At 50.7% G+C, this 70,237-nt stretch overlaps 3 protein-coding genes across 3 annotated transcripts in view; all 3 read right to left on the bottom strand.

Moving 5' to 3' along the window:
- Positions 1-18,180: 18,180 nt before the first annotated feature.
- KRT1 (keratin 1) lies at positions 18,181-23,737 on the bottom strand. Its single transcript, XM_040488028.1, has 9 exons — positions 23,065-23,737; positions 21,918-22,132; positions 21,544-21,604; positions 21,042-21,137; positions 20,719-20,883; positions 20,465-20,590; positions 19,677-19,897; positions 19,128-19,162; positions 18,181-19,036 (listed from the first exon to the last, which is right to left on the bottom strand). The coding sequence occupies exons 1-9, from the start codon at positions 23,671-23,673 to the stop codon at positions 18,678-18,680; spliced, it is 1,887 nt and encodes a 628-aa protein (XP_040343962.1). The 5' UTR covers positions 23,674-23,737; the 3' UTR covers positions 18,181-18,677.
- An 8,242-nt stretch (positions 23,738-31,979) lies between these two features.
- Positions 31,980-44,434, bottom strand: KRT77 (keratin 77). The gene is made up of 9 exons (XM_040488025.1): positions 43,780-44,434; positions 39,671-39,885; positions 38,488-38,548; positions 37,867-37,962; positions 36,746-36,910; positions 34,667-34,792; positions 34,331-34,551; positions 33,847-33,881; positions 31,980-33,547 (listed from the first exon to the last, which is right to left on the bottom strand). Exons 1-9 carry the CDS (start codon positions 44,338-44,340, stop codon positions 33,261-33,263), a joined length of 1,767 nt encoding a protein of 588 aa, XP_040343959.1. The 5' UTR covers positions 44,341-44,434; the 3' UTR covers positions 31,980-33,260.
- Positions 44,435-54,303: 9,869 nt separating this feature from the next.
- Positions 54,304-70,237, bottom strand: part of LOC121039001 (keratin, type II cytoskeletal 3-like) — a 16,098-nt gene continuing 164 nt past the window's right edge. The window contains 9 exon segments of the mRNA XM_040489018.1: positions 54,304-54,536; positions 54,834-54,868; positions 55,507-55,727; positions 56,340-56,465; positions 57,571-57,713; positions 57,943-58,057; positions 58,698-58,758; positions 59,730-59,950; positions 70,029-70,235. Of these exon segments, the coding sequence (XP_040344952.1) occupies positions 54,304-54,536; positions 54,834-54,868; positions 55,507-55,727; positions 56,340-56,465; positions 57,571-57,713; positions 57,943-58,057; positions 58,698-58,758; positions 59,730-59,950; positions 70,029-70,235 (1,362 nt within the window).

Here is a 70,237-nt window from a genome sequence, read left to right as displayed (position 1 = left end):
TTATGTGAACTGTTCAGCCAGCGAGACATACATATGGATGCTGACGTCAGATTCTCCTGGTAGAAATGAATCCCCCAGCCCCATACTCCCTTGGCAGCCTGTGTACCTCCCTCACAGCCTATTGTCGTCCTCTTGTGTTGTAATGAGCCATGTCCCTGGACTCCTGCAGGGCAGAGCCAGACTCACACACATCTTTACCCCATACCCCCAACCCATCACTCAGAGAACAAGCCTAGGACCCCAAAACCATTTTAGGGTTTGGGATGTGGAATAGCCAGTCTTCCCTGACATGGGAATGTGATGCTAGCAGTGTTTAAGCCTTCACTGCCTCCCATGCACCTGTTCCCTAAAGATCCCACCTGGGCCTTGTCTCAGGTTTCTGACTCCATCAGGGAGGGGCTTCCCTCCAGAGGCCAGACAGATTAGTCTCCCCTTCCAAGGACTCAAAGCATCCCTGAACCAAGCTGCTGAAACCAAGTGTTTGGATTTCAAAAACAAAAACAAAACAAACAAACATCAAACCCTCCTCTTCCAGCCCCTGCCGCTGAGTTCAGGGTGCTCTAGGGGCTAATAGCCGTACAGAGACCAATAACATCGAAAAGTTCAGGAACCCCACAGGCCGGAAACAAGCCGTCTACAGGCCAGCCTGCAGCCGAGACCTCTAAGAGGAGCGGATGCCTCATCCTGGTCCCCTTACTGGCTGCTAAGTCAGGCACACTCCATCAGAGTGCCTAGACGCTGCTCCAGAGAGCTCTCTGGTGGCTCCCGGGGCCAAGGGAAGGTGGGACAGGAGACTTCCAGGCTCCCAACAGGAGCCACCTGCTCAGTATCTCCCCTGGGGCACTTCATTGTCAATGATTATCTTAACACTCCTCACTCAGTCTCTAGTCCCAGGGTCGTCCATTGCAGCCCAGGAGCCCACCTTTCTTACCTGATGTGTCCTGTTTTTTGTTTTTTGACTCCTTTTTTTTTTTTTTTTTTTTTTTTTCACTGAGAACCCTACAGCTATTGATTGTAAGGTGTCCTGGCCAAACTGGTTGTAATTGAGAAGCAGGGCTGGTGACCATCCAGGCACTCACAACACTCTGCTGTGTGGACTCCATTTGGAATGCGGAGTCTCTGGAACATACTGTGTAACCGGCATATCAGGAGATCGGGGTGTGCCCACCGCTCAGAAACAGCACAGACCCCAGAAACAGAAGAGGGACAAGGGCAGGAACACCGCCCAGGACACAGCAGGGCCTCGTCACATGTTGGTTGAACCAACGAAGCAATCCAGCAATCCAGCAATGAAGCCTCCAACACCGTGCCTGACACACAGCAGACACTCAACAAGTCACTTCCTTTCTCACTGCTGCAGCCACAGATGTCACATGCAGTTCTAATTTCCTAAGCGGGAATTTTCTTTACTTTTTTAAAATTTTTTTAATGTTTATTTATTGTTTAGAGAGAGCGCGCAAGCAGAGGAGGGGCAGAGAGAGAGGGAGACACAGAAGCAGGCTCCGGGCCCTGAGCTGCCAGCACAGAGCCAGATGCGGGACTCAAAGTCACGAACCATGAGATCATAACCTGAGCCGAAGTTGGACGCTCAGCCGACTGAGCCACCCAGGCACCCTGGGAACTTTCTAATTCCAGTAGATCTGTGGCAGTGGGAAGCTACACATCCCTGCTCTGTTCTCCATGGGGTCGGTCCACAGCTGAATGAACTCGGTCTGTCATGGCTCCTACAACCCACTGGGGCAGGGACCTGAGTGCTTCCATGTGGTCTAGTTAACGATACCACTCCAACATTTCTGCTTCCATGTTCTCACCTGCAACACGCCTTCACTCACACAGAGAGAGCTGGAAACGGGTCTTTGTGGAAAGTTCTTGCCCTTCCCAGCCTCATCCCTTCCTCATTCCAGTCTGTTTCCCAGACCAAGTTTTCCTCTCACACTGGCACCAATATTCTAACTCTTGCCCATTGACCATAAAGCCACCCCAACATGGAAAGACAAGACAGCCAACACAGATATTCATCCCATCTTGGTAGTGATTTCAGAAAAATGGGGGTGTCATAATTATACCACTCAAGCCTTCCTCACAGATCAAAGATGCCTCCAGGCTTCCCCAGATTTAATGCTGCCTCTTTCTTCCCCTACCCCTCACTCTTGGGGTGTCTTCCGGCTAATTCTGTATTACACTGCTGTCATTCACAGCTATCACTCACCCTCAGTGCCTCTACCCGGGCACTTGCCATTTCTTCAGTAGTGCCTCTGTGCCAAGTTTTCAGCCCACACCTTTCCTTCCACCCTCAGCAACCCCCTCCCCCACCCTTCCCCATCATTTAAATCTGCCCCCCATGTGACCTCTTTTATTTCTTTCAAGGCTTCCTGTGTTGGGCTGCCTGGGGATAATGGTGAGAGGAGGCAGGTGAAGAAACATGTCCCCCCCAAAAAAGGAGAGAGACAGGAGTGCCTTGGTGGCTCAGTTGGTTAAGCCTCTGACTTCAGCTCAGGTCATGATCTCGCAGTCCGTGGGTTCGAGCCCCACATCGGGCTCTGTGCTATCAGTTCAGAGCTTGGAGCCTGCTTTGGATTCTGTGTCTCCCTCTCTCTCTGCCCCTCCCCCATTCATGCTCTCTGTCTCTCAAAAAAACGAATAAACGTTTAAAAAAAATTTTTTTAAGGAGAGAGAGAAAAGCCTGAAAACAAATGGAATCGTAGAAGACCAAACAAATCTCCTCTCATTTCAAGAGATTCCCACTCCTTGTTGTGGCAACAAAGCTCTTTAAGATGCCTTCAGACCTGTGGCTCAAGGATGCCTCAGTTGGGAGGAATAGCCAAAGGGATTGATTCTGGATAACATGCTAGCCACAGGAATTTTTATTAAGAAAAAAGGATAATTGTTCAAAATTTTCAGGCCAGCGGTTTTTTTTCCACGTCAAAAATCATGAGCCTTTCAAACTCTTCTTTATTTTTTTTAATGTTTTATTTATTTCTGAGAGAGAGAGAGCGCGCGCGCATGCTCACATGTGCAAGTTGGGTAGGGAGAGAGAGAGGGGGAGACACACAGAATGCAAAGCAGTCTCCAGGCTCTGAGCTACGGGGCTCAAACCCATGAACCAGGAGATCATGACCTGAGCCAAAGTCAGACGCTTAACCGACTGAGCCACCCAGGTGTCCCTCAAACTCTTCTTTAAAAACCTTTTAAACCTACGGGTGCCTGGGTGGTTCAGTCAGATGAGCTTCTGACTCAGTCTCAGGGTCGTGAGTTCAGGGCCCTCATTAGACTCTGCACTAGGCGTGAAGCCTACTTAAAAAAAAAAAAAAAAAAAAAACTTTTAAACTTTAAAAAAAAAGCAAATGAAATCACTGCTAATTAAACAGTGAATGTTTAATAGGACTAGTGCCATCATTCTGGATGCATTACATTCATGACATGAATTATAATTTTATGAGCTAGAGGCACTCTCCATAGTGTGTCAGATATTCAAAGTCAGTGTATTTGTTTCTATTTAGCAGTACTTTTATAAAGGAAGCTTTGTGATCAACTGAGAAAAGCATGGTTAGTTGTAAAGGTCGAGTCCCCCTGCCAGAAAGTAACTATGTGACCTTGGCTTGTCACCCCTCTTGCCAGGCTTACCTTTCCTGTGGACGAAAGTGCTTGGAAACCAACAAGAATGGGAAAAACATTGGAAGTGGAGTCAAGGGATCTACATCCTCTTTGCAGCCCTGTGACCGACTGACTCTAGAACCTAGGGGCAGCCCTCCGCCCTTCTGAGCCTTGGTTTTCTCATCTGCAAAATGGAGGCATTGAAAACCAGTCCCAGAAGAATCACTTCAGTTCAGAAGTCAGCTCGTGCTTTGAGCAGACATGAAGAAGTAATGCCCTGGGAGAGGAAGCAAACCCTGGGAGAACCTGGAGAGCAAAACGTGCAGACCCAGCCCCCGATTTTGTTTATTTTCTCCCCGAAAATAAAGAAGTGCCAGGAGGGAAGGGGGGTAAATGGCAGCAGCAAGGCAGACAGAGGGAAACCGTAGAGGAAGGAGAAGGTCAGACAGGTGTGGCTTCAGCTGAGGGAGAGCTTGGCCAGTGGGCAGGAACTGAGATGCCCCTGCAGGCTTGGGCAGCTAGGATCTGAGAGGCACGATTTCATTACATCTTGGGTACCCAGCCATAAGTTCCTCCAAAGCTTGTGTCTCTGTTTTTCAAAGATGCCTAGAAATAGGGGCGCCTGGGTGGCGCAGTCGGTTAAGCGTCCGACTTCAGCCAGGTCACGATCTCGCGGTCCGGGAGTTCGAGCCCCGCGTCAGGCCCTGGGCTGATGGCTCAGAGCCTGGAGCCTGTTTCCGATTCTGTGTCTCCCTCTCTCTCTGCCCCTCCCCCCTTCATGCTCTGTCTCTCTCTGTCCCAAAAATAAATAAACGTTGAAAAAAAAAAATTAATTAAAAAAATAAATAAATAAATAAAAAAAGATGCCTAGAAATAGAGTTGATAATAAATAGTTGTCTCCTAGAACTTTGTTATTTTTTAAGTTTACTTATTTTTGAGAAAAAGAGAGAACGAGCAGGGGAGGGGCAGAGAGAGAGAGGGAGAGAGAGAGAGAATCCCAAGCAGGCTCCGCACTGTCAGTGGGGAGCCCATGGCGGGGCTCAAACTCACAAACCCTGGGATCATGACCTGCGCCAAAATCAAGAGTCGGACGCTCAACACCTTGAGCCACCCAGGAGCCCCAATAATTGTCTCTTTGAAATAGCATTTCTCCAGACGCTGACCACAGCAGCTAAAACCCAGGTCTGCTGCTTCTCCATTCATCTCCACTCTTGGGCCTCACAGTTCACTAGCACCACTGGGAGCAACAGAGAACTTTGCCTCTTGCTTCTGGGGCTCCACATTAGCCAGTCAGAAACATTGTAAGTAACGCCCATCTGGCCAGGATTTGGAGCCCCTGGGATGTGAAGTCTCCAGACTCTCTCCCCTCCCTAGGGTGGAAGTAACTTGGCTGTTTCTGGCATCTGTCTAAACCCGGATTGGCTTGGGTTTGCATGTTTTTGTGCTGTGTCTCTCCCACACAGAGCAAGATCCAGAGACGGAAATGTCATGGGGCTTCTCAGTGAAATTCCTTGCAGGAGGAGGTGAAGATGGAGAGTCTGTATGGGCCCCGCCCTCCCCACCAGTTCTCCAAGTCAGCATTTCAGCCCGTAGACACCAGAGGATCATATGCTGAGAGTTTCCCGGGCATCTTTCAGGGAGGATCCCAGGCAGCCATGCCCTCTGCTCAAGGCCTGTCCTCTGGAGACCCTTTACTATATCCATGGAGTTGGCTCCCTGTCCACAGAGCGGAAGTCCCCAGAAGACCAGGATGATGTCCGTGCTTCTCTCGGTAGGCTTAGCTCCACGCCGTTCACTATTAAGCAGAAATACCGCTTCTCTGCTAAAGAGAGATGGGAATGATAGGATTTTATGATGGGGATGCTGTGGTAGAGTTCTCTAAGCAAACCCGTGACACTTCCTGTTGTCCTGTGCCATGCGGATGCTAGCCAGGCGCAAGCCACCCTACCCAGAGATGGCAAAAAGGAGGGCAGCAGTCACCAAGCAGGGGACACAGCGGCTGGAGGCACTGACCCATGGAGGGCACAGGAGTAAGGCGTCTACCTTGTTTGGCCTCCTGGGCAGGACCTTAAATATTTCCCTTGTCTGTCCTTTCCTGTGTGTGTGTGTTTCCCGTTCCTCATCCTGTTCCCCGGGGGGACGGTATGAGATGAGGAAACCGAGGCATGGAAGGGTTTGCTGTAGTGACACAGAACCGGCGCCCAGGACACATGTTGTCCGCTCATCACAAGGATTCCCAGAGTCTCTCCAGACACCAGGGGGCCGAGAGTCTGGAAGGGCCACCCTCCCGGCTCCTCTCCACACATCCCCCTCCCCCAAGGAGACCCTGCTCCGAATCCCCTTCTGCTAGAAAGCTTTTTCTGATTGACCCCAGGGGTGCCTGCTCCCCCTCAGCACCTGTGCACCCTCACATCCGTGCAATAAGTAGCACCCCTGCCTCAAGTGGTCAAGCCATGTTGCCCGTCTCAGCCCACAACTCCCGAGCCGGGTTCTGAAACATGAGTCTGTGGAGCTGTCCACAAAGAGACCATAGCTGGGCTCTGGGCAGTTCTTGCAAAACCGTGTTCTTACAAAATCTTCGTATGGGGCTGTGCAGTTTCACTGAAGAGATGGAGTAAAGCTCTCCCAGAGTCTCCCCCGGGGGCCCGTGACCCAAATATGTTGACACACCGCTGTCCTGAATTGATCTCCCGCCTTTGTGTCTCCTGTTGCCTGCCCCGGGCCTTGACTCCCAGAACTGGCTTTGGCACACGATGTTGCCTCAAATGTGCCGACTGGCTCATCTCTGTTGGGCCACTGCTTCCCAGCTGCACACGGGGGTCCGGGGAAGAGGCCTTTGCCAGGTCAGGATGGTCAGGGTTTCTGTTCACATTCAAGATGGTGGAGATGGTGGACAGGAACGAGGAGGAGGGAGTGTGGATGTGGGCTGAGGGGTGTTGCGGGGAGAGGGAGCAGGATAGATTATCAGACAGTGTGAGAAAGAGGCCTGGTCTCATCCCTCCTCCCGTGTCCCAGAAAATGGGTATGTCACAAGCTAGAAAGGACAGGACAAGTCTCAGCATCCTTCTCCTCCCTTCCCAGAGTGTGAATTCAGCTCACAGCCCCTGTGGTATGTTATTGCAGGAGACAGCAGGGGAAGACCAGGGATGTCGCTAAGAACAAGTTTCAGACGCCCTCCAGCTGCTCTCTTTGGGCACAGAGATGTCACACAGCAGCGTTCCCCGTGCACTGCTCCAGGGACGGCAGGGAATGAGGAGTAAATCAAGCTTGCATCTGGGGAAGTTGCCGCCTGCCCTGTACAGGGGCCGTCAACCACCCTGAGGGACTGGATCTTAGCAGGGAGCTACAGAGTGTCCTGGGGTGCTGGAGGGCCGGTAGGGGCAGCCGCTGGGGTGGATGTGACTCAGTGGGTAAATCCCCCCCCCCCCCCGAGAGGAGTAGAGTGGAGCCTCAAGAGAGCAGGGAGTGAGGAGCCCGTCCTGCTGCTAATCTCAGTGCTGTTGAAAGAAGTGCCAGGCTGTCTGTCTACACAGTATTTAATAGCTCCCACACCCTTGGGGTTTATCTCTTACTCACCAACCACCCCCTCTCCGGTATTTTCCACTTCCCTTCTTCCCAAGAGCAGCAGCTGGGAGATTGGGTTTAGCTTGACCCCCAGGATTACCCTGCTCCTTCCTAACCCTTGCCCTTGCAGAAAGTTCCTACAACCCCAGTCCCCCCACGGACCTTGGTGTGGGTCTGGTGTCCTGGCTCTCCTAGGGGCAACTGTTTTCCAGGCAGCAACCTGGAGGATATCGTAGTCCAGCAATCTGGGCTGCTTTGATGGTCGTGGAAAAGCAAGCTTTCCCTTTGCCCTAAACTCAGACAACCACCTGCCAGGGGGGCGCAGTCTCCACCAGCTTCTCTTGGGAGCCGGGCAACGAGCAATCCAAGGCAGCGAAGGGGAGGGATTTCGGCTATGCTACGGAGGAGGCTGGGAGTGGCCAGAGGAGGTGACCTCACTGGGCTTTAGCAGTAGAACCCGGGTCTCAAGCAGCCTCCCCCATTCCTCGGGCAGACCAGGCCCCCTTCAAAGGACTGGGAGGGCACAGCTCCTCATCAACCTTTGTGAGGCTCCTGGTGGGGAAACAGTACGAGAGGGAGCTTCTGAGACCCGGTCCGCGGCGGAGCTGCCCTGCTCTCACCGGCTGGCAGAAACACAGGCTTCCAGAACTGGGCCTTTGGGGACTCTTCCTGTCCCCTTTGGTCTTCTCCTTGCCCTCTTTTCCAGTGTCTCAGTGGAAAAAGTGACCGCAGTCTCCCAACAGAAAAAATTCTGAGGGATTCTGTGTTTAGTGGGAGAAAAGCTATGACAATAAATGGCCCTCACACTGTGCCTTGGAATACACAAAGGCCACGTGGCATGCTGGTTAAGGACATGGATTGGTGTCACAAGCCTGGGTTGAATCCCAGCCCCACCATCCGCTAGTTTCGTGACTTTAAAAGGGTTACCTACCTTTTCATGGCCTCTAGTCCCTCATCTGTAAAGGAAGCATAATGACAGTATTTACTTCAGAGAGTTGATACAACAATAAATGAAATAATTGAAATAAAATAAATGCAACAATATGCGTAGCACTTGGCACGATTTCCAGAAGAAAGCAAATGTTTCTATTTTTCCATTGTCTGCAGAAGTTGCAATGTCTAGAAATGTCAACATGGTGGTAATAACATAGAAACAACATCACCTCCTAGGCTGCATGTTGTCACCCGACATCGCACCCCTGCCTGAGGCTCTCAAGCCCACCTCCCTGTCCCCCTGCTCCCTGGAGCTCCTGTCCCTTGCCCAGTAGGGTCCCCGCAGCAGTCAGCTCAGCCCTGCTCAGTTATTAACCAGCCTCTCAGAGCTAGAGGTAACGGTGCTAGGATATGAAACTTCCCCCCTGAATGAGTATTTCATTCTTTTTCTTTCCAAGATTTTACTTAAATCCTAGTTAGTTAACATATAGTGTAGTATTCGGTTCAAGAGTAGAATTCGCTGAGTCATCATTTACATATGACACCCCATGCTCATCCCAACAAGTGCCCTCCTTAATACCCATCACCCAGCTAGCCCATTCCCCATGCACATCCCTCCATCGACCCTCAGTTTATCGTCTATCATTGATTCTACTCTGGTTTGCCTCCCTGTCTGTTTTTATCTTATTTTCTTTTTCTTTCCCTTTTCCTATGTTCATCTGTTCTGTTTCTTAAATTACACATGCGTGAAATCGTATGGTATCTGTCTTTCTCTGACTGGCTTATTTCGCTTAGCATAACACACTTTTTAAAAGGAAGACTCCTGAATGCTCCAAGACCCACAAGAATGAAGCCATGGGGAGGAATGAGGGACAAGACTGCGCCTTGTTCCCCAAAGGAGGAGCCTTTCCCAGGAACCCCCAGTTATGTGGCTACGCACTGGCCCCACCCGCATTCAAGCACGTTCTCCAGGAAGAAGGACAGTGGTAATGATGTGCCTTTTGTGTCACACTTCAGAGCACCCTCACAGAGGGCATTTCATTTTCACAGCCTCCTTCTGAAGGAGGTCGGGCAGGTATCATTATGCCCATTTCACACATGAGCACACTGAGCCTATGAGGTAGTAGGAGAATTGCCTGAGATCACCAGGTGAGTAACGTGGCAGACCTCCCTCTGTGAGCCCCACTCCTGCTCACTCCACCTTCTTCTGCCTAGTGCCTGCTCCCCACACGTATTCGAGAGGGGGGGCTCTGCCTCTCTGAAATTCTCTCTGCTGCATTCTAATATCTGGATTGGCAACTCAGAAACATGTTAGAGACCACCCCAACTGCTATTTGTAAGAAGACACAGAGTTCCGTGGCTTGTCAAGGTCGCTTGACAGAGGAGGAAGGAGCCCAGCCCAGCAGCTCTGCCTCCTGACAGCATGGAATTTCAAGCCCGAAAAGGTAAACCAACTGCAAGGGCTTAATAAATACCACAATCAACGCTCAATTTCCCACACTTATGGAACACAGGAAGTAAACAGGAGTTGTGTCCTTTCCAGGCTGTTACATGTTTCATTGCAACACTTCCCCCAGGCTGTTAAGCCACCAGACTGATTGCTCCTTCCTATCACACCTCTGTGGATGGCCAGGGCAGAGGCTAATCGGTTGGGTCCATGGGCAGTATCATCCAATGCTCTCTCCATCAGACCTTCAATCACCACAGGTTGGTGATTGTCCTGCCGTGGGATGGACTGCATTTCTTGCCCTGGTCCTGCCAGGTACACACCTCTCCATGGTGACATGTGGCAGGTCACAAGTACCAGTGAGGTGGCATGAGACTCCTACCACACTGCCTTACCTCAAAGGCTGATGTCCCCACCATGGAAACCTTGTTTATGCATTGTCAAACCAAGAGAGAAGATTATTGAGGAGAAGGCAGCCCAAACTGGGGAGCATCCCCTGGAGCCTAGGGGAGTTTCTTCCATCCCAAGCTCACCCTAGCAGTGATCACAGTGTGAGTGAAGACATTCAAATGTCAACCTGTAAAGAAGGTTGATTAAGAATGGTTTCAACTGCAGGAACATCTCAAGCTTTCTTCAGGGACACAGAGGTAGCACATTCTGACTTCCACTTGCCCAGAATGTTCTTCCACCTCCACCAGTCATAGGACAAAAGGGAATCAACTGTGCTCACAACAGGTGAAACTTAAGGCTGGTCATAAAAGGGACTAGTCAACTACCCTGTTGCATACAGAGTAGGAATGAGGAGAGTAGAAATGTGTAGGTTGCTGGATCCAGAAACCTAAGCCAGAGGCCTGCCCCTCCCCACACCCCTTCTCATCTTCCAAATAACTGAAATTAATTAAGGACTTATATGTAGCTAGAGGAGGGGAAAGATGGTTTCACCTCAGTCCTTGCCTCATGTACACCCATCATGAACCACCGATGCGCAAGGATCGAATTTCAGCATTTTCTCAACTGAACAAACAAAAATGTTCTCCACATCACCTATCTGATCAGTTCAAACCAAGATGACACTTTTATGCTTTTTAAAATAATGAGTCAAAATATCTGGAAGTTGATTCTGAGACTTGGAGAAGGAAAAGAGAGGAAGAAGAATATGGGAGATTTGGGAAGATTATGGGAGAAGGAGGTAGGAGGTCTCAAGGATGGAAGTGCGTCCATTCACAGTTGACTCTCTCCTGCAGTACCACAGCCTCAGGAAAGGCCAGCCTACTCATATGCGTCTGGTGGAGATTAACTTTACATTTCATCAGACAACTGGATGGGGGTGAAAGATCTTCAGAGAGACCCCTGTCACTGCCAAGCAAGAACAGGCCTCACCCTCTTCCTTACAACAATGATGCGGTCCATCTTCAGTGGAAGTGACCATCATGCCCACCCTTGGTCATCTTTGATCCCCTCTTAAGTCCTACTTTTGCCCCAGTTCTTGCCCTCGAGTTCACACTAGGTTTTCAGGGGGTCATTCAGACTTTCCAAATGTTCAGGATTGAGCTCAACACGCAGGGAGGGAGACCTTTTCCCACTTCCAGAGACTCTCTGTACCAAGAAGGATTTAGCTGCTTCCTTATGTCTTTACAACTAACAGAACAGAACCAAAAAAAAAAAAAAAAAAAAAGTCTTTTTATCATTCTCAAGAACTTTCTGATAATACTCAAATTACATGAGCTTCACCCTCACTGTCCCCGGGAACAATTGCCTTGAGGTGACCAATACAGGTCCCACCGTCATGTGTAAAGGAGCCTTTGTACCAGCAGAGGACACTGTACTGCTTAGAACAGAACCTATTGACAGATTGGAAACTGGGTGTGGGCATGAGGGAGGGATGGGAATAACCCAAGGTGCACCTGGGAAGGTCATAAGTTGACTAAGACTGTTCTATTTTTCTGATAATGGATGGCAGGGAGTGCCACATTCCCTCCAGCAGATATGGGAGGGGCAACACAGTGACACAGAGCATCCCAGGGCAGCTTGGGTATCCATCCTTCCAACAAACACCAAAAATTGGTGGAGCCACCCAAATGTCTCGTGGGCATCTTTACCCTGTCTTTCATCTGGTCAGCACATTGTGGCTCCAGGAGGCAACTTTATAGACACTTCTCTGGCCTCCCACCATCACCAGCCTATTAGCTGCATCCTCTTCACAAGAGAAGGGGCTGGTAGTGCCCGCTTCACCCCTTTCACCTGACCAAATCCTGACCATATTTCTAGGCTCTTCTCAACTTGCAGCTCCTCCAGGAATCTTCTGCTCGCTCTTAGCTTCTATTCCTGGCTGTTTTTTGAAATGTGCTCCAAGAGGGACTTGGTTTCCATGACATCACGCTCCCATCCGGCTCCAGTACACTCTACTGATTTCTCTTTCTTTGTCTGGTCCTTAAGAAGAATGGTCCAGTGGGTCTGTTCTTGGTTCTCCCCTTTCTCTCCTTTTTTTTAAGGGAGTACGTTTCTTTAATTGCAAATGAAACAGAAACTAATAGAAACAGTTACACAATTCAGGGGGTCCATCTCTGAGATGAAGATAGAGACTTTCCACAACTCCTCTCCTGCAACATGCGCATCCATGCATGCACGCTTACACACACACACACACACACACACACACACACACAGTTCAGTTGAATATCCATGCCTCCTATTCTCCCCTGGATGCTCTAAAAATATTCCAGCCAAAAAGTATCCTAAAGCAAGAGTACTGCCCTAGAAATCCTTTGGAAATCTGTGGAGTCATTTTTTGCTTGTCACTGTGGTTTAGGGGGCTGTCACTGACATTTCCTGAGCACAATCCAGATTATGCTAGACCTCTTGAACAACTTTCGAATGCCCCACCATTTATGTGGCTCAGCCCAGAACCCAACTCCATATCACACACACATGCCAAGTGGTTTTCCTCAGTTTTCTGTTCTCAACAACTGAGTAGTTGAGGAATGCAACAGCTGTGTAAAGAGAAGACTGTATTTCCTTTTCATTAGAAAGCTTACAGGAATTTTCACCTTTTAGGAAAACTGTGTTGGTCGTATGGCAAAGCTGCTCATAGTCTTTAGATTACCAGTACAGCAGACCTGCATTGACCTGCATTTGTAGCTGGTTCAACACTTGGCAATTCCACCTGTCAGTGCAAACATCTGATGTGTCTTTGTGTTTTCTAATAGAGTCCTGCCTGAGAAGTTACAAAGTGAAATACAGAGGATATTGCTACCAGTTCTTTTTTCCTTTTTGTGTTTCCTTTGTATTGCAGTCAAGTCACTGTGTTGATTTGTTTTAATTATATGTGATTGCAAGGTTTACCATCTATGCTTTCCTTTTTCCTATGGCAAAAGGGTATTATTTTGATTTTTGTTATAAAACAAAGGGCAATGAGACTGATATCTTTACAACAACTGACCTAAAGAAAGAATATGCTTTTTCAAAATAAACTTTTACCAGTGTCCATAAAGCACCTGTCAAAGTTTCCACGCACATTTTTGATAGAACAGAGTAGTTATATGAGACTTCCTCATAGTCCCTCCAAAGGACCAACAGAAGGTCCCCATTCCAATGAACAACGTCTGGGAGGTTATGGTTCCCAAAATTCCATACAAAGCCATAGGCTCTAGCTCAAGATCATCTTTTGAATTTTCTCTCCCAAAGGCGTGTGCACAGCCCCTGAGGCTAGTGAAGACCCTCCCCCAGGGAAAGGAGTCGAGATGGCAGACTTGAGCTAAGCTCAATGAGGACCTGAGAGGTTGCAGGCAGACTTACTGGGTTCTGCTGTTTCCCCAGGGGCACTAGATGGTTGTCTGAGGACTGGAATTGTAGGAGAAGAGGCACTTAGTGTGTGGGGATGGGAGAAGGTGGGAAGGCCATTCTTCTTCAGAGTTAGATGAATCTCAGAACTGTTAGGGACTTGGCTATGTTCAAGCCACACAGTTATGGAAAGAAACTGGCCACTTATGGAAGGAAGACCGGCCACCGAAATGACTTCTACAACACTGTGACCATACTAGGAAGGAAAAGTGCCCAAAGGGGGCCCCAAGAGTGAAGGAAAGAATTCTGTCCCTCCAGCTGAGACACTAGGGGTGAGACATATGAATCTAGACCCAGGGAGAGTAGTTGCGTGCAGGCAGCTTAACACAAGGGCAAAATGCTGAAATTGGCTCATATGCTGTGGTATATAGGCAGAAGTCACAGCCAGCCTCCAAAAGGCTTATACGCTGAAGAACATGCAGTTCAAATCCCAATGGAGACAATCAAGTCTACTGGGTGTTTGGAGGGAGGCCGGGGTGGCAGGACCTCTGAGAAAGAATAAATATATATGCATATTTTTGCTTGCGTGTGCATACATACCTTTGGAAAGATGCCTAAGCAACTATGGTTGCCACAGAGAAAAGGAACTCAGGGGTGGGGGATGGGAGAATTTTTATCATACGGTTGTTTTTATCGATTTCCATCTTTCTGAGTATTATTAATTGCATAAGCACCAAGCATCAGATTAGCACTGGGCCTACCCAAGGATGAAATGTGGGAGTCTAAGATTTTGAGAGGTCATCACTAGATCTGGGAGACCTTGCTGTCTTGGTTAGACAGCTCCTGAAGAATTATGTCTGCTATTGTGGACTTTACATTTTCTCCTTTTGAGCAAGCTTCTCCTGTATATATATATATATATATACACACATACTTTAAAAATAAATTTAAAAAAACATTAATATATATATATACACACATATATATGTATGTATATATATGTGTGTATGTGTATATATATATATATTAATGTTTTTTTAATTTATTTTTAAAGTAGAAAGAGAGAGAGCATGAGCGGGGGAGGAGCAAAGACAGAGGGAGACACAGAATCCGAAGCAGGCTCCAGGCTCTGAGTTGTCAGCACAGAGCCCGATGCGGGGCTTGAACTCACCAACTGTGAGATCATGACCTGAGCCGAAGTCAGACGCTTAACTGACTGAGCCACCCAGGCGCCCCTCCTGTATATTTTTTACTTTCTTTCCTACTGGGTGTTCTCAGCAATTCTCCCTCTACCCCTTCTTCCTGAGTTCTCTCATAGTTTACTCTTTCAAATTTTGATAAAGTTCAGTTTATACCTCCAGCCCCAGTAATTACATGGAGAGAGTAGAGGCTCCTCAAAAGACCTAAGTCATCATTTCTCCACATTAGCCCTCTTGCTACATTATCTGTTATTACCCAAGCCAGAACCGTGGAGCCATCCTCGACTCTTCCCTTTGCGTCACCCATCCCCAACCCGCATACCAATCCATCACCAAGTCCTGATGATTTGAATCCCAACTACCTGTGAAATTCAGATCTTCACCCTTATTTCTGGCCACCCACCCACCTCTAAGGACCTGAACTTAAGGTGTAAGACTTTTTTGTCTGCACCTTTGCCATCATTCCCTATCAAGTCTTCCTATTCCAGTATGGTCCCCTCCAATCTGGCCTGAGTTATTCCTTTAAAATACCCATCTGACCATGCCAGTCTCCTATTAAATCCCTTCACTGGCTCCTTCTCACCTATCATAGCAGTTTCAGCCCCTAAATACCTGGGGGGAAAAATGGCATTTCCATGAGCAGGCCTCTCACAAGCAGAGCAGATTTCTTACGGGATGTTCAAGTACAAGACAAACTGTGGCTCATGCTCAATTCTTATTCCGCCAGCAGTAAAACAGCCCCTTTGTCTCCCATTGTCCCTGTACATAATAGGCTGCAATAAGTCAATAGGTCCAAAACTCCACCTGAGAACTTCTGACTTACAAACTAGAGTCCAGACTCCTTTGAATGCCTACAAGGATGGTCCTTTCTAAGTGAATCTGATGAACTTGTCACCCTCCTTTCTCGTCACCAACTTCAAGTTCCTTCAGATGATCAAATACTTCATGTAATTTCATTCTTCCACACTTAACCCATATTATTATCTCTTATCTCTGGAGTGTCCTTCTCTGCCTTAAATGTCTTTGTCTGTCTTGTCTGCCTGACAAACTCCTGTTTGTCCTCTAAAACCCTGCCATGCACCACTCCCATATGTACCATTTCTATACCTTTTATATTACAATGCACATGGGCTGTGTGCATTGTAATGGCACATTTGCATACATCCCATCACCCAAGTCTCTAAGCTCTATGACAGCAAGAACCGTTTCTCATTCATCATAGCCTCCCCAGTGTTTGGCCTTGTCCCTGACACATACTACGTGTGCAGGAACTGTGTGTTGAACCGAATGGAATCCATATTTTTCCTCTGCTGTCTCTCTAGTACTAATGAACGTTGGCACTTCATACTATACAATTTATTTCCCCATTACATACTGACCTACACATGAGTTTCATTTAGTCCGGTGACCTTACAAGTTTTGATAAGTTTCACCGTAAATTGTAGGGTCTCTGTTTCATGTCTGACCTTGCCAAGAAAACTCAAGTCCAAACAAGATGAACAAGGGTGTTACCAATGTAAAATGTAACTAAAGAAAGTTGTAATGTGGGGCGCCTGGGTGGCACAGTCGGTTAAGCATCCGACTTCAGCCAGGTCACAATCTCGCAGTCCGGGAGTTCGAGCCCCGCGTCAGGCTCTGGGCTGATGGCTCAGAGCCTGGAGCCTGTTTCCGATTCTGTGTCTCCCTCTCTCTCTCTGCCCCTCCCCCGTTCATGCTCTGTCTCTCTCTGTCGCAAAAATAAATAAATGTTGAAAAAATAATAATTAAAAAAAATAAATAAATAAAAAGAAAGTTGTAATGTAATAAAGGAATTAGAAAATGTGTGCCAGAGTACTAGAACACTCTCACTGGTTCATTCACTCAGCGGTCTCCCAGGTGCTGCATCTGGTGGCGCCAGAAGTCTTCTTTCCTTTGGATGAAAGTAAACCATCTCCTTCAAAGCCACTCAACTCCTATTTCTCTAAATCAACAAGCACCAAGCCACTTATTATGATTAACTCAATTTCCCAGGTATCTTGGTAACAGGATGGGGAGGCTCTGGTATTTCAGTCTCTGAAAATGTAACAAGCAAATACATGGACATTATGGCTCATGCATCCATGACTTACGTGTTTGGTTCACAAATATTAGTCCTTAGGAGCAGATTCAAATTGGATACATTAACAAAATCAATTCTATGTCACTACAGAGCTGTCACTGGGCCACCGTGACCATGCCAAGGTACTTCCCTCCTTGGTGGCTTTGACTTCTACTTCTGAGTCACTCCCTTCCAATTTCATTTAACTACCTCTGGATAACATATCCACAGTTCCCAAACACTTCACACTATTTATTTTATCCTCTTGATGTCCCCAAGCAAATATTCTCATCCCCATTTCACCTATAAGACAACTGAAGCTCCGAATGACCAAGTGATTTGTCCAAGGATCTACACACGCAGTAGGCTGTGGTTATTTTCCTTAGCCTGCCCCTTAAACACCACAGTGGCTTAAACCCAGTCTCTCTGAATTGAAGCTTGTTATTTTTATCCACCGTAAGGCTTCTCTTTCACATCAGTCCAGACAGGTAGCACCTCTAGTGAAGGCGTGATTAGGGAGGAGAGATAGAGCTCATCAAGTTGTATTTACGTAATACTCTTGTTGACTTTTATCCTCTATTCCCCTCAGTTCTGCTTGAGACTGGAGCTAGGAAGGCTTTTCCTAATTGAAAGCTAAGGAAATTGAACTTCAGGAAAGTTGACTGACTTTTTCATGGTCATAGAACCCCTGGGAATCTGATGTTCATTGGTCTTTAGAGTAAGCATCTACGGAGCTATCTAGAGACCAAGAAGCAATGCTATAATAGCCAGGTCATCAACAACAGCAGCATTATTATCAAAAATGGCATCCACCAAGTTCTTACCATGCGCTAAACCATGTTCATTCATTATCTCATTCAATCCTTACATGATTCCCACAAGGAAGGCATTGTTACCCCCTTTTTAGAGAAAATAAAACTGAGGTACAGAGAGACCTGTAACTTGCACATTATCACAGAGCTAGTAAATGGTGGTGGTAAGATCTAGCTCCCAGCATATCTGAGTCCAAATGCCCATGCTTCTGATCACTATTGTATCCCATTGTACAACTTTACGAGCACAAGCTATATGTGCACGAATGAACTTAGACTAAAGAGCTCTTAGATTCAGTGGCCTGACAGAGGAAAAATGGATATCTGGCTCTCCATCACCACTCTTGGTTCTTGAGCTACCTAGCCAAAGTCTGCATTCTGGCTATAGTAGCTGCTGACCCTGTGTTACCCACACCGCCCTCATCACTGTTCCACATGAAAAATTACTTTTCCATGCAATACTTTCCTCTCTTCTCCATGCCAGACTCCTCTTTCCCAAACTGCTTGCTCCCTGCCCTTCCCATGAAAGACTTCTCAAATGAACAAAAGCTTCCATTTCTCCACGACATATGTACACTCTGGGAAAGAGCGCATTGTGTTTAAATGTCAAATGCTTAAAGTTAAATGGTGCCTGACAGGCCTCCGCATCTTGCCCATCATTTGCATGTGTCCCAACTCCCCCATAGACCATGTGGCTCTAAGGTCTTCTTTCCCTCCCACAAAGCACCCATCCAGGACAGACAGTGCCATGAACAAAGGAAATTGAGACTCAGAGAGAATTTCAAATGCGGTTTATTGCAGCAATACAGGGAAGCGGGGAATTTAAGGCCTCTCCACAAAAGACAATCAACTTGCTCACACCTTATATACAAAACCAAAGCAGCACAGAGCTTGCTCCAAGAAATAGGATACTAAGGAAGTGTCCAGAGCATGTGCTCCATGCACAGCAAAGAAGCCGTGGTTCTAACCAGCCCTCCTCTGGCCGACTTAAGGAGGTGCTTTGAAATGTAATGTGTGCAGTGGTGATTGCTGAACTGTTTCTCAGGCAAAGCACACAGCAGGGTCATAGCCAGGGGGACTGAGATTGCCACTGGTCTAAAAACTTCTTTGGGAAGCAGAGAAGAAAGGAAAGAGCCTGGGAACTAGGGTGAATCAGTGTAACTCATGATAGCTCTTTTCTCCAGTAAGGCCGGGGGGCAACTGACCTTGGTCTTGCCAAGCGTGTTTGGTAGTGATGGAGAGGGAGCACTAACAGGACAGAGGACGCCTCTTTATCTGATCACTCTGGAATAGCTGGAGGAAACAAACTTCACACTGGAACTGCCACCAGAGGTCTTAGTACCCCCAGAGCTGGATCCCCGGCCTCCAGACGAACTGAAACTGCCTCCAGAGCTCCCGCCGGAACCCCGGCCGCCCCCTCCAGAGCCGCCTCGGTGGCCCCCACTGCTGCTACCGGAACCGAAGCCGCCGCCACCTCCAGAGCTGTAGCCGCCACCTCCAGAGCCGTAACTGCCACCTCCGGAGCCATAGCCGCCTCCAGAGCCATAGCCGCTGCCTCCGCCGCCGGAGCCGAAACCTCCGCCTCCTCGGCCACCACCTCCACTGATGGTGGTGTGGCTGGTGTTCACCGCTGCAAAGGGACACGCGGTTATCACCACCCCAACTCCTTTTCCAACCAGGCAAAACCTGCGCGCGCCCCTAAGAAAGCAGCTTGTACTTACACACGCTCACATTCGGGGAACACTCTCCAGACATCCTGTAGGAGAAAGAAAAGAACATCCCTCAGGACCCTCTGGCCGCACAAACCCTCTCAGCCATCTTCAAGATTCTCCCCATTTGGGGCTCCTCCTACCCACCTGATCTGAAACCTGATCCAGTCCCCTTGGCCTCCCAAACCTCTGCCATTTTCTCAGCATAAACACAAACAGGGAGATAGTCCGTATAAAGTAGACAAGAGTCTTGCCGTGAACGCAGGTTAACGTTAACAGTGCCATTGACTTCTAGGCCAGATGACACCTGAGCCAGCCCAGATGGAGAATAAACTGTGCCATCTCGAAGCACTTCATAGAGATATCACAACCTTCCGAAAGAAGTCGGGCACCCTGGGTCCCAAAGCAAAGCCAAGCCTTTCCTCCGGCACCCTGTAGCGTTCCCCCTTCCCCATACCCAGGACCAGCTGCAGTCACATGGCTGCGTGTCCAACAGCAATCAGCCTACCAGGGAGGAAGCACCAACAGAAGTGGCCAAGCCACCCAGGGTTCTGTCCTCACCTGCTTTCCTCTCCTTCCAGAAGGGTTCTGTAGGTGGCGATCTCCATATCCAGGGCCAGCTTGACATTCAGCAGCTCCTGGTAGTCACGCAGCAGCCGGGCCATGTCCTCCTTGGCCTGTTGCAGGGCATCCTCCAGCTCGGCCAGTTTGTTCTGGGCATCTTTGAGGGCGTTCTCACCACGCTGCTCGGCATCGCTGATGGATTGCTGCAGCGCAGAGATCTGAGAAAGAGAAGCTCACACATTACACACTCTGCTGTCACCTAATCCCACCCTGGCCTTCTTATCTCACATCCAACTGTCCATCTCCATGAGGCTGGTACTCTGGGTCCAAGAGAATGACAGCAAGCTCTGGATAACCCATCACTGCTTCCGGATAGCACGTCACTGTGTTGACTTCCTTGAAAGCCCTTAAAGGGGATGCAGGAGCCTCTCTTGGCCCTGAGCTGAGCCTTCCCCACCCCTTACAGACCTGACATTCTCTACACTGAAACCTCCTGACTGCCTTTCCTCTCACTCACCACGTCTGTGCATCAGGGGCTAGGTCACTCATGACCATCACATCCATTTCTCTACTAGGTCGTTGTCACAAGTTTCCCTAAAGAGAACCCAGCATGGTAGCTGCATTGTGGAAACCAGAATAATCACCAGAGGAACTAGGGACAGTAATATAACCTTGGAGTGGATTGCAAGATTCAAAACGAGGAACGTGTCCTCCGGTTACCCGAGACCCTCACCCCACACCAATTCCATATAGCTGAACAGAAAGTAGAAGGAAGGAGCATGTACCTGCTTCTTGACACTATCGATCTCAGATCGCAGTCTCTGGACCATCCGATTCAGTTCAGAAATCTCCATCTTTGTACTTTTCAGGCTGTCCCCATGTTTGCCAGCGGTGATCTGGAGCTCTTCATACTGAAGATGGTGGATCAAGTCAATTAGATGTGGCAGAGCATACCGTGGTTCACGCATACACACATAAGAGAAAACACAGGACAGGAAGACAAGACATTTCAGGACAACTGGCTAGACAGTTTATTCACCTTGGTCTGGTAGAGCGCCTCGGCCTCGGCCTTGCTCTTCTGGGCAATCTCCTCGTACTGAGCCTTGACCTCAGAGATGATGCTGTCCAGGTCCAGGTTCCTGTTGTTGTCCATGGACAGGATGACATTGGTTTCGCTGATATGAGTCTGCATCTGGGCCAACTCCTGCAAGATATAATAGTTCAATGGCTCTTACAGTGTTAACTGTAAGTTTAGACAGAGGGAGGAGTCAGGAGATGGAAGGTGTATCTTTGTTCTGCTGGTTAGTGATGGGCTCAGGCTCCAAGCTCTCCATCTGGGTAAATGTTGAAAGCAGGACTTACTGCTTCATAGAGTGCTCTGTAGAAATCAGTCTCCTGCTGCAAGTTGTCAACTTTGGCCTGAAGATCCACCTTGGCCATATAAGCAGCATCCACATCCTAGAGGAACAATGGACATCGTGAAATCATGTTCTTTCCAGGGCAAGTCCCTCTCACTGGTTGTCAGGGGCTTCTCCAAGTAGGACCAGTGTTTGGAATCTCCTCCACACCTTTCTACCCAGGCAGATCACAATCCTTAAACTGCACCACCCCTCAGAATCACAATCACAAGAGAGCTTGCCTGAGTGGCTGAGAACTTGCCCCCCTGCCACCCTCCTACATGAAGTGTGAGAGAGCTGGAGAAGCAAAGTGTGCCTGGGTAAGCCCAGGTCCATGATAATGTGGCCGAGAGGCTATTCATCAGGCCCATCACCTGGCTGTCCACATCATGCCTTCCTTCTGCTTAGTAATTGGAGGCCTTCTTCTACTATTTATTTCAGATGTGAGGTCCTACAGCTTTGCTCACCTTCTTAATGGTCACAAATTCATTTTCTGCATTTGTCCGCTTGTTGATCTCATCCTCATACCTGCAAGGAAATCAGAGGGATTCAGATGTTTGGTGCAGGTGACACCCTAAGTTCAGCTTCCTGGACTGAAATTGGCATCGCCCATCATGGCCTCTTACTAGTAGCCTGGGACGGTGTGGCCATCCCTTTCTTCTGAGCAATAAAACTGCTAAACTATTTCCAGCTGCTGAGAAAATGAATTCTGGAAATGCCAAATTAATTGGCCTCTAACCTAAGAAAAGATATTGGCACGTACTGTTCATGTATGTAGCTTGCCACTTTCTGGAAATATCTTAGAACGAAAGTCATGAATTTCCCGGCCAGTGTTCCTTACTTGTTTCGGTAGTCTTCCACCAGGTCCTGCATATTCTTCAATTCCGAATCCATCCGAGACTGGTCATTCTTCAGCTGGTCCACTCTATTTCTAAGACTGCTGATGTAGGACTCAAAGTAGGGCTCTAAGCTGTGGGTCCGCGTGGAGGTATCAACCTGCTGCAGCAGCTCCCATTTTGTTTGCAGCACCTGGTTCTGTTGCTCCAGGAACCTCACCTAAGAACACACCCCATGACCCACTGGTGCAGAAAGGGAGTCCCCTGGCCCCTGGGTGCCATGGACTACCACACAGTAAGACCTGTGCCTCATTTGGAAAAAAAAAAAAGAAAAAAGAAAACTTGTTCTTTCTGTTTTCCTGGCCATGAGGGAGTGACCAAATACCAAACAGCAAGGCCCGTGCAAAATTATTGCAACTACACTTTGAAATAGATACATTATACTTAAAAGATCCACCTTCCAATTTTTTTAAGGTAGATTACCATAAACATTGGTATGCAGTCCCTGAGCACACACATGTTCCAAAGGATGGTGGAGAAACCCAAACTTGAATTTGAAATCTCTTCTGGAAACTTTGAGTTGACTTTATTGATGATTAAGCAGTAATTAGACATGGTTTACATGTTTTTCCAGAGCGGATGCTTAGAATATAAGTATAAAAAAAAAAAAACCTCTACCCTGATCTGGTACCATTGTAAATTTTTCAGAAGGCAAATCTCCCCTTCTGACAGCAAAAGATGTTTGAGACTGGCTTATTACATCCTCTCTGCTACAACATCACAGTGCACTCTGTTCACCCTCAACTCCCTTTTTAAGGTTAGGAAGACCTTTCCGGAATTCTCATTTGCACCCTGGAAAGCTGAGTTAGCCCCATTTCTATTGTCTTTGTCCGCCATATGTAAGTCTCAATTTAGCTCAAGGACTGAATAAAAAACCATTTCAAGGAGATGTCACACTGACTCACATCTATGTAGACCACCGACCTCTTGGTCCAAGAGAGAGTGTAGTCATTTGAACCATCCACAAAAATACTTATAACATATCTCCTGGGAGACAAGTCCACAAAATACCCAAACAGCCACTTGAGGCAGAAGGCCAATCTCAAATGGACCAAGAGCAACTCTCCCAGTGCACTGAGCAGATAAACTCACCTTGTCAATGAAGGAGGCAAATTGGTTGTTGAGTGTCTTGATTTGCTCCCTTTCTCGAGACTTTACTTTTTGAATCTCAGGGTCAATCTCCACATTGAGGGGCTGCAGAAGACTCTGGTTGATGGTGACTTCCTGGATGCCACCGGGGGGGCAGACAGGCCCAAAACTCCCTCCACCAAAACCACCTCCACCGAAACCACTGCCACCAAAGCCACCTCCACCGAAACCACCTCCACCGAAACCACTGCCACCAAAACCACCTCCACCAAAACCACTGCCACCAAAACCACCTCCACCGAAACCACCTCCACTGCCAAAACCACCCCCAAAGCCACCACCACCAAAACCACCACGTCCTCCTCCGGCCACGCTTATGGAGATGCTTTTACTGCCACCAAGGTTAACAAGGCTTCGACTTCCAAAACCACCACCACCAGCACCCCCACCGCCACCACCACATCTTCCCCCTGAAAATCTCCCGCCACCTCCCCCACCATGGCGGACGGAGCTGCTAGTCATCCTGCGCCGGAAGCTGACCACTCCGGCAGAGCCAGAGCTGAAGCCCCCTCCACTCCGGAACCCAGACCTAGAGCTAAACTGTCGACTCATGTTGACTAGGAGAGAGTTGGAGCCAAGTCAGGAGAGGAAAGGAGCCCACACTCCTCTACCCCAAGCACAGAGACTGTCCCTTTTATACAGAGAGCACATTTGGGCTTGGTCCTCAAGTCAGCGGGACGCAGAGCCATGCAAGGGTTTGGCTTGCCTGCAGCCATACAAGATTTTTACGAGCCTCAACAATGCTATAAACAATACACACCTAGCTCCCAGGATGGCTCTCAAAATTGCTGTGAGTGCAAGATCGCCTGTGTAGCAATCATTTTATCAGACCAAATCTCTCTTCAAGTGCTTGTGACTTTGGGAAAATAGGACCCTGCATCTGCCTCCTGGTGTTTCTTGGGAGGATTTCATCACCTCCTGTCACAAAGATATGTATGTTTCCATTCTCGCCTTGCCCATGTGTGCTAAGCACACTGTCCCCTCAGGCCCAGCAAGTGCAATGCCCCACTCTTGAATCGGGGGAAGAATTCTCTGGCCTGCTTCTGAGCTTGCTCTCTAGAGCCCAGGGCTCAGCAAGTCATATCTCCGGGCACAGAACAAAAGCTTTAATAAGTGAAAAAGTAAAAGAACGTGTTTTCATTAAATGGAAGCTTTACAAACGTGTGTGTTAATATTAAAGGAAGAGACACCGGCAGAGAACAGGATGGATGGGTAGGTGTTCTGGAAGGACCAGAGGGAAAGACAGGTTCTTCTAAGTTTACCAGCTGTTCCTTTTCCTCAAAGACAGGCCAAGACAGGAGACAGAGACACCAGCAAAAGAAAACTGGTGGAAACGGAGGGCATGACTACACTCTCTCTGGACAAAGAGGTCTGTGGTCCACATAAGTGTGGGTAAAGTGATATCACCTTGAAGTATTTTTTTATTCAGCTCTTGAGCTGAATTGGGACTTACATAGGGTCAGTGAATACAATAGAAATGGGGCTAACTCAGGGGCGCCTGGGTGGCTCAGTCGGTTAGGCGTCCGACTTCGGCTCAGGTCATGATCTCACGGTTCATGAGTTCAAGCCCCGCGTCGGGCTCTGTGCTGATGGCTCAGAGCCTGGAGCCTGTTTCGGATTCTGTGTCTCCCTCTCTCTCTGCCCCTCCCCTGCTCATGCTCTGTCTCTCTCTGTCTCAAAAATAAATAAACGTTAAAAAAAAAATTAAAAAAAAAAAAAGAAATGGGGCTAACTCAGCTTTCTAGGATATACAAATGCCAGCGGGAAAGGTCTACAGAGCAGGGGGGTAAGAGGTCCAACCTACTTTGTACATTTTGCAAAGCAAAAGGGTGAACATGAGGCTTCACAGGGGCTTCGAGCCTCACAGCAGATGGTATGGACAGATGAATATAGACTTGGCAGGGAAGACAGGATGCAAGTCTGAAAAGCCTGACCCGAGAAGATAAAATGGTTTCTGGACAATACTAGCAGTAATAGCAACAACAATAATAATAGCTAAGATGTATGGAAACCTGACATGCGCCAGACGCTGTTCTACATATTTTATATGTAGTAACCTACTTCGTTTCACAAATCTGAGATAGAGGCTATTAGGCTACCCCTTTTTAAAACAAGAAAACTGAGGCAACAAAGCTCAAGTTTACAGGGATGGTGAGTGGCATGGCTGGGATTTGAACAGAGGATGCTGAGTTATAACGTGTGAGGTCCTAACCAGCGACCTGCATGAGAGTACAGCACTGAATGCAGGGTGTGCTGCCCACGGTGTGTAAAGCCAGACGATGTAAGCAGCCAGGTGCCGCAGAGAGGTCCAAAGGCAGGAAGCTTTGAATTGTATCCCTTTAAATCCTTGGTCCCAGACATGCGCAGGTGCCCAGAAAAGGTTTCTTCAACTCACTCTGAGAAGGGGAGAAGGCAGGCACAGAGTTCAGGGGGCAGATTTTGCTTCCATGGGGTGCAATAGTGTCTAAATTGCATGGCGACTGGCCGGGAAGCCCCAGGGGCCCTTCTGGAGAGTACCGCTTGATAGATATTCATGGACAGAAGTGGCGTTGAGATCCAGAAAGACCTGAACCCCACATAGGCTTTCCTGCTGAGACTTCTTAGAAGCCGGGCCTGCTCCCCACACCTGTACATGAACACAGAACTTAAGAGTCCGTGGGAAACCAATGCTAACAGCTGGCTCTGAGCAGCTCGCCTATGTGTGGGGGTCTCCACTGGGGGATACAAGGCACACGAGAGAAGGGCGACCAGTGACGATCATCCCACCCTGTCGCCGTGTGCTCCTGAAGCATCATAGCCCTGGTCAGCCCTCCCTGGTCCAGGCCTCACCGCTGAGCCCCGCCCCTCCTCTTCTCCCAGGGTTTTTGTACACACCCTCCTCCAGAAGTACCCCTCACCCCTCCACTGATCCCCCTCTCACCCCCTCGTCTTCATAACACAGTTGTCCAGGACCCTGTCCTAACACTAACATCTTTGGGCTGCTAAGCCAGCCATCTCTTAGGGGATGAGTAATTCAGATCTTGTTCCTAGCAAGGAATAATGGGACCTGGGACGGTCTTGGCATGGTAATGACTGTTGCCTAATCATCTTCTGACAGGCAATCAAAATGCTTTTAGTTCAGCATACTCCCTTGTGAGACCTGTCGCTCTGCACAATTGATTCCTTCTAGCAGTTTGGAGGGGTGTGCGTATGGGTACGCACACATGTGTGTGTACATGTGTGTTTATTATCTCACCTCTGCCAGCCAACAACAGCTCTATCAGGGACGCAGGCTTCTATCCCCAAACTGAGAAACTGACAGAAAAAGCAAAGAGGTGGACAGTCGGACAATTGGTGGACCATTTACAGAGCTGCAAATCTTACGATAGCTGCTACCATGAGGAGGGAGGGTCACCTGGAAAAGAAGAAACAAGGAAGCATAAAAATCACCTTCGGCTGACATGTACGCGCTTGACCTGACCGAGAGCCTACACGACACTCCCCACGCAGGACCCCTGAGAACTAAGGAATCAAACTGTTTCAACCCGTTTTACAAAATGGAAAACTGAGGCCCAGGGAGATTAGGTGACTTGCTTAGAACTTCCAGCTAGGAAAACACACATCTGAAACACACATATGGTTTCAGTTCAAGTATTCTTGTAAACTGGAGAGGAGGATCAAGGACAGGCAAGTGGAACTGGTTCCAGTACATGAGAGTGCAGAGAATCACAAAATATTCCCATCTACAGGGACTCAAAGACCACACCTATCCAAAGATCACACACATCCCATCAATGCCGGATAGCAGTTAGACACCGTCTAACCTGCCGATCGAACCAGTGAGAAGACAGACGCAGAGAAGTAAAAAAAAAAAAAAATGTGTCCAAGAATCTTCCAGTTTCTGAATCAAACTCCTATTCTGTGCCCCTGCTCACTTTTGAGGGATCCCAGTGGGGCCAGCCATCCGAACTCATACTTCCCTGTGAGGGCCCCAGGACTATGGTGAGGATGCTGGGTGGGGGACACAGGCATGAGCCACACACCCTTCTTCCTGGCTTCCTCGCATGTCCCGCATTTGTAAAGCCATCATGAAAGAGAGAGACGCTAACATCCCCAGGCACCGACTACGTGCCAGGAGCCATCTCTCATCCAAACATCTCCCGAAGTCCACACAGTGGTGAGGTCTATTTCTGTTAAAAGATGTGCTCCCAGCTGGTAACTGGCAAGCCAAGCCTCTCAAACTGCAAGAATGTGCCTGCCTTCACCCCAAAGGCCTCCTCTTGTCAAGGGACTGCCCCTGTCGCCTACAGCTTTTTGCCACCCACTCATCCAGCCTGACACTTTGACCTTTCTGCTCTCATGCTTTGCCCTAACTATTCAACCCCCTTCCCTTTTCCTGTATTCCTTTCCATCTTCCCAGCCCACCCATACTCTTCTCTCCCTGACAGGCCTTCTAGTTGCCTTGGTGACTCACTTCAAACTTCTACTCCTCATCAAGCTCTGGGGCACCCAAGATCTCAATCCCTGCGCATTTGGACCTGAATCTGGATTTGGTCCCTCAGGCCTCGAGCAACCTCAGTTGCTGCCAGATTCAAGTGCATATTCACATGTGTGTGAGTGTGTGTGTGTGTGTGTGTGTGTGTGTGTGTGTGTCTGTGTTTTCCAGTCCCTCAATTGCTCTGTAAGCCCTTTGAAAGCAAAACTAAGTCCTCTGTGTCTTTGGGTGCTCTCCTAGTACCCTCACTTTCCACAGCCTCTCACGCAGTCCCCTGCACCTGAGGGGTACCCCCATCAATGCTGGATAGCAGAGCGCCAGAGCACCTCCTGTCCCAACGACCCCCCCCACACACACTGGAACTAATCACTGAGGTGAAGCTGTCACAGGCAGGCCGCGGGCACGGGCAGGCCTGGTGAGGTTTTGAGAACTTTTTGCGGGATGGGACTGAGCAAAACAGCTGGAGAGAGACGTGCAGAGACAAGCCACCCAAGCCCGTGGGACTCCACCAGGGACATAAGAGAAGGTAATTCAAGGAGAGTGGGGAAAGCTGAAGCCTGGGGGGCATAAAAGAGAATCACCGACAATGGGGAGGCGGGTGAGATGTGGAAAGCCCGCAGCCAGCAGGGGAGGGGCCAAGGCTTTTCATGCAGGAGGGAGAGGTGCCCCACTGGGACAGCCTGTCAGAAAATAGCAGGGAAGGACGCCCCCAGCAGCTTGCTGGCAGTGCTGGAGCAGAGTAGAGGCCAGGAAGGAGGCAGCCAAAGGTGAGTGTGGAGGACAGGGGAGGTGGAGTTTGTCTGAGCCATGGAGTCATCCAGAGGCCCACTCGTGACTGCAGATGTCTAGCCGTGTGACTCTGGGAAGGTCACTTACCCTCTCTGAGCCTGAGTTTCCTTGTCTGAAACAGGGACTGCATCTGCCTTAAAGGGAAACTGAAATGGAGTTGATGCTATCTAGAGGGGGCAGGAGGGATTCTGTCTCACCCCTGCCTATGGAAGGACCTAGAAGATGATATAACAATCAGGAGAAGCTTGGGAACAGGCCCCTGTTTGATTGGAAACTGAAAAGACCTGGAAAGGCAGCCTAAGTTCCTGCGATGAGGTCATCTTGTGGGTGAAAGCCTTGCGGGGGAGGTGGGTGCAGTCCTTAAATCTAGAACAGGGAAGCTAGGGCCCCATCACATACAGGAGGGAGTGCTGAGTGCACCTGCAGCTGAAGGGGCTAGACTGGACTGGGGATTACTGTCATTGCAGAATACCTGCTCTGCAGGGTGGGGACAGTTCCCAAGGCTTAGCACACTGGGACAGGTGTCCCCACAAGCCCTTCAGGCCCAGCACCGGGATGTTCAGAACCAATCCTCCCATGCTCAAGCACCTCCCCACATGCCGAGTTCCCAGCTCAGCCTTCAACAGAGTGTTGATCAACCCAAAGACACACAGTTTCCTGGACTGATCAGAAAGCTGATAAAGCCAGGGCAGCAAGTCCAACCCAAGAATGGGAGTTACGAGCTTAAAGAGGGACTATCGGAGCACATGGCTCAGAAGTTGAAGAAGCACCCTGGGCCAAAGGTCCAGTAATTGACGGTGAAGAAACCTTCTCGACAGACTTCCTTACATCGAGGACTTTCCTAGCCCAGAAACGTACACCTTGTCCAAGATCAGACACGGTTAGGATTTTACTGAGCCAAAGGTTGCTCCTGCTGTCACCGTGTTCCTAGATGAAAATTGATGTAGATGAGAAGCTGGCGGAATTAAATTTAGATTCCCAGAGTGCCCTGCCCTGCCCCAGCCTCTCAGAGGGAGGAGCAGCTGGCAAATTCTCCCAGGGAGTTGCCTCCAGCCCTCCTCCGTGCTCCCTCCCGCCCGCCCCTCTGTTGCATGATGGATGGGCCTGCTTGACTCTCCCTGTGAATATCAGCCCTGTGGCAATAGCACTGACCACAAGCAGGGATGGAATGCTTCCTGGTCTCTGGAAGGACCACAGGTGGTCTCCCCACACCCTCCCCCGGGGCCAGTGAGAATCACATGTATGCATGTATACCGCATGTGACAGCATTTTGTACACGGTAGAGGGCCATAGAATTACTCTTTGTTGTCACTGGGGTGAATTAAAGTGACAGGCATTTATTTGCTCCTGATGGGATTTCATTGTCTCGAACAGGAGTATCGTTTATACCAGGAAGCCTCTTCCAGAGGCTGGAATATCATATCCAGGCCTCTCCTTGGAGTCTGAGATCCTCCTCGGCTAACTCCACTCTCCTTGCCCTACCTTTCTCATGCCCCTGCCCTGCAAAATCTCTGTTCCAATATTCTAGGATTTAGGCACAGGCTTCCCTCCTTCTGTTCCCCAGTTCTCCATGATTGAGAAGGTCAAGGCTTCTGAAGAGAAAAAGCAGGGCGGTGTTTTCTGGGACAATCGCGATTCCTGCCCATAAGGGGAAGGATGGGTAAGATGACTTCTGATCGGCCTTGCCCTTGTGGTTTTTTTCTCCAGAGCCAACTTGGATTCCCTAAGAACATCTTATGCATATGCACGATCCCAGGGATAATCAAATCCATACCCTGGAATAGGTCTGATGGCGTCAGAAAACTCAGGTTCATCTTACAATCCTTGACCCTCGGACCCTCGGCCTCTCCGTGACTTTGACCCTTCCTTGGCATCTGACCCTAATTTTTCCAAATATAAAATAGAGAGTAAAATTCCTTTTTTCTCAGGCTCCATCCTGTGAACTCTTAAGACAGCAAAGAGATGAATCACTGCCCTACACATATTCCCACACACCCTACACTCCCTCCCTTTACCTCCTGTCAGGGGGTTCACCAACCTCTGCTCGAAATGTGCCAATGCCTCACGTGTCTCCCGTCTCAGGATCAATCAAAAGCTGCTACTTATACTGACCTGAATCTGCTGTGGCTCCCATCTGCCCATCTGGGTATCAGCTGGGCAACCTTTCTTTGCCAAGGAAGCACTTCAGACCTATGCATTTAGCTGTCACATCCCCCCCCCACCAATCCAAACACTTCCAGGATGTCTCATGGTCAGATTTCTGATTGCCCCCCACCTCCATCCTGGCCACTGTCCTCTGCACGGACTCCTACTTAGTAATGTCCTCAGAGTGGTCTGCTACAGAAGAGCCAAAGCAGACTCAGTACCCTACTGTCTTCCTGGTCCCCATGCCTGTCCCCAGTGGCCACCAACCGCTGTTGGCTCACGTGCTGTCACTGTCAGCTGAACACTCTAAATCATGTTTATACCCACTGCCATTTTCTGTCTTCCCATCCTTGTCCCATACTCCGGTTTTTTACTTCAAGAATGACACGGTTTCTGTGTGCACCCTCTCTCTTTGCCTTTGGGCAGCCCGTCTACCCACCTTTCCTTTCCCAGCCCCATCCCAGTCCGATCCCAGTGGCCAAGGTGAGACAGAAACTTCTCAGAGAGAGGGTAGGTGTGTGCATGGGAACGGGCTGTCTTATCAATATGGGCTGCAGTCATATGTGAATGAATCCCATATCCAATTACCATCTGTATTCCCTCAGGGAGTGAGAAAGTAGGTCACATCTTTTAGGTGACTCCTTTACACAGGCTCAGAAATATCACGTAGGATAAGATGATGGCTAACCTTGTTGTATTCTTGAATTTCTGCATCTGTGTGCCCCCAGGGGCATCGCCTAAAGATACCCTGCCAGGACCCCTACAGGGTTAATGGGCTCAGTCTCTTGTCTCCCCAGCTCATTTCTCCTGGGGGGCTGTCCCTCTCACTCACACATTCACTCCACTCTCTCTTGTCTTTCCATCTCCAGCAGGCTACTTGCCTGTCTGAGTTCCAGTCCACATCTACTTCCACTCCGTTCCCCAGTCCTGTTCCTCTTGCCAGCCCTCTAGGAGGGCCAAGCTTTGGGGCCACGCTTCCCTTCCCCAGCATTGGCACCTGCTGCAGGTACCACTGTGCCTACAATGGAGGGTCTGCCTGTGTCCACAGGATAGGCCTTGTTTCCACCCCCAGGCTACAAGGTCCACAGGGACACTTCCTTTGAATTCTCCTCCCTCTGGACCTTCCCCTCCCCTATAATCTATCATTTGGGTTGTGAGTGCCTTAAGATTCAGAAATGTGTTCATTCCACATTGCATTCCCCGTGCCTAGACCACTGCCCACACACAGTAGGAGCTACATAAATGCTTGCTGAACAGATGTGTGACTGACTTTGGAATGATTGGCTGCTTTCAGGACTAATAAGATTATGTCTGCAAGGTTTTTTTAGGTCATGTATGACTCATGCAATAAAAAAGAATAAAAATAATAAACCTTACTTCCCAAATACGCATAATTTCAGAGGCCTACAGAAATTTAAAAGGAAATAACTCATCTCTGACCAAACAGCAGTTTGAGATCACGGAAAATTTTATTGTAGAAACACCAAAAATGTCAAGCCCTTCAAGGTACAAGCTTCAACCAGGAAGTGATAAAGTCAGAGCACTCCCCAAGGGACCCACGCTGAGCCCATCAGATGCCCCAAGAGAATCATGGACTTGGAGGTTGTATTAGGACACTCGACAAACAAGTGCAGGTGACTTCCACAAGTAAAGCCACCTTCCCCCTTTCAAGGCCCACTAGGTGGCCGATAGTTTCCCCTTCCTGTCCCCTGCGGCACATTTCAAGCATCAGATTCTCACAAAGTGCTCAGTCACAGAGAACAGGAGGCAGAAGGGACTTTGAGACCTAGGAGAGGGCACTGAGCTTCCTTATAAATAACAGGCAGCTTCCAAACTGGTTCAGGACTGAACCCTCCCAAGACCCATGTCTGACCCTCAAACTCTCCAGGGCCTGGATACAGCCTCCTAGACAATTCTCAGGAGGGCCATTATGGAGCAGAGTTGAGGGAGGGCCAGGCTCCCAAAGAATGGAGCTTTCAGAAGGGCAAGACAGGACAGAACTGGGTTGTTGTCCATTGACTCCTCCATTTAGGGATCATTAGTCCTTCCCGGGGACAAGGACGAATGCCTTCTGAAATACTCCCACCTTGGGCTGTTCACCCAGAAGATAATGCTTCTTAAGACAGAGATTCAGAATCAAGATCAGACATCATTTGCAGGCATCTGATGAGGACCGCAAACCCACACTCTCCAGGGATGGAGAAAATGAAAAGTATGAGGCTAACAGACCAACAGGCAGTAACGGGCCCCAGACACAGAGGTTCCCCTTGCCAAGCTACTCGCCCGGAGGCCTCATTCTGTGGGTCCCCTAAGGGGTGGATTATTGCTCACAGAGCAGCCCAGGTGCAGGAAAGGGAGCCTGGGAGTGAAGTACCTGGGGTCCTTGACATTAACTATTATCCGCTTCGTAGATACACTTCGAGGCTCTTTTTCCTCCCTCTCTAAACTGGGGCCCTTGGGTGTCCCCAGGGGCAGGAGCAGGGCCAGCTGAGTGGAGTCTGAGTTGAGTGTGCCTGGCTGTGACTCTGCCGCCTGCCAGCCAGCACCCTCCGAAGATAGATCTGCTATTGGGGGGTGACCCACTATCCACCTGCTTCCCCAGCTAGAGTGGAACAAATGTATTGGCAAAACTGCTGCGACCCATAAGAAAAAGGTGAGAGGGGTTCAGGAAGGGCGTGGGGGGAGGGGATAGGCGAGAGCCCTGCCGCTGCGGGGCGTGTGAGCCTTCCCTCTACTCCAGGATTCGCCTGTGGGAGGTGTTGGTGGAGGTTTGGATGATCTGCACGCGGGAGGAGCCCCCGCCGCCTCTGCCTCCGTACTTGCTGCTGCCCCTGCTGCTTCCTCCATAGCTCCCGCTGCTGCCGCCCGAATAACCACCTCCACCGCCCCCTCGGGAGCCCCCGCTGTAGCCGCTGCCTCTGAGGGAGCTGCCGCCACTGTAGCCACCGCCGTAAGCTCCAGAGCCTCGGCCACCGCCGCCTCCGCCGCCGCTGACGGTAGTCTGGCTGCTCTGCACCGCTGTGGGGAGAGGGCAGCCCAAAGGAACAGGGGTCAGAAGGACTGGGGCTGGGGGTGGGGGAGGGGGCTACCTGCGGGCACCAGCCTGCACCGCCCCGCACCGCCCTGGGACATCCGTAATTGCTGGCAGCATCTGACTTGCAAAACGATACATCGGATGAAAGGCTTCCCGACTCCCGCGGCGCAGAACCCGAAACCACAAGGCTGAAACCTCACCAGTGCCTGCAGCTCAGCCCCTCCGGGGCCCTCCCCCCACCCGGCTCCACCCGGCCCGCCGGGGCCTGGGCTCTGCTACTCACAGATGCTGACGTGGCTCTGCAGCTCCCCTGACATCCTGCAAAACCAAAGCACAAACATCAGCCAGACCCCCGAAGCCCAAGCCCGACGAAGCCCGACGGAAGGCGGGTCACAGCCCGCAGACATCAGGAGCAGAGACACCCGCGCGAAGTGACAGCTGTCTCCAGGCTTTGGGGAAAGGTGGGCGCGCAGGCCCAGGCGGCTGGCGCGCACGGCGCTAGCGCGGGCGGGCCCCCCCCCCCCCCCCCCCCGTTAAGCAGTTTCTTGGAGGCATTTCGCATTGGCTGCAATGGCTTAGATTGGGGTAGAGGGGCATTCTGCTTGGAGGCAGGGGAATGATGGCAATGACCCTGCCGACACACATCCTCTGCTTCTGACGAATGTTTCTGCTCGGCCCCGGGGTTCCGGTCTTCCCAGAGAAGCTGGGGTCGTCCTCCCACTGCTCCAGGGGTGCAGCCCGCACTTGTCCCCAGAAGCATGGCCCACCTGCTCTCCTCGCCCTCCAGCAGCTTCCGGTAGGTGGCGATCTCCACATCCAGGGACAGCTTGGCCCCCAGCAGCGCCTGGTAGTCGCGTAGCAGCCGGGCCAGCTCCTCCTTGGCCTGCTGCAGGGCGGCCTCCGTGCCTTGGAGCTTCTGCTGCGCGTCCTGAAGGGCCCGCTCTCCTCTCTCCTCGGCATCCGAAATGGCCACGTGCATCTGGTCGATCTGCCCAGGAGACGGTCACCAGGGCGGGGGGTGAAGTTTCAGGAGCCCCTTCTGCCAGGGCCTTGTGGGAGGCAGCAGGCACGTGCGCTCAGCCCGCCCTGAGCCTCCTTCTCACCTGCTTCTTGATGTTGCTGATCTCTGCTTGCAGCCGCTGGATGGTTCGGTTCAGCTCAGCAATCTCCATCTTGTTGCTCTTCAGCTCGTCTCCATGCCGGCCCGCCGAGATCTGGAGCTCCTGGTACTGAGGGGCAGTGACAGCGTCATAGTCAGCCAGGAGGCCCTCCCAGACGGCGTTGAGTCTGCCCTCCCAGACCCTGCCCCAAACTACTCTCCCCAGGACAGTTCCCAGAGTACGCCCCCACCCCCGCCTGCCACCAGAGGGGTGATACCCCCATACACCCGCTCCTGTGCTGTAGCTCCCTCACCTGAGCTGTGACGTCTCACACACACACACACAATCTTGTTCAAGCCGCCCTCCTTCTCACCAGTCTCTGGGCCAGACTCACATCCCGCACAGATAAATCTGCTCCCGGATACACTTTTTCACCCCCTTTTCCCTCGCCTAAGCCTTACCATTGGCCCTTCCCCACACTGGGACCCCTTCACGTTTGCCAGCACATCATATTCCTCCTACCCTTTTCCAGGATGATTTCCCTAGCAGCCAGGACCCCATTTCCTCAAGGCCCTCAGCACGTTCCTTGTTTATTCCCATTATCCTCCCTATCTCATTTCTGTGTCTCCGTGGCCCCATCAGTAGGAACCCACAGGCAGGGATCTGGAGGAAGCAAGGGGGAGGGTAGGCGCAGGGGACTCTCTGAATTCCGATGCTGTCACTGTTGACCATCTCCCTCCCCAGTCTGGTGCTGACATGTGTGCCACTCAGAACTACTTGTCTGCAAGACGGTGGGTCACAGGCCCGCCAGGATTGGAGTCAAGAAGGCAGATCTCAAGTGCCAGGAGTTTAAAATGTAGCGAGTGGCCTTTGACCCTTAACTACAATCTTCATCCTCCAAAAAGGTCTGTATTAAAGAAGTGATCAGGGGCGCCTGGGTGGCGCAGTCGGTTAAGCGTCCGACTTCAGCCAGGTCACGATCTCGCGGTCCGTGAGTTCGAGCCCCGCGTCGGGCTCTGGGCTGATAGCTCAGAGCCTGGAGCCTGTTTCCGATTCTGTGTCTCCCTCTCTCTCTGCCCCTCCCCCATTCATGCTCTGTCTCTCTCTGTCCCAAAAATAAATAAACGTTGAAAAAAAAAATTTTTTTTAAAAAAGAAGTGATCAAAGATGTGCCCAAAGATGTGGCCACAAAGATGTTTATTTGATGAAGGCATATTCTTCCCACGGAATACCACGCTGCTATTAAAAATGATGTAGAATATTTAATGACACAGAACGGAATTCATAAATAATAAGTGAAAGAGAAAAGTGCAAAACTATAGGTTAGAAGATGTCATTATGGGGGCACCTGAGTGGCTCAGTTGGTTAAGCGTCCAACTCTTGATTTTGGCTCATGATCGTGAGATTGAGTCCTGCACCGGGCTCTGTGCTGAGCCTGGGAGCCTGCTTAAGATTCTCTCTCCTTTACTCTCAAAAAAAAAAAAAAAAAAAAAAAAAAAGAGAGGCACCTGGGTGGCTCAGTCGGTTAAGCGTCCAACTTCAGCTCAAGTCACAATCTTGTGGTCTGTGAGTTCAAGCCCCTCGTCAGGCTCTGTGTTGACAGCCCTGAGCCTGGAGCCTGCTTTGGATTCTGTGTCTCCCTCTCTCTCTGCCCCTCCCCCACTTGTGCTCCCTCTCTCTCTCTCTCTCTCTCTCTCTCAAAAATAAATAAACGTTAGAGAAAATCTTTTTGAAGATATCATTATGAAAAAATAAGAATAAAAACATTACAGTGCTTTAGGGCATGGGTTTGTAGACAGGACCCCTACATTTACACTCTGCCTTCGCCACTTACCACCCATCAGACCCAAGGGAAAGTCGGAGATCTCAGACTCTGTTATCTTCAAACTAGGGATAGTCAAATCCTTACCTCACAGGGTTGTTGTAAGGAGTAAATGAAATTGTATATATGTGTATAAAATGTATATAGATACATATACATATGCATCTATTACCTCCGAAGTAAGAGAGAGACGATACAAGTTCAGGGGGATATGTTTGGCTTGGGTTCCAAGTCTGGGGGGAGGGGAGCAGCATGCTCACCTTGGTCTGGTACAGCGCCTCAGCCTCGTCCTTGCTCTTCTGTGCGATCAGCTCATACTGGGCCCGCACTGCGTCAATGATGCTGTCCAGATCCAGGGAGCGGTTGTTGTCCATAGACAAGATGACATTGGTGTCACTGATGTGTGTCTGCATCTGGGACAGCTCCTGCGAGGCATGGACCACAGGCTGACTCTTTTCACTCTCCTCCCAGGGCCTCAGTTTCCCTCTACTGTCCCCTCAAGCCTCTCTGGGGAAGCCAGAAGCCTGGGCCAGATGGGAGTCTTGGGGAAAGCTCTGTGAATGGTTGTGCACCGAGAGGTGACTTAACTAAAGGTAATGGTCCCCAGACCTAGCCCTGGGGAAAAGAAAGGAGCCTAAACTCAGAGCCCCTGTAGGCACCGCCTGCCCATCTTCCCTCTCCTGTGCCGTCTCTCCCACCTAACTCGGCTTGACTGCCATCTTGGATTGGGCCCTCTGACGGGCAGACTTGCTCCCTAAAAGCTACATGAGCTCTCAGAGGCAGTAGAAAGGACTCCACTTGTGTAACCCGCTAACTCACTTGGGAGCCTGGGCTCTACCAGCAACCAGCTGAGTCACTGAGCTAGAGATTGAGTCTCTTGGCCCCTCAGCTCTCTCATCTGCCAAATGGAGAGACCCAAGACAGGGCAGGCGCCCACAACTTAGACATGAGCCACCACTGGGCCAGAGGTGGCAGGAGCATATTATCCCTGACCCCTGCAGGTGTCGTCTGTGTTCCTTTTAGGATCCACACTGTCCTCTCCTACAGAATTCCCAGTAGCCCTGTTGGCTTCCCAGCACTGGTGCTTTCTGGCCGACTTTGCCCCTGTATGTCCCAGGTATTAACCTCATTTCCGGGTAGAATCAAGGGCTGCTCCATTTCCTCTCTCGGGACTCTCCCTGCCTCCCACCTCCAGCACGCCCACCCAGGAATCTTAAGCACTGGGGCTTGGGAGGCTAACTCCCATCGCACAGAGTTGAGGTGACTGGGGAGAGGAATCCCTAAGTGGGTCATGTTGGATTTCAGGCCTCCCCCTCTAACAGCCCACACCCCTTGTGAGATGTGAGGAAAGAAAAGGCTTTCTCGTGAGGACTGAACTCACCATCTCAAATAAATATTTCAGGAAATTGACCTCCCCAAACAGAGCATCCGCCTTGGACTGTAGGTCCACCTTGCCCATGTAAGCAGCGTCCACGTCCTGAACAGCAAGCAAAGATAGTCTGACTTTATTGCCCAGGTGTTGCCGGCCACCAGCTCACTGGGTGACCCGGACAAGTGGCAAAGCGTCTCTGGGTTCATTTCCTTGCCTGCAAATTTCCACACCTCGCTCCAGTGAGGGATCTGCAAAAACCCTGGCTTTCCTGGCCAGAAGGAAATGTGCCACCAAGGCCCTCATCCTAGTCAGTCACACACAGCACCCCAGGCCCTCCTCAGGTCCCAAGGCTGCACGTAACTGGCACTCAAAAGGGGTCAGTTGATTGAACCTCACTTTCAGGACTGTGGACAGGTAAACACTAAAAGAGGCCTCAAGATTCCTACCAACATCACTTTGCAGACTTAAGCCTTTAGTGCAAAGGCTTGGCATTCAGGCCACACCCTCAACGAGCTGTCTGCAGTGGTCACCCTGTCCACCCCTAGGTCACACAGCATCCCACAAGATTTCTTCACTCTGCTCAGCCTCCGGGGCCCACAACGCCCCCCTTGGACCACTCCCATCCCTCACCTTCTTCAAGACGACAAAGTCATTCTCAGTGCTGGTCCTCCGGTTGATTTCTTCCTCATATCTGTGGGGGGAGGTAAGAACCATAGACAGGCTGCAGAGGCTGACCTTGACTCCTTGAGATTTCTCCTCACGGCAGGAGGCTTGGAATTTCCCAAACTTTTACTCTCCTGGACTTGGGCTACCCCCGCCGGGGCCTGCCGCTCTCACTGGCAAGCAGCCAGAGCCAGCTCCTGGCCTTCCAGATCAACGAAAGGAACAACAACCCAACGTGGAAAGTGCAGAGCCACACAGAACACTCCCAGAAGTTCCGTTTTTCTTTTGTAAATTTGTCACACTCACTCATTTTTTTTTTTTGCAGTTGAGAACATAAATATGTTTATTAAATTATTTTAAAGAGAAAAACTATCACCTACATTTTTGGCGCGCCCCCGCACCCTCTGGGCGTGTGGGGGGGGTTTGTCTTTCCCTATTTGAGTCACACACTCTTGACTCTCTGATCGGCATGCCAGGATGATGTCAAGAGTAGCACCCCGCACCCCGAGCATGGGGAGGGCGAGGACACTGTGCTGTCTGCATGACACAGAAGCCGCTGATCTGGAATCAGACACGTCCCCACCGTTACGATGAATAATAGCTAGTGCTTATATGTGCAGACGCAGTCTAGGAATTTGTTAAGCATAATGTCATCTACACAAGTGGTTCTCAAAGTGTGGTCCCCAGTCCACCAGCACCAGCATCACGTGGGAGCACACTAGAAACGCAAACACCCCGCCGCATTCCAGCTTCCTCAACCAGCCTGCCACACACCAGAGTCGGAGAGCCCAGACGCACCCGTCACGGCAACCCAACAGGAAGAGGGCTTACCATCCCTACTTTACGAAGGCGAAAACTAAAGGCTTAGAAAGACAGGCTTGTAAGCAGCTCAGAAAGGCCAAACCCACTGGAACTTGGCTCCTCGGGGTCCAGCACCACGAGGAGAGTCTGCCCCTCCTCACCCAACACAATTGAGAGCTGCCTGGCAGGACCATCCTACCAGACCTGCCATAAGCAAGATGGTGCCCTCTGTACCTGAGGACCCCGGTCCACCCCTCGCACATGAACACCAATGTTAAGAACGTCTTGCCCCTGAACCAGTTCCCTGCCATGCTTCTCCCTGACCCCCTCGGCCTGCCTGGGGTCTCACCTGCTCTTGTAGTCCTCCACGATGTCCTGCATACTCCTGATTTCTGTGTTCTGGCGCATCTGCTCCGCATTGAGAAAATCCACCTGCCTCTGTAGCTCGCCGATGTAGCCCTCCAAGACGGGCTCCAGGTTATTGGTCCGAGTAGAGGTGTTCACCTGTTGCAGCAGCTCCCATTTGGTTTGTAGCACCTGATTCTGCTGCTCCAGGAATCGCACCTAAGAGCAAGAGACGTCCAAGTTCACACCAGGCAGAAGCACCCCCACGGGTAGGAAGATGGGCAACCGCACAGCGTATCCAGGGCTCGGAGAATCAAGATGGCCCCGCTAGAGAAAGGCAAGGAGCTCACACAAGTTGTCTCAGCTGGAAACACCCGCGTGGAAATGCCAGCCGCCTGGCCTAGTTTGCTCCACAGCGGCTCTGCCGGGAGGCGGAGAAATCAGTCGGACACGGGGTCTCAGCCCTGTGCTCAGTATTGTGGGGGCTGAAAGGAAACAGTCTCATGGGCCCATGAGGAATCTCCCCATCAAACAGAGCTGTAGCATCCTCTCCCCCCACGCACACGGTACCTCGGGAGCACACCAGCAAAAGAAACCGTGCCACCCAACCTGCACGGGCTACAGGGAGTACCAGGCAGTTTTAATGGGATTTAATCATTTGAAAAATCACTGAGAGCTGTTGTGATTTTTTCCCCGTATTGCCCCCCCCCCCCCCGCCCCGCCTGCCACACAAACCCTCCTGGGCTGTGTCCCATCAGCACAGATGAAACTTAGCATCGTGCTAAGCTGAACTTGCTGGAAAAAGCATACCCCCTTGGCCTGTCATGGCCCTCTCCCTCCTGCTCGTGACACTCCAGCCACAGGGACCTCTCACTGCCTCCGGCAGCCCAGCTCTCCCCAACTCTTTGCCGGGCTAACTCCCATGTACCCTTCTGAACTCAATGAAGGTAGCATCTCCCTGGGGTTTTGCCTTCATAGCCCACCCTTCCTTCCCCTTAGCATCCATCGTGATTTGTCATCACCTGGTGCTGTTTGAGCACATCCCTCCCCTGCTGGGGGGAGCCTCAGGAAGGCAGGGCCATGTCTGCCTTATTATCCTGTGGACACAAGGCAATCAGACCCATGAATACACAGTACCCAACACAGGGAAGACAGCTCATAAGTGTCATGGGCTAACGAAAAGCTAAGGAATTTGGAATTACCTCTGAGTGTGGACAGCTGTCTCTCTGCATAGAATGGAAACTCCTGGAAGGCAGGGACTTTGTTTTGTTTATAATTGAATCTCCAACACCCAGAAGAGTCCCTGGCACATGATAAGCACTCAAAAAAATACAGGTTGAAATACAAGTCAGCCATTCAGGTGTCAGGCTTGGGCCCTCCCAGAGTGGAAATGGAGACAAAGTCTGTTGTAGAATCAATGACAAGGAAAGGGGACCTCGGGAAGGAAAGGAGTGAGGTCCATCTCTTCCCATGGGAATACCATCCTGGCTTTGTTCATCTGAGCTTGAATCCTCTATGCCAGGGTGGACAGTCTATACTCAGAGTCATGTGAACTATATAGTGTGTCAAATGGCCTGAGGCACAATGGAGAAAAGTAACACAGGGATGTTGGATAAGGATGCTAGTATGAAGGGGCTACTTCAAAAAGGGAGATCGGGGCCCCAGGTGGCTAGGTTGGTTGGGTGTCCGACTCTTGATTTCAGCTCAGGTCATGAGATCAAGCCCCACACTGAATGCAGTTCTGCTTGAGATTCTCTCTCTCCCTCTCTCTCTCTCTCTCTGCCCCTCCGCCACTCACACTGGTGTTCTCTCTCTCCCTCTCTCTCAAAATAAATAAATAAACATTAAAAAGGGGGGTAGGGGGAATCAGGGAAACCTTGCTAAGATAGTGGCATCTGAGAAAAGACCTGACAGAGATGAGGGAGGAGGCCAGACCACTCTCGGGAAGCAGGAGTTCAAAGCAGAAGGAATGGTGAGAGCAAAGGCCCTGAGGCAGGCTTGCGGTGCTGGAGGATGCAAAAATGAAATCGTGTGCCGGAAAGCAAGAGAGAAACAGGAAAGGAGGCAGGGAGAGAGTGTAGGGTCACTGCAGACAATGAGTGTGTACCCTGGGGAGCAAAGCTCCAGCCCTCATTCTGTTCACTAACACTTGCAGCTTGACTCCTGTTCCACCCAGTGGTGGCAATGTTGCCTAATTCTCACAAATGCAAGCCAGGGGTTAGCAGCAGCTGTGGGTTGGAGGGCCAGGCCACATAGGGCCTTGTAGGAGCTTGGCTTTTATTCCAAATGAGACAAACATCCAGTGGAGGATTCAAACAGAGAAGTGATGTGATGGGGTTTTTTTTAATGTTTATTGTTTTTTGAGAAAGAGAGAGAAAGAGTGCGAGCAGGGGAGGGGCAGAGAGAGAGGGAGACAGAGGATCCGAAGTGGGCTCCATGCTGTCAACAGAGAGCCCGATGCAGGGCTCATACCCACGAACTGTGAGACCATGACCTGAGCTGAAGTCAGATGCTTAACCCACTGAGCCACCCAGGTGACCCATGATGTGATGTTTTTAAAAGATGGCTCTCCTGTGGTTCTGAGAATGGGCCAAATAGGATTAAGGGTGAGAGCAAAAAAGACGAGATCAGAAACTAGAGTCAGAATCCACTGCAGTAGAATCCTTCTCCCTTTCAGCCAAGCCAGAGCCCTCCTGGATGAGGGCTCTTTCCTCATGGTCATGACAAGCCATCCCCGTAAGGAAGGACAGGTTGCCACGGTCTCCTGCAACTTGGCCTCTGCCCGCAGCCCCATGCCATAAAATGAAACAAATGTCATCTTAGTGGCAGGAACCACAATCAAATGAGTCCTAGGGTATCAGTTGCCAATAGCCCATGGCCATCTCATTGACCTCCAGCCCTCTCTCTCCCTGCTCCTCCTTTGTCCTAGTCTTGATCTCCAGTGGTGTCTCCTTCACCTGTTGCTTCCTTGCTCTAGCCAAGCCCTCCCAGTCCCTGCCCATGCCTGAGGTGTGGTGATATGCAGTCAAATTTCCCGTCCAAGGTGATCAGAAGTAGCCAGAAGCACTTTGCTCTGTTGAACTCCTGTGTGGCCATCTTTGGGCCTCACCTCTCTTACCCTTCTTCCCTCAGCTCACACACTCCATCCTGTCCCCAGCATTTGCCCAGATATCAGAGGCTGGGCATACAGCACAATGGTAGACTTTGGCCATGATGACTCTACATTCAGACCACAGGTCAGGCTCTGGCCTCAACACTGAATTCCTCTGGGACTAAGGGAAAGTCACTGAGCATCCAGGGGCCTTTGTGCCCTAGGGTTCTTCCCACTACATCCCCAAGAGCAAAGAACGTTCTGAGGGAGCCTCCAGTGGCTGCTGTGCCTCCACCTGTGGACACAAGGAAATGCTGCAGGAAGATCTTCACCATATACCTTCTACCAGCTTCTGCTTGCTGCTTTGGGTCTGGACTAGCTCTACTCTGAGGTTTAATTAGGGAACTAGGGAGAGGAACTTCAATGGCTCCATTTGGCTCATTCTTGGCCTTGGATGAGCTAAAACAAGGCACTCTGACAGAATCCTACTTAGTGTGCTATCACTTTAATGCCCAGTGATACCCCCTCCCCAGGGCATTCACCTAGGCTGTGAATGGCTCCTTGAGGACAGGACCCATGTCCTAGTCACCCTGTAGCACCTGGCACTGTATCTGACATAGAGTAGAGCTTTAGTAAATGTTTGTGGGATGAATGGATGAATCGGTGAGTGGGTGGATGGATGGATGGATGGATGCATGGGCGGATGAGCAGGTGGATGGAAAGTGAATAATGATGAACAACATTGAAGTTACTATACCATGTATTTTGTCTGTGGGTATTTTCACACTTCTTACCTGCTTTCCCATCAAAAGGAAAAAATAAAAATAAATTGCTTCAATAAGTCAAACTGAGGCCTAGTGAGGTAAATGCTTTCCTTTCTTAAGGTCTCAGCACATATACTTCTGGAAGCGATTGTCACCACCGAACTGAGACAGCACAAGGTGGTAAGAGGCGACAGGGCACAAGGCCCTCTCAGTTACTTGATCAGGGACCGGAGACCCGCCTGCCCCTGAGGTACTCACCTTGTCGATGAAGGAGGCAAACTTGTTGTTGAGGGCCATGATCTGCTCCCGCTCCCGGGTCTTGACTTTCTGAATTTCAGGGTCCACCTCCAAGTGAAGTGGCTGCAGGAGGCTCTGGTTAATAGTCACCTCTTGGATGCCCCCTGGGGGACAGGAAGGACCAAAGCCCCCAAGCCCAAAACTGCTACCCCCAAAAGCACCTCCTCCATAGCCACCACCTCCAAAGCCACCACCCCCAAAGCCACCACCTCCGAAGCCACCGCCCCCAAAGCTTCTGCCCCCTCCAAGTCCCCCTCCCACTCCCCCACCCTGGCAGAAACCACTGGCACTTCTCCCCACTAGGCTAATGGAGATGCTTTTGCTGCCTCCCAGATTGTAGAGGCTCCTAGAACCAAACTCCCTGGCGTGGCCCCCATACCCACCACCACCACACCTGCCTTGGGCCTGACACACAGACCCCACAGCCCGACTCCCACCACCAGAGCCCGCGGAAGAGCTAATGTTGTAAAACCGCCTGCTCCTGGAGCTAAATGCTGACCGAGAGCTAAATTGGCGGCTCATGGTTACTAGAGCATCAAGAGAAGCAACCAGAAGAGAAGGCCCAGCTGGAAGGAGGCAGAGACCCGGGAGGGAAGGAGCTATGACCTCCTTTGACAAGCCATCTGGCTCAGTCCCTATATATATGTGCATTGGCTGGGCTGGGCACCTTGCGAGTCCTGGGAGGGGAATATTTATGTTTAGTTTGCCTGCCAACAACGTCTGTTTAAAACCTCACACCTATGAGTTGCAGAAATTGCACTGTAGATAAACTTGCCTGAATTGATCATTTATCATTCATCTCTTGCCATTTTGAGATCAGAGCGCAAAATAATGTCTCAGGATCGAGTTGCTGGAAACTCCTATACACTTTCCCCCCAAATCAGTAGCTGCTATCTTCCTAAGAAACTCCCACCATTGAGCTGTTTGTCTTAGGGTGTGACCAGGAGATCTGGGACAAAGCAAGGGGTTGTCGAGCTGCCTTGCAACCACAGCGGGGACAAGGGTGGAGACATCTGCTCCCATAGCATTACCCTGGTTGGGATGAAAGAGTTGTTCTGACCTCCCTTCACCCTGCTTCTGCTCCCCACTGTTATCACCACCGTGCACACCCCAAATTTTAATCACATGAAAACATGGTACTGTGGTCATTGAGTGTAAGTGAAAGCCGGGGCACTCTGCCCAAGGCTGTTCACATCTTGCTGGGTGTGTCGTGTGCTGCTCTATGGGTCTCAGTCTCCTCCGCCACAAAGCAGATGAGGTCCTGTAGTGCTCAAGGTATATGTGGTTGCAGATGCTGTCAGCACCTACCAGAACCTAACCTCCTCTTCTAGACGAAAAGGCAAACCATCCTGAAATCTCTCTTTTTTTAATTTCCAATGTATTGCAGACCAATGCTTTGGTAAAATAAAATAAAAATAAATTTCCCCTCAAAAGAGATTTTTTTTTGGAGCGCCTGGATGGCTCAGTCGGTTAAGCATCTGACTCTTGATTTCAGCTCAGGTCATTTCACGGTTCGTGAGATCGAGCCCCATGTCAGGCTCTGTGCTGACAGTGAGGAACCTGCTTGGGATTCTGCCTCTCCCTCTCTCTTTCCCTGCCCCTCCCCCACTCAAAATACACAAACATTTTTTTTAAAGGAGATTTTTTTTTAAAGATATGCAAAATACAAGCCCAATTCTTCTTTTTTGAGAGAGAGAAAGAGTTGGAGCGCCTGGGTGGCGCAGTCGGTTGAGCGTCCGACTTCGGCTCAGGTCATGATCTCACAGTCCGTGGGTTCGAGCCCCGCATCAGGCTCTGTGCTGACAGCTCAGAGCCTGGAGCCTGTTTCAGATTCTGTGTGTCTCCCTCTTTCTCTGACCCTCCCCTGTTCATGCTCTCTCTCTGTCTCAAAAATAAATAAATGTTAAAAAAATTAAAAAAAAAAGATATACAAAATACAAGCCCAATTTTTCTTTTTTGAGAGAGAGAGAGAGAGAGAGAGAGAGAGTGTGTGTGTGTGTGTGTGCAAGCCGGGGGAAGGGGCAGAAGGAAAGGGAGAGAGAGAATCCCAAGCAGGCTCCTCACCCCACCCAGAGCCCATCAAGGGGCTTGGTCCCACAATGACAAGACCATGATGACCTGAGCTGAAATCAAGAGTCGGATGCTCAACTGACTGAACCACCCAGGCACGCCACAAGCCCCAATTTTTATTTTTGGAATCAATAGACATAAAATTGTTCTATTGTTAAAAGGGGGGGGGGGATGTACGTTCCTAAGTGTTTATTCTCAAATTCTGTATTTATCTCTTCTCAAAGCAGTAACAAAGTGCCCGTGGCCCAGCACTGGTGTATGGCCCCATATTCTGTAAAGCACTACCAGCCGACACAGAGTACAGCTCATACAACAAGCATTAGCATCAGCCGCCAAAAATGTGTACTTGCCCTCTGGACACAGATGGTGGCTTTAGTAATAATAATAATAATAATAATAATAATAAATGTGGGGGAAATAACCCAGAAAAACAGCTAACTGGTAACTTATCATCATGGACACGGTGTTGCAGATTGTTGGGAAAGCTTATGATATGATGTTAAGTGAAGAAAGCTAATACACAAGCCTGTCTGCTATGAACTCACAGAAATTAAAAATGCACAGAAGGCAGACTTAAAAAGCAGAAAAAAAAGGGAATCAATTTATTAAGGATCGTGGGAGGATTTTTTTTCCCTCCTATTTCAAATGTCCTTTTCTTCCGTGTTTAAGCAAAAAGTAAACATTTTTGCAAAAGATGGGGCTGAGGGGCGCCTGGGTGGCTCAGTCAGTTAAGCGTCCGACTTCGGCTCAGGTCACGATCTCGAGGTTCATGAGTTCGAGCCCCGCGTCGGGCTCTGTGCTGACAGCTCGGGGCCTGGAGCCTGCTTCGGATTCTGTGTCTCCCTCTCTCTCTGCCTCTCCCCCACTTGCACTCTGTCTCTTTTTCTCAAAAATAAATAATTTTTTTTTAATTTTTAGGTCAAGCTGCCAACAGCTACAGAGGTGGGAAAGGCGGGTGGTGGGAAAGAACAAGAAAGGTGTCTGGGAGCAGCGGTGAGAAGGCATCCTAAGCTGGGAGGGGCTATGTGAGCAGCTTCAGGCCTCCACACCTTCTCTGCTTAATAACTGTTTAGTGGACCGTCTCCAGGAGATACTGTGGGATAGACGAGAGAGTGAACCTGAAATTTACAGTCACAAAAACTGGTTTCAGCTCCCAGCCCTACTTCTACTAGCCTGTGATCTTAGGCAAGTCCCTTACTCCAGAGCCTCAGATGCTTAAAGGAATCAGTAGCTATTTCTCAAGGAAACTTCTCCAATGCTCTAAGGCATTGAAAAAAGCATCGGGGTGCCTGGGGGGCTCAGTCGGTTGAGCGTCTGACTTTGGCTCAGGTCATGATCTAGCAGTTCGTGAGTTCGAGCCCTGTGTCGGGCTCTGTGCTGACAGCTCAGGGCCTGGTTTTTTTTTAAAACCTTACTTTCTGTTTAATTCGTTTTGCCAAACAAACACAGTGAAAACTTTAGTCTGACTAATTGTACAGAAAATAGAATTTGTAACCAGTAGCAAACATAACAAGATAAACCTAAGTCCCTGGCAAGCTGGATCTTCAACAGCAGGTCACCTAGATCCCCTTGTAGATGGCCTCCTGGGGAGAGAGGTCCTAAATAGGCAGAGGCACAGTTCCCATCAGAATCACAGTCTGCACCTGGGAAGGAAAAGCAGGAAAAGGAGAACTGATGTTACTTGGATCTCTTATCACTACACACGGAAGAGTTGTCCCAATGCTGGCCAACCTCAAGGTGTTGTCTTCCTAAACCCATAGTCCTTGGGCAGCCGACCTGCATTCTGAGGGGTTAAGTTTCAAGTTCAGTGGTTCTGAAGCCTCTGCTTAACCAGAACCTGCAACATAAACAGGGGGTGAGGTGAAGAATGGGGGACAAAGTCATAAATGCTGGTGTCACCCGTGCAGAGTCTGAGGTCCCAAACTTCAGGACCTTGCTTCAGGAGTCTGTGTCTCCCTCTCTCTCTGCTCCTCCCCTGTTCACACTCTGTCTCTCTCTCAAAATAAATAGATTAAAAAATATTTGTTTTAAAGAAAAAAGCATGGAACACTATAATACACGAAAGAAGCGTAGATATAGTTACTCTCAGATCCTGGTAAGATGACCAACTGCCCCGCTTTGCCTGGGCTTTCAGTGCATAAAGCAGGATAGTCCCAGGTAAGTCAGGACAGTTGCCACCTTAGTTCCTGCATCTCAGAACTAGGTCTGCACAGCCTTAGTCCTGGCCCTAACCCCCCCACCTCGAGGAGCTGTTGGTAGGGAAGGGAATCCAAGGCTCAGCCCCAGGCACGGGACATGTGGGGAGAAAACCAGCAGAGCCAGGGGAAGGACAGGAAGTGGAGCTAGGGGTTGGGATGGGTCAGTGTAGGAGAGGTACCTGAAGGCAAGGATTCTGCGTCAGGTAGAGGCAGAGAGAAGAGGCAGAGAAAACAGAGGGCATATGACAACAGAGGTAGATCCCAGACAGGAAGCAGCCGTGGTGTGGGAAAAGATCCTTGGGTTCAGCTTTGAATCCTGGCTCCGCCCTTCCTGGCCCCAGGGCTTGGACAAGCACTTGAGCCTCTCTTTCCGGGCCCATAAAACAAAGATAATAATACCAGATTCACAAGGTGATTATAATGAGTAGCTGAGATCAAACATGGAAAAGCATACTGGAAATTCCAAAGAGTCATACAAGGCGGGGGGCGGGGGGTGGGGGTGGGGGGTCCCTCACACAGCCTCCCCTGAAGACCCCAGAGCATGTGAGCTCACCTCTCTCTCACCTGCTACAGTGCTCTCTGGCGACACTCATTTTCGAGCCCCGTCATGAAGAATGCCATGTAGTTAACTCTTCCACGTGTGTACCAGCTAAATAAACAGGAAGCTCACCCAGGTTTATATTCACCCTCAGGCTGGATAGGGAGAATGATTAAGTTACGGTAAAATAAAAGAGGAAGTCCCAGACAGAATTTAGAAAGCTTCTTTGTCTCTGGCTGTGACCAGCTACCAGCATCCAATGCCAACACCCCAGTCTGTCTCCGGTCCGCTGGATGGCCCCTGGTGGGCTGCTGTCACCCCCGTGAAGGCCTTGGGGAAAGACCTGAACCTTTGGTATAGGGTAACAGCTATTCTCTGCTCCCTCTCAAGATAAGAGAAACTCGGCATAAGGTGAAGCATGAGAGAGTTTTACTTGACCTCAAAGAGATACTTGTCCCCGGGTCAGTATTGGATGCTGGGTGAGGTTTCTGTAACAAGCTGCTATCCCTATAGGAAACCCCTCGACCAGTTGGTTGGTCAACAAAAGCAGTGGTTTCTGAGTTTGCTGTATGTTGGGATCCTCTGGAAAGCTTCAACAACCACTGGTGCCTGGGCCTCCCCGCACTCCCCCACCCCCAGACTACGATTTCACTGATCTGGTGTGTTGTGATCTGGGCTCTGGAACTTTTTAAAGGTCCCAGAAGGCTTTAATGGGCAGAAAAGTTCTGAACCCACTGGCATGGAGGAAGCAGCAGAACCAATGAAATCTTGAATCTTGAGATTCTATTCAGCTCAAGGACAAAAGAATACACAACCGTGGTAACCTCTTACCAAGTGCTTTCTGTGGGCTAAAACATGGAGAGTCTCAATCTAGAAGACACGTTATAAGGAAGCCATTCTTTTAAACTATCTTTTTAAATTTATTTTGAGAGGTGGAAAGAGAGCGAGTGGGGGAGGGGCAGGGAGCGAGGGAGAGAAAGAGTCCCAAGAAGGCTCCTTGCTGTCAGCACAGAGCCCGATGCAGGGCTCGATCCCATGACCCATGAGATCATGACGTGAGCTGAGGTCAAGAGCCAGATACCTAACCAACTGAGCCTCCCAGGAGCCCGTATAAGGAAGCCATTCTTTTTTTTTTTTTTTTTTTCAACGTTTATTTCTTTTTGGGCCAGAGAGAGACAGAGCATGAACGGGGGAGGGGCAGAGAGAGAGGGAGACACAGAATCGGAAACAGGCTCCAGGCTCGGAGCCGTCAGCCCAGAGCCCGACGCGGGGCTCGAACTCCCGGACCGCGAGATCGTGACCTGGCTGAAGTCGGACGCCCAACCGACGGCGCCACCCAGGCGCCCCAAGGAAGCCATTCTTATAATTACTCTCGTTTTCCAGGTGGGGAAAAGGAGACGTAGAGAGCTCAGTAACTTGCTCAAGAATACACAGATGACAACGGTGGTGTGGAGATCTGAACCCAAGCACTCCCACTCCAGAGCCCACATGTACCGCAGAAGATGTGGGGTCTCTGGAGACAGACGTGCCCTCTTCCTCCCCTCCGCGCTCTGCCCACCTGCCGGCAGCACTCTCCTTAAAGGGAAGGAGCAAGTCGGTTGAGGGCTCCGGCTTGCCCTGCTTGTCTCCCGGGTGCTGAAACCCAGGGCGGCCAAGAGGGTGAGGCCCAGGGCACTTATCAGCCACCTGATCACAGTCTCGGGCAGCAGTGGGGGGCAGGGTTCGAGAGGAGCTGCCACAGTGACAGGCAGGGGTAGCCCCCCCAAATCTGCTCCCCATCTCAGCCTGCACCTCCCAGGTCTGGAGGTGGATATCGCCGGGCAGCGCAGAAGTGTGGCAGGGGTGTGGGGACAGAGAAAGGGAGGGAGGGAGGATTTTAGTCACCTCTGCTCAGGAAGGAGGAGACAGCTATGGCCCTGGTGTAGGTATGGAGGCCTTTAATCTCCTTCAGACAGGAGTTTCTGGACCCCTGGGCAGCAGGGGAAGGCAATGATGCGACAGAGATCAAGGAGAGCAGGGTCCTGGGACTGAACCGAAGCTCCTGGCCTGGGCTTCCCATTCCCTCCGACCACTATTCGCCACCAGCCCAGAGCCTTCATATTTTACAAGAAAGAACTAGCTACAAAGAAAGGAAGGCCTCGGTCAAGGTCACTGGGACAATTGGTGATGCAAGAGCTTGGGTACCCTCCCTCCCAACCCAGAAAGAGCCAGAGCCTATGAAAAATTCCCACAGCCTCTCTGTTCCTGCAGCCTGGGCGAAATGGATATGGGGGAGCCCCACCTCCAATCTCTAACAGGCCCTGCCTGCAGAGGTGAGAAAGCGGTGCCCCACACAGAGGCACACCCCTGGGAAATCTCTCTCCTAATTTCTGGGTTGTGGTGGGTGTTTGCAGCAAGAGCGAAGCCTTCAAGCTTCTCCTCAGGCCCCAAACCAGCCAGGGCCCCCCGGGGCCCCCCCCCGATATCCTTTTGACTAGAATCCCAGGGCCCACCTGGAAACTAAGGATCAGGCAGTGTCTCTCTTCCTCGTAAAACCCAACAGGTGCTCTGGGGCCGCAAGCCCTCACAAGGTCTCAGAGCAGCCCTGCACATTCTCATGGCCAAGGTCCAGAGATAATATTGTTCCAGACGTATCAAACCCTTCCACCCAACATGCTGGAAGCCGTGACTATTTATACAGCCATTTATAAAGCTGGCACCTCTCTCTGGTCTCTAAGGCAAAGGGAGCAGCGGGACAGGTGTGGGCCCGAAAGAAAACAAGGCTATGGGTTAGACGGGGATTGAATTCCAAGAGAGACCTCGAGGCCCTGGCAGGGGACTACTGGGGTTGTCTGGCAGAGGGTACTTCCCTACGCCGGGCCAAAGAGGAAAATGGGGTCGACTCAAGGTTACAGGGCTAGTAAGCGGTGCGCTGGGGACCAGAATCACAAATCCACGGGGGGTGGGGGCAGGGAATGGGAGACCTGTGGGAACCTCCCAGACCATGTCTCCCCTTGCCCATAGTGGGGGAGACACAAACATGAAGAATTAACAATGTCTTACCATTCCTTCTTTTAAAGAATAGGTGGGTTCCCGAAAGGTCGTCGTCCATTGACAGTAATGGTCATTTACTGGGCTCTCACAATGTGCCAGGGCTTAAACAGACGATATCATTCAACCTGAGCAACCTCGTTTTACTGATGAGATTTAGCACGGAGCAGGCGGGGTGGGGGAGCGGTGGGGGGGCCCCAAGCAGCTCGGCCATGGTTTGGCAGCTTGCAAGTGGCCCCCACCACACCAGGGAAGCCTGCTGCCAAAGCCTGTGCTGGATCACGTTCTGCTTTATGAGGCAGGTTCGGAACAGCTGCTGGAGTTTGAATCCTGGCTCCACCACTTAATCTCTCTGTGCCTCGGTTGCCTCATCTGTAAAGTAGAGGCCATAACACTGCCCACCTCTGTGAAGATTAAATGACCTCGTTCATAAACAGCCGCTGGCAGAGGGGCGCCTGGGTGGCTCAGTCGGTTAAGCGTCAGACTTCAGCTCAGGTCATGATCTCGCAGTCTGTGAGTTCGAGCCCCGCATCGGGCTCTGTGCTGACAGCTCACAGCCTGGAGCTGCTGCGGATTCTGTGTCTCCCTCTCTTTCTGCCCCTCCCCTGCTCGCTTTCTCTCTCTCAAAAATAAATACACATTAAAAAAAAAAAAAAAGCTGCTAGCAGAGTGCCAGGCGAATCACAAGACAGCATCGGTTTTAACAAAGATCGTATTGCTGCACAATGTGTGCAGATTTCTATTAACCAAACTGTTTTTTCCGTCCCGCTTCCCTTAACAAATCAGAATGTCATCGTGAGCCAGAAAACATGGCCCTGTGATATTTTGTAAACCATATGAAAGACTCAGAAAGTTTTTTCTTTAATCATCCTACTTTAAGGAATCCGGCAACTTCCTGGTAAGTTTGAAACAAGCCATTAAGCTAAAGGCACTTCTCTCCACCGCCAGGCATTCACCACCAGGGATGGGATGGAGCGGAGGGGGGTGGATGGAGGGGCACCAGGTATGGCCAACAGTGGGTTTGCTTTTGAGAGGTGAGGCTGCAGCCCCTGTGGGGACCGGCTGCAACGGGACAGTCCCCAGACTTCCCTCTCTCCAGTTCTGGCTATTCCGGGTAAACTTTTCACTCTAGAGCGAGAACATTCTCTGTCAAAGCTGCAGTTGTGTGTTGTGTTTTTCTAGCCCGGTGAGCACTTGGCTCTCTGGCAGGTGGGTGTTTACTTAGCTAAGAGTTTCTGTGATCGCTCTAAGGTGTGTCTTCTCTTTCTGTTTCTCTGACATCCTTTGGCAGTCCTTTATGCTAATGAGGACCATGATTTACAAAGAAGGTATTCATGCATGGACTCATACCTTTGTTCATCTTTTGTTTTTGCTTCTCCCACCTCTATGTCCCCGGTTGGTGAGGGTCCTCCCTGGCCCTGCACTGAACCTGTGTTCCACCCAAGTACCCCTGGATCTGCCTTGATCGAGTGCGATGTCTGAGGTGGGGAAGGGCAGTGACCTGTCATGAGGCCATTCTAAGTTCTTGTCGGTTCTCATAACTCTTCAGATCCGAAGGCTTCACCCCACATCGTATCAAACACATTCGCTTTTGCTATGAAACATTTGAATTTCTATAATTGCCTTTTGAAAATATTTGTCTACTGACAACTCATTCAATTACAACTAGCTGTAATTTGTGGACAATTTCAGACATACTTGGAATTACTGAAAAGCAAGCAAATCTAACCTATAACTTTTTTCAAATGTAATGAAATGTTTATGAGTTGAAAATCTTATCAGTTAAGGACGTGGATCCGTGTCATCCATAGTGTCTGATGGCTGAAAAGGCCTCTGCTGCCTGAAAACTAGAGCTTCCTGTCTCCCTCCAGGCTCAGGAGGAAGTCTCCGTGTGAAAGGGTCTGCCATGACCCATGGGTGGGTGTGCAGACTAGAATCGGGGACCATGGGGGGGGGGCGCGTGGGTGGCTCGGTTGGTTAGACCCCCCCACTTCGACTCAGGTCATGATCTCATGGTTCATGGGTTCTAGCCCGAGTCCACCTCTGTGCTGACAGCTCAGAGCCTGGAGCCTGCTAAGGATTCAGTGTCTCCCTCTCTCCCTGCCCCTCTGCTGCTTGCACTCTGTGTGTGTCTCTCTCTCAAAAATAAACATTAAAAAAAAAAAAAAAAAAGAACCAGGGACCATGGAAGCCAGAATGAAAATTCCACCACCAGGTGCGAACCACAATGCAGTTTATTGAAGCTACAGGACAGAGAGGTCTTTTCTTGGAGCCAAAAACGGACAAGTACCACTCATGGGAAATCAAGGCACAGGTAGGTGTGTGCGTCGGCTGCCTGGGGCTTTCCCTCAAGCCAGTGGGATGTGGGGCTGGAAGGGGGGGCACCTGAGAGGCAGAGATGATGAAAAACCCGGCTCCTGGGCCATGCCCCTCAGCCTGGCTTTGGGTCAATAGATGGTTTTTCAACCCAATCATCCTTGGCAGCAAATTTTGGGCTAAGATGCCAGTCGTCTGGGAAGGTGGGACTCCAGGTCGCAGGTCAGAGATGCAGTGGTAAAGGGTCCCACGGGGTTGTGGAACAGCATGCAGAACTGGGGTGTGTGGGCAGACGAAGGGGGCTGGGGTCTTGAGACACCTGGGGCGCCCCCTTCAGAATTTGTGGTGGGACCGCCAGCTCTGGGAGGAACTTTGTGAGACCTGGCGGGAGCTGTTGCTGCCCCCCCCGCGGGTGGCCCTGGGGCCCCCCGAACTAGAGAAGCCCCCGCGTAGCACCGAGCCCCCTCCGGAGCCCAGGCCCCTGTGGGCCCCAGCTCTGCCTTCCAGGGCGGCCCCTCCCTGGGCACAGCCGCTGTCGCCTCCGCTGCTGGTGTTGTGTACCATCTCTGCAAAGAGCATTTGAGGTCAGGGAGCCTATGGGGCATCCTACAGCCCCGGGGCCACCCCCTCTGCCCTCCAGCCTTCCCCGGTGTCCCACCCACTGAAACTCCACACAGGGTGGTGAGGGCAGGTGGCTGGCAGGGGAAGGAGGGACTCAGAGCCCCTGGGTTACCCTGGCCACCACCCAAGAGCTCTTCCCAGCCTGCAGGTGAGATGATCTCACACCAACGCTGGCCCATGATTTGAGAAACCTTAATCTCAGCCGTCCAGCCCCTTCCCAGAGAAAGCACTGGGTAACTCACCAATGCTAACAGAACTCTGGCAGTCACCAGACATCCTGTGGGAAGAGCAGAGGTCAGTGTTAGCGACCTGTGTGGCAACTCCCTCTGCTAGATGCACCTGCTTAGGTCCACGGCAATTGACATTGGCAATAAGAAATAGGATGGACTCTGGATGGGTAAGGTTGGACTTTAATTATTGCCCTTCCTACTAACATCCCAGAGCAACAGTAGAGGAACATCCCCTGGCCTACCCATCCTCTCTTTATTCAGTCAATATTATTTGAATCCATATGGGCCAAGGTCCTGTACCCAAGGGTCAGGCTACAGGAACTGACTCTTCAGACCTACAATTAAGCCAATGATAAAGAAATGGCCTAGAAATAATATTTATGCCTATGACTCCTCTTTGCAGACATGTGTTTTACAGCTAAGACATGAGACAAGAAGGGTGGGAAGTCTACCCAAGGTAAGGTTCAGGTGGTGTCACTATTGTACAGAAAACACAGCTCTCTGGAGGTCTGGCATCATCTTGCAGCCCTGAAGAGGAGCAGGCTGGGCCCGCCAAGGGCGCATCACCACCTCCAGCAGTGCGCACATGCACACACTGATGGTACCCGATGCCTGGCAGCTGGCTCAGGCAGGAAAGCCACCGGGCGTCACTGCCTCTTTGGGAACCAGAGGGATTCCCACTAACCTGCATTCCTCGCCTTCCAGGAGGGTCCGGTAGACGGCAATCTCAATGTCCAGGGCCAGCTTGACATTCATCAGCTCCTGGTACTCCCAGGGCAGCCTGGCCAGGTCCTCCTTGGCCTGCAGCAGGGAAGCCTTGAGGTCTTGGAGCTTGGCATTGGCGTCCCTGAGGGCCAGCTCCCCGCCCTGCTCTGCATCAGCGATGGCCGTCTGCAGGTTGGCATTCTCGGGGGATGGGGGCAGGAGTTCGATTTAGATTCAAGTGACATACACTGAGAGCCTGCACTGTATGCTTGGTGTCTGCATGTGGGTCACCTCACACTGGGCAAATGAGGAAACTACCACCCACAGAGGTTAAAACCTGGGCCTTCGTCTAGGTCCTAGCACATCAAGGAGTGGAGTTAGTGACACCTGGCTTCAAGGACCTAGCCCAGCTCACAAGGAGTCAGACTCTGCATTTCTCGCCTTTCGTGGTAAGAGACTGAGCATCTTCCAAAGACCTCCCACCTCCAAGAAGTCTTCCTGGATTATCAGAGAAACTTTCCTGAGCTACTCTCCCAATTCATTCTTCACCCAGTCAGCTTCTTTCCCCGACCTCCCTAACCTTGCCTGTATTCAGTATTTCTGACCCACATCAGCAACCAGACTCCAGGGACAGGACCTGGATCCACATGACAAGCTTTGCTCAGCACCCAGCCCAGAACTGCACCTGGTCAATCTTGGCATGCATGAGTCCAGGACATGGTTTCACTGTGGTAAGGAAGTGCTGAGCCCTGGGATTTATGGGGCAAGCGTAAGCCCATAGTCTCAGACACATGCTCTTCCTCCTCTTCCCACCTGCTTCTTGGTGCTCTTGATCTCAGCCCGCAGCTTCTGGATCATTCTGTTGAGCTCAGAGATCTCGCTCTTGGTGTTCTTCAGGTCATCTCCATGCCTGCCGGTCATGGTCTGCAGCTCCCCCAACTGTGTCCAGGAAAGAGTTACCCTTTCAGAAAGCCAGCAGGTGCCTTACAGATCCCCTAACCCAACCCTTCACATCACACACAAGAAAACCAAAGCACAGACATGTGACTACCGCAGAGTCGCCCAGTTGGCGGAACTGAGTGCTCTCGCCCCTGCATCAAGGGACCTGTCTTCTAGCACAACGGCTGCTGTTTGTGGAGCAGACAGTTTGCACCAGGCCCTGTGCTTGATGTCATACTTCGCAACAACCAGATGAGAAAGGCACGGTTACCTCCATGTTATGAATGGGAAAACTGAGCACAGACTGCTTAAGTCCCATGACTAAACTCATCCAGCTATCAAGTGACAGTGCCGGAATTTGAATGCCAACATTGCAGATGCTAGAACCATCTTCTTAACCAGCAGACTGTCCCTCCTTGGGCAGAAAAGACAGAAGAGTCAGCCGTACATGGGCCAGCTGATGCCCCATTCAGATTTGGGAACAGAAGGAGGCGGACAGAACTCCTTGTGCCTGTAGCCCCTTTGCTCCACCCCCCTCTGTGTCTCCCCACTTCTTTCCAGATGCTGACTTCAACCCCTCAGTGTGATTGAATCAGAGCACACGATGACAAGGTCCTGATTGGTGGAGGAGTGATGGAAATGTCTCCAGCAATAAAGAGAATGCAGCCAGAGGGATTAAGGATTTTCTGACCTGGGCATACTGACATTTGGGGCAGCATAATTTCTTGTTGGGAGGCAGGGTCATGCATTATAGGATGTGTAGCAGGATCCCTGACCTCTACCCACTAGACTCCAGTAGCACCCCCACCGCCACCCCAGGTGTGACAACCAAAAGTCTCTACAGACACTGTCAAACATCTCCTGGGAGAAAATCATGCCTTCCCCTCCTGTTGAGAAGCACCAAGTTAGAGCAAAGTCAGAGCTTTCCGGTTAGGAAGGGAGATGTATGTGGGTGAGATCAGACCAGTGAGGCAGTGAGGGGACTGCTCTGCTGGCGATAGAGAAAAGAATGACTCAGAGGCAAGGTCTGCCCTCCTGGATGGCCTGCTCATGTAGCTTGATGGGAGAGCGAGGTCGTCCAGAGTTACATGTTGGTGTCACCCACCTTGGTCTGGTAGAGCACCTCGGCCTCTGCCTTACTCCTCTGGGCAATAGCCTCATACTGTGCACGGACCTCAGCAGTGATGCTATCCAGGTCCAGGCAGCAGTTGTTGTCCATGGACAGGACCACAGACGTGTCGCTGGTGTCTGCGGAGCTCCTGCGGAGCCAGGCAGACATGCCCATTCCTGAGCAGATCCACACCAGGGCCCCGCAGAAGATGGGGAGCCACCAGCTCTGGAAGGGTCGGGACCGACTGAGGGCCAGGTGGGAAGGTATCACTTTTGTCAGAATCACAGACAGGACTCAAGCGCCTAATGGTGAGCTCTGAGTGCCTTCCTCTCCAGGAGGGGTCAGGCAGGTGGCGCAGAGGCTTGCACGTGAAAAGCACACTCACGACATCATAGAAGGTCTTCAGGAAGTTGATCTCATCTGTCACAGTCTCCACCTTGGCCTCCAGTTCCACTTTGGTCATGTAGGTAACATCGACATCCTGGGGGACAGTTCAAACACTGTTCCCTCCAGCCTGTGGGCTGGCCCAGTCCTGGGCCATGAGGAAGGGGCCACAGGAGCCTCTCCCCTCCCCCCCCCCCAGGAGCTCCCTCTCAGGGGAAATGAGGCAGGCGTGTCCTCACAGGGCTAAACCACTGTCTGACAGGCTGGGCTGGTGCATACCCAACAGAGAGGAGCAAAGGAGCTAAGGGGCTGGGGGGGGGGGGGGGGGGGGGGGGGAAGGAGAGCAGGGCTGGGGCCACCACAATGGGCCCAGGGCAGAGGAGGGTTTGTGACTGTGCAACCCTCAAAGTTTCTCTTTAGATGGATTATGGGGATGTACTCCTGAAAACACAAAACCCTGTTGCTTCCCTTTGTCCATTTTCTCATCAAAACTCCAGACCTAATGAGATTCATAAGCCCCACATGCCCATCAGGGAGAGGTATCGCCAAAGTCTGGCAGGCCCTTTATAACCTGCCCCTGCCTGCCCACCCTGCTCAGCAGGCTCCCTCCCTGGCCCCGGCCCTCACCCACATAGCCTAAAGGAGACCCTCAGCTTAGCAGGACTAAACTCATGCTTCCCCTCAATCTTCCAGCCACTCTGCTTAGTGGGAGGTGGGGGTAGGGAGGGACCCTTCACCTTCTTCAAGACCACGAAGCCATTCTCTGCAGCCACGCGCTTGTTGGTCTCCTCTTCATACCTGTGAGAAAAGAGCCCCTGTCTGATCTGCCTTCTCTGGGACGTCCCCATGGCCCCAGAGCCCTTCTCATAAGTAACATGGACTCAGGACTTCTGCCAGTTTCACTCAAGACAGGTGTCATTGCAAGGCACAGCCCTTCCGAAGTCAAGGAAGAATTCGTTCAACAGACTCCCTGCTATGTGCCAGGTACCACTTAACAATAATGAATAACCACTTCATTGCTGGACACTGGAGTAGAAGCCCGTTCCTATTTTGGGGTCCTATTTTGATTCATCTCCTAAGGCTTCCTGGAAATTTTTGGATTTTTGAAAACCATTTCTAAGACCAAAGGGAGATGGCTGAGCTGCCAGGTGCTTTTGGGAGGGAGGTGGGTGGTACCAACTAGCGTATAATGAGTATAGTAGCCCCATGGGCTCCCAGTAGACACATAACAAATCAGTGAAACCCAAGAATGGGTCGCTAAGAATGTGCCAGTGAATTCTGCTTATATTAACTCATTGAATCCTCGTTACAACCAATAGGGTAAATGCTCCCACTCTTTCCATTTTACGGTGAGGAGCCTGATCACAGAGCTCCTAAGGGGCAGAATGAGGCTGGGCCAAGGCACAGCAAGTTGCTATTTGCTGAGGAGCTTATTGACAGGGGAAATAAAATTCCGATTCGGAGGAGAACCTGAAGACGGTCTAGCCCAGGGAGGACAGAGGACGTTAGCCGAGTCTGTTAGCTCCGGGGTGTCTTGGAACTCTCCAGAATTCTGTGTGTATGCCCTTTCACTAAATTCTCAGAAGGACTTCTGCCTCAAGCAAACCATAAGCCACTCCGTTAAAGACTGGGCTACTGAGAGTCACGGGGTAAATTCTACAAGCTTACAGCTAGCTGGAACAGAGCGAAGCCAGAGCCCAGGCCTCCTGCCACCCACCCCTGCCACCTGCCGGCTCACCCGCCTCAAGCAGGGACGGGGCAGTGCACACCTCTTCTTGAAGTCTTCCACCGGCTCCTCCCTGCTCCTCAGCTCACCCTCCAGCTTGTCCTTCTCTGTGTGCAGCCCATCCAGGAAGGCCTTGAGGCTACTGATGTAGTTCTCAAAAAAAGGCTCAAGGTTGTTGTCGTTGCTATTAGAACTGGAGCCCTGCTCCTGAAGGAGGGTCCACTTGGTCTCGAGGACCTTGTTCTGCTGCTCCAGGAACCACACCTGCAGCCCAATGGGAAGAGCCCCAGGGAGCTGTCTAGGGCCAGCTCCAATCATGGCGGTCCGTGGTTTCCCCAAAGTCCCAGGGGTCTCCTCCTCTCTCCTGCAGGGCTGCATTCTGTAACTCTGCAACAGTTTAGTCCTTAACCCATGTGGACAGCAGCATTGGGGTAATGCAGGGGAGGCAGAGCCCTACTGCACAGGTAAGGAAGCCGAAGCCCAGAGATGACCAAGGACACACGGCAAGTCAGTAACAAAACACAAGTGACGTTTCCTGATACTTAGGCTTGATGATCTTCCCGCTATATCATTCATTCATTCCTCAGTCATTCGTTCCTCAGTCATTTAGTAGTCAACAAATAGCAGGAGATCCCAACATCCAAGAGTAGATAGAGTCCCCAGGAAGAGGTTGGCAGGACCGCCAGGTACACTGCACTAATGTGGGAAATGGCAAAAGCCACAAGGAACTGGCTTTCAGGCAGCCAGTGTCCCAAGAACAGGGTCCAGACACACCTAGAGTCAGCCTCGTCTGACAAACCTGGTTAAATGTACGGCTCAGCTGCATTTAAATTGAACCACTGGTTAAAAGTTCTAGGCCAACTGTACACACATGTAGAATAAATATTAATTGGCCATTCAACAAACATTTGCAGAGCACCAAGCTTGTTGCCAGGGCTTATGCTGGACAGTCAAGACCCTCAAGACCATGAGAGGCTCAAGACCCTCAAGGCTCATGAGAGGGAAGGGAGCAGGCACGGAGAGGGGCCCGTTGGGAAGGGAAAGCTGGAGGAGGGCCAATCCAGCCAGGAGGCGGGTGTAGACCACCTCGTCCAGACCCAAGAGACCACCAGACTTTCCTCTTCCAGGCTCACATTAGGATTCCCAAGGCCTCCTCCCCCTGGCTCACGTGAGAGACTCCACCTTCCCCATCTGGGAAGGTTGGGTTTCCTCCCCAGGAGAATTTAAGAAGAATGAGAACTATAAAAATCACCACCGTTCTGCAGCTGGGCAGAGGCTACTTAACTTGAGCCAGATCATATGCCAGTGAAGGCTCTTTTCCACCATGAGTTTTCTGAAGTATCTTTTTAAAAAAAATTTTTTAATGTTTATTTTTGAGAGAGAGAGAGAAAGAGAGAGAGAGAGCAGGGGAGGGGCAGAGAGAGAAGGAGACGCAGAATCCGAAGCAGGTTCCAGGCTCTGAGCTGTCAGCACAGAGCCCCACGTGGGGCTTGACTCCCAGACCCACGAGATCATGACCTGAGCTGAAGTCGGACACCTAACGGACTGAGCCACCCAAGCGCCCCTGAAGTATCTTTTTATTTATCATCATGGTGTATATGCTACAGGGCTAGTTACATCCAACACATCATCCTGGAGGAGTAGATTTTTGTCCTCAAATTCTTTACATTGTTTCTGCTTCCATATTAGAAACAAAGTTTCAGATACCTTCAGACTCAGTGTTCCAAGTTGTTGGGACACTGTCATCTGTATTGCCCACCAGCCAGTGACATCCTTGTCTCTCATCTTGAATTCCTTTTCCAGGACGCACTGCCTAAAACCCATAAATTTTACAGAAGCCCCGTTGAACCTACCAATTTCCCTTTTGTTATTTCCATTAAAGTTGAAAGAAAGAAAGAAAGAAAGAAAGAAAGAAAGAAAGAAAGACAGACGAAGGATGCCTCTTCCGCAGGTTGTTGAGAGGATCATGTATGAGAAAAGTTCTCTGTCACTTGGGTGCGGTGTGAACGTAGGTCGTTTTTGTAACACTTGTCTCCTACTTCCCTTCAGCAGCAGAGACCAGTCTTGGTGCCTCTGCTGCTGGCAGTGAAACCGTAGCTCCTCTGGGGGGAAAGAGCCTGCACAGAGCGTGCATTCCCACTAACACATACATCCAGATAGACTCGCAAAACCACACACACGCACCCACCTGCTCTCTGATCACAGTGCCCTGCCCCGGGCTCTCTTCCCCGTGAAGCCCTTTATGTCGCAGACGGGGACTGTCCTCCTTGTCCCCTCACCCCCTACGTACCTGCCCCATGCCCTCAAGGCCCTGATTCTTGCCCAAAGCTTCTCGCTAATCTGAAAAAAGCAAGACACAGCAATTGAGTCTGAACCGGGGCACAGACTGAGAGTTCACAGCCCCGGTGCTGTCTGGACACAGCCACCTCCTGAGTCTCCTTGTACTCAGCTTCCTTTTCTGCACATACAGGCCTTCAGACTTGAGTGGGCGGGGGGAGGGGAGCGGGGCTCACATTGGACCTACTGAAGTCAGGGGTTCAAAGGAGGTATGGAAATGAGAGAAAGGGCACCAGTGTCCTAGCCCCACATTCCATCCACCGCCTCGGCCTGCTGACGTCTGCGATGCTGAGGACAGAGTCAGTCTGGGGAAAGTGGAAGGAGGGCGGGTTTGCGGCTGGGAGTTGTGGGGAGGAGACATAATAACAATTGTCATATAAAGTCACCCTGTTTTCGCAGACATGTGAGGCTGGTCCCGACTCCCAAATCCGAACGGTGCATTTCCAGCGTGGCCCCTGCCTTCCTCGAAAGAGACCTGGGAGCAAATGAGGAAATGTGCCACACTGTCTTCCCACCCCCTGCCTACCATTTTCTCCAATCCTTGCTATCAAGGGAAGCACTTTGGAACAAGTCAGTGGCTTCCACCCCTTGATGGTTGCCAGCAACCTGGCCCGGTTTGAATATGCTGAGTATTCAGGTTGCATTTTAAATATAAAGAACAGGGGCGCCTGGGTGGCGCAGTCGGTTAAGCGTCCGACTTCGGCTCAGGTCACGATCTCGAGGTCCGGGAGTTCGAGCCCCGCGTCGGGCTCTGGGCTGATGGCTCGGAGCCTGGAGCCTGTTTCCGATTCTGTGTCTCCCTCTCTCTCTCTGCCCCTCCCCCGCTCATGCTCTGTCTCTCTCTGTCCCAAAAATAAAAAATAAACGTTGGAAAAAAAAAATTTTTTTTTTAAATAAATAAATATAAAGAACAAATTCCAAAGAAATTGGGGTGGAAGTTTGAGGCTCTAATGAGGGTCCATCCCAAATCGCTTCTTCCTGGAAAAGCCCACTGCTAATCCCGCACATCTGCAGACTATAAACCCAGCTGGTCTCCTCGGCTGCCTCTTAGAAAGGGGAGCAGAGCGCGTTATTACCAGCGCAGCTGGGCCTTCCCAGAGGGGAGGGCATAGGGGCTCCTCGAGAGGCTCGGGGCCCTGTAGCCCCTCCTCTCCGTGGCCATGGCTAGGCCTCTCACGAGGGTACCATGACCAAGGCCCCCTCTGCTCTGAGGAAGCCGGGCTGTCACTGGGGGGAGTTAGGAAGGCAGAGGAGAAATCGCTCCTGGCTGCAGGGAGCCCTGGCTTCTCTGGGAAACGGGGCGCTCAGAGTCAGGCGCTCGGGGTTAAGGACCAGCTTGGCAACACATAGCACAGCAGACGGCAGATAATGTGGGTTGGGGACAGCGGTGGTTGGGTGGAGCTAGGAAGGAGTTGAGGAGAAAGAAGCGTGTGGGGCTGCGTCAGGATGGGGGCACTGAGTCAGGAGGCCTTGGATCGGGTGTGGGGGAGGTGAGGGACTGTGTTTTGGTGTCCAGGACAAACTGTCATCCTGTTGTCAGCAACTGGAGAGAACCCTGCTCTATAGGGAACTGTTCAACACCAGGTGAGCTCTGAGCCAAGTCATACTGGGGAGGGACCAGCCTCGCTGCGTCTAGAACCCAGGAAAGGTCTTAGGCCAGCAGCTGCTGTCCCAAAGGACAGGGTCCTTGACAGATGGGTGGCCTCCTCAAAGTGCCCAGACGCTGCCACCCCAGGAGGCCATCAGAGCAGTGCCATGGAAAGCACCCTGGACAGAAACAGGAAGCCCTGCTTCCAGGCTCCGGATCCCTCTGGGCTACCATTTAGCCAATCAGAATAGAGCTGATGAACTCCTGCTCCGCCTATGAAGCGGCTGGGAGTTGGGACGTGAGGTAAGTGCTATGCAGTGTTGTATAAAGCAAAGAGCAGACACGCTGTGTCTGTTTCTGTGTCTGTGTCTGTGTCTGTGTCTGTGTCTGTGTCTGTGAGGGACTATAGTAGCGGCAGGTAGGCAAGCCGTGGCGTGCTGGCCAGGGGGCGGGCTCAGTGATTGACATTCACAGACCTCTTCCCTTCTACCCTCCCTCCCAGCAACCCTGTAGGGAAGGGCACGCAGTAGTTCCATTTCACAGATGAGGAAAACTGGGGCTCAGAAGTTAAATTGCCTGTCTGAGGGCCCACAGACAGTAAGTGCCAATAGCCTCCGATCCCGTTCTGTTCCAGTCTGGAGCCCGTGTTTGTGGAGCAGCCAGGCAAGACTTGGGCTTCGGGCACAGGCCTCCTGTGGGGACCCCACACAGTGCTCTGTGTCTGTTCCTACCCAGAGCTCAGCTCATGGAACAGGCCCTGACTCTGAGCAACTGACTCGGATTTGATCGAGTTTGGGAAATGGCAGATGAAAACCAGGAGCCAAGGTACAAGCAGGACCCTACTCTTGTCTAAGCCCCCAGCAAGGGCACTTGGCAGTAGTTCCCCAGCAGTGGGGGTAGTTGATGGGTGCTATATCATCCTACCTTTTCCCAGTGAGTATCAGAGTCCCAGTTTTGCAAGCCAATGGGCCGCAGGCCAGGGCCATGAACCACCCTGACACTAAGCGGTTCACAGTTAGTAGCCCCGCCTCTAAATGAGACCCTAGTGTGAGGCTCCTCTGCCCTCCCCCTCATCTGCTCCCCAGCCACCCCTTCCTGAACACCTTTCTGTGCTGGGTACTACCTTGACCTCTTCTGACTGGCTCCTCCTCTGTACCAGGGATCATGAAAAATCCTCTGGCTTCAAGCCCCCCTCCCCTTTTCTTTACACCCAAACTGACCCATAATTTAAAACCAGCAAGCACCCCAGCCCCAATGGTGTCCTGTCTTACAGCTCCTGGGACACCATTGCCCCTAAGGAAGTCAGACGAGAATGTCTTTCCTCCCCTCAACCAGCGGGAAAGCCCGTGGAGGGCAGGACCATACTTGGGGCGGTCTCTATACCCTCAGCACCCAGCCAGCCAGCCTTGTACAACTTGAGCCATTCTTGTTTCCAAAAAGTGCCAAGCCACAGCCTCGTAAGCGTACGTGCCAACACTTAATAGCATCTGACATTTGTGGAGTGTCTTCAACTTTTCAAAATCCTTTCACTTACCAGGACTGACAGACAAATGGGCAAGCATGCCACACAGAGACACACACCCTCCCGTGACTCACAGCCAAAATGCTCTCAAACGACCTGCAACCCCAAATGAAAACGACCAAAGCATTAGGCACGAACGAGGTTTGAAGACTGATAACAGTCAGAAGGTAAATGCTGTACCAACCTACCCTCTGACTCTGCTTTCTCCCAAGAGGCATGGAAACCAGAGCTGGGAATGAGGGTCAGGCACAATGCTCAGAGAGCCCAGGCAGGGGTAGCCAACCCTTGTTTTCCCCAGGACTCCATTCCCAGCAAGGGGTACAAGGACCACCATCCATACCATTATCTTCCCAAACGTCCATTCATTCTCTCCGCGGTCGTTCGTCAAGCGCCTACTTACACCAGGCACCAGGCTACCCAATAGGAACACGATTCTGCACAAGACAAGGTCCAAGGTCTGGAGAGACTCACAGTTGTGTTGAAGGAGGAGCCAGTCATGTAAACAACTCCTTAGATCACATTGGGATCAGTGTTTTGGACAGCGGCGCTAGAGGCATAAGAGGAAGAAAGGCTATGGAAGGCATCATAGAGGAGGCAATTTTGAGTGGGGTATTGAGGGATGAGTAGGAATGGGCCCGGTGGATGGACAAAAAGAGAAAAGCATCCCCAATAGAGAGGAAAACGTTTCAGATACAGGTGAGTGGGGAGGGTTAGTGAGAGACCCCACATTCTTGCAGAATAGAGGACATGGAAGGGGGGGACAGGTGATATGGAAGGTTGAAACTGATGATGATGGTGTCTTTGTGCTATGCTCCAGAATCAAGGCTTCACTCCGTGGGAAGTGGCCTTGGGGCTGACTGCACATCAGGACCACTGGGCAGCTTTTAAGAATCCAGATCCTCAGGCCTCACTCTTGATCTCCTGAATCAGAATCTTAGGTAATGTGGCCCAGGCACCTGTATTTTTTTTAAGTTCCAGTTTGCTTTAACTCTGATGTACTAATCCGTAAAACATAAGCAACCTTATTATAGGAGGAAAACTTCCACATCATTGTGAAGGGCTGGGGGAGCCATAAGAGAGAGTCACCCGTCCTGTCTTCAGACCAGGTATAGACTTTTATCTAGACCAAGAGGCTGGGCCAAGCAGCCAGTCTTTAGAGGCAGGTGCAAATGCTGATGACTGAGAAGCACCACCAGAGCGCTGGAGAGCCAGCAGGGAGCTTCGAAACACATCACTGAGAAAGGGCAAGAGAAGGTGAACCACAGCCTAGGGCAAACATGTATCTGATGGGTCTCCAAAACATCATGATGAGGGAAAGAAGCTAGACACAGAAAGAATATATTCTGTATGATTTCATTTACATGAAATTCTAGAAAAGGCAAAGTAACCTGTAGTGACAGAAAGCAAGCCCCAGCCTGGGCCTGAGGGCTGGAGGATGATTGACAGCAAAGTGGCGTGGGAGAAAATTTTGGAAGATGTCCTATATTTTGATTGTGGTTGTATTTACACGGGGATACACCTCTCTGTGAGTCAAAACTCACTGAAATGTACTCTGAAAATGACTGCATTGTTATTGTATGCAAATTATACCTCAGTGAAATTGATTTTAAAAGGGGGACAAGAAGGGCGCCTTGGGTGGCTCAGTCAGTTGAGCATCTGACTCTTGATTTCAGCCCTGGTCATGATCCCAGGGTCTTGAGATCAAGCCCAGTGTTGGGTTCTGTGCTGAGCATGGAGGCTGCTTAAGATTCTCTCTCTCTCTCTCTCTCTCTCTCTCTCTCTCTCTCTCTTTCTCTCTCTCTCTCTCTCTCTCTCTTTCTCTCGGCATCTGGGTGGCTCAGTCAATTGAGCGTCTGACTTCAGCTCAGGTCATGATCTCGCAGTTCGTGAGTTCAAGCCCCACATCAAACACTCTGCTCTCAGCACAGAGCCCATTCTGGATCCTCTGTCCCTTTTCCCCTGTCCCTGCCCTGCTTGGGTGCTCCCTCAAAAATAAAACCATTTTAAAAAAATTTTTTAAAGAGCCAAATTATGGAAAGAGCCTAGATGTCCATCAACTGATGAATAGGTAAAGAAATTGTGGTTTATATACACAATGGAATATTATGCGGCAATGAGAATGAAACATGGCCTTTTGTAGCAACGTGGATGGAACTGGAGAGTGTTATGCTAAGGGAAAGAAGTCATACAGAGAAAGACAGATACCATATGTCTTCACTCTTACGTGGATCCTGAGAAACTTAACAGAAGACCATGGGGGAGGGAAAGGGGGAAAAAAAGTTACAGAGAGGGAAGGAGGCAAACCATAAGAGACTCTTAAAAACTGAGAATAAACTGAGGGTTGATGGGGAGTGGGAGGGAGGGGAAAGTGGGGGATGGGCACTAAGGAAGGCACCTGTTGGGATGAGCACTGGGTGTGGTATGGAAACAAATTTGACAATACATTTCATAATAAAAATAAATAAATAAATAAATAAATAAATAAACCATATTCAAATTGTAAAAAAATAAACAAATAAAACAAAATACACACTTGTCAATAATTACAGTTTTTTTTTTAAACGTTTATTTCTTTTTGGGCCAGAGAGAGACAGAGCATGAACGGGGGAGGGGCAGAGAGAGAGAGGGAGACACAGAATCGGAAACAGGCTCCAGGCTCTGAGCCATCAGCCCAGAGCCTGACGCGGGGCGCGAACTCACGGACCGCAAGATCGTGACCTGGCTGAAGTCGGACGCTTAACCAACTGCGCCACCCAGGCACCCCATTATAATTACAGTTTTTATGAAGGGAAATAGAAACCACGTCTACTCTGGTCACTAAACCACTTAGGATAAGAGTGACTTGAAAATGGGACCCAGAATTAAAGACGGTTCTTGTGCGTGATGCCAATCCCTCACTGTAGCGAAAAGGTGGCATTATGCTCCAAAGGGCTGATGTGGTTTGTCTACCGTCAAGTCCTTATAATCTGGGAATAGCTCAATCTCGGGGGCGGGGGGGGGGGGATACAAAAGAGGGCAGGATTTATGCCTTTCAAAGAGTTCAGGTAGTAGTGATGGTGGACGCAAAGGGTTCATGCATGGCCCTTTCCACGGCGGAGCAGGGTCGCTCTCTCCCATCGCCCTCACCCCCTCACCTCGACTCTCTGACACAGATCGAATGACAAGGGAAGTAGAGTGTGTCATTCCAGCTCCGAGAAAGTCCTGGGAGGTCCAACGGGCGCAACGGGAACTGGGCTTGCCCCCTGAGGAGCGCCATCCCACCTGGCTTCGGCCCCAGCTCCCTGCTTTCCTCTTCCTTGCCCAGCCCCACCTTCATGTGCCTTCCTGAGAAGCACAAAGCCACTCTGCTGCTGTGCACTTGTCCATCTGGCCACCATACCTGCAAGAGGAGAGAAGCCTGGGCTGGGCACAGCTGTGTCAGAGGCATGCTAGGAAGGTTCCCCTGCTGGCCCAGCTCACCCCATGTTCCAGCTTCCAGGTTCCAGCCCTGCGATCCCATGGGTGAGCCAAACAGAAAGCCAGCCTGGTCATAGGGACCCACTGAGTCCTGTGTCCTCCCAGCTCATCCCGGCTCTGGCATAAATGTTCAGGATGTTGGTAATGGACCATAGAATGGGGTAAGGGCAGTACTTCTCCAAGCCCAAACAGACCTAGATCGCACACGGCCTCCTTGCCCATTCTGCAGCCCTGCTACGCAGGTCCAATCCTCTTTTCTCCCATATTCCTCTGCTCCCCCACCCTGAGGCTTGGGGACCCCCCATGGCTCGGGAGTATCTCTCTCTTCCTCAGTCAGCACTGCAGTTAATATCCCTGCAGTCTACCACGGGGCTAGGAACTCACAGAGAGCGACCCCGGGCTTCTGTCTCTGCAGCCCCTCTCTGAATCTAATCCCTGTGCCCAGTCATGCTGAGGCCCAGCTCTGCTGCTCTGGTCCCCAGACAGAGGGCTCTGGGAATAAGGACCATGAATCAACTCCTTGGTCACAGGAGCCCCAATGCCTAGCACAGGGCCAGGCACAGATTAGGCACTCTATTTGCTTTATTATTTACATTTTAGTTACTATAATTGTAATAATAATAAAATAATAATTATTAATAATCTGGTTTCTAGACCCTTAATTAATATGAATTAATAATAACAATGTGGGGCACCTGGCTCAGTCGTCTTAAATGTCAGACTCTTGATTTCGGCTTGGGTTGTCATCTCACGGTTTCATGAATTCCATCCCCGCATCGGGCTCTGCGCTGACTTCGTGGAGCCAGCTTGGGATTCTCTCTCTCTCTCTCTCTCTCTCTCTCTCTGCCCCTCCCCCACTCCCGCTCTCTCTCTCAAAATAAATAAACGTTAAAAAGATAATAACAACATTGCATCACTATTTGCCAGACACTTTTGAAATGTTCAGTATATGTTCAATGAATTCACTCTCAGGACAAACCTCTGAGTAGATACAATTATCATCCCTATTTTACAAATTAGGAAACTGAGGCACAGAATAGTTAGGTAAATGACCTATGACTGAACAGCTAGAAAGCCACATAGTCAAGGTTAAACCCAGGCAGTGTGGATCTAGAGTCTGTGCTCATAAACACAGTCTACACTGCAGGTCTACCAGTGAGACGCATTAAGCTTCTTCCCTATTCCTCACTTTGAAACCTGTCCAGGTGGGTCTGCAGGCAGCTGGTGTAGGACTCAAAGAAGGGCTGCAGGTCATGGGCACTGGCCCTGGAGGTGGCCAGCTGCTCCTGCAGGAGGCACCACTTGGTCTCCAGGAGCCATACCTGCGGTCAACCAGGGACGAGAGGTCATGGCCTGCCTGGCCTCCAGCTCACAAGCAGACCCACTGCCCCAACCCAGGCCTTATGTTCCCAGGCCCCCTCCCCACCACAGGCCCTCACCTTGTCGATGAAGGAAGCAAACTTGTCATTGAACATCTTGATTTGCTGCTTCTCTTGGCCTTCACCCTCCTGATCTAGAGGGTCGATTCCCATGTTCAGGGACTGAAGGAGACTCTGGTTGATGGTCACCTCCTGGATGCTGAGGGGAAAGCCCCCTGAACCCTCATGGCCCCCAGATCCACCAGGAATGCCTCCAAAACCACCATATC

Source organism: Herpailurus yagouaroundi, unplaced genomic scaffold (genome assembly GCF_014898765.1).
Source record: "Herpailurus yagouaroundi ecotype Mexico unplaced genomic scaffold, PumYag 166, whole genome shotgun sequence".
Lineage (NCBI taxonomy): Eukaryota > Metazoa > Chordata > Mammalia > Carnivora > Felidae > Herpailurus > Herpailurus yagouaroundi.
The sequence above is the reverse complement of the archived record's forward strand: the minus strand, read 5'-3'. Positions and strand labels throughout refer to the sequence as shown.

Coding starts and splice junctions, on each gene's coding strand:
- KRT1 (XM_040488028.1), bottom strand. CDS start 23,673: ATGAGTCGACAGTTTAGCTCTAGGTCTGGGTTCCGGAGTGGAGGGGGC. Junction 21,605..21,917: donor GTGGAAGACTACCGAAACAA/GTAAGGAACACT, acceptor ATTTCCTTGCAG/GTATGAGGATGAGATCAACA. Junction 20,591..20,718: donor AGGCGCTCTACCAGACCAAG/GTGAATAAACTG, acceptor CACCATCTTCAG/TATGAAGAGCTCCAGATCAC.
- KRT77 (XM_040488025.1), bottom strand. CDS start 44,340: ATGAGCCGCCAATTTAGCTCTCGGTCAGCATTTAGCTCCAGGAGCAGG. Junction 38,549..39,670: donor GTGGAGGACTACAAGAGCAG/GTGAGACCCCAG, acceptor CTCCCCCCACAG/ATATGAGGAAGAAATCAACC. Junction 33,882..34,330: donor CTGGAGGGCGAGGAGAGCAG/GTGGGCCATGCT, acceptor TTGGTTTTGCAG/GATGTCAGGGGAGCTGCAGA.